This window comes from Triticum urartu, chromosome 5A (genome assembly GCF_056163025.1).
Source record: "Triticum urartu cultivar PI428250 chromosome 5A, HENAU_Tu73, whole genome shotgun sequence".
Lineage (NCBI taxonomy): Eukaryota > Viridiplantae > Streptophyta > Magnoliopsida > Poales > Poaceae > Triticum > Triticum urartu.
Genome location: NC_141877.1, coordinates 553,081,543 through 553,153,631, shown reverse-complemented (window position 1 = coordinate 553,153,631; position 72,089 = coordinate 553,081,543). Strand labels below are relative to the sequence as shown.

Genomic DNA, 72,089 nt, shown 5'->3' with positions numbered 1-72,089 from the left:
GAAATGATGATGCAGCAAAGTAGCGTAAGTATTTCCCTCAGTTTTTGAGAACCAAGGTATCAATCCAGTAGGAGGCTACACGTGAGTCCCTCGTACCTACACAAAACAAATAACTCCTCGCAACCAATGCGATAAGGGGTTGTCAATCCCTTCACGGTCACTTACGAGAGTGAGATATGATATATATGATAGGATAATATTTTTGGTATTTTTGTGATAAAGATGCAAAGTAAAATAAAAGCAAAGTAAAAAAGCAAAGGAAATAATAAAGTGTAGGAAGATTGATATGATGAAGATAGACCCGGGGGCCATAGATTTCACTAGTGGCTTCTCTCAAGAGCATAAGTATTTTACGGTGGGTGAACGAATTACTGTTGAGCAATTGACAGAATTGAGCATAGTTATGATAATATCTAGGTATGATCATGTATATAGGCATCATGTCCGAGACAAGTAGACCGACTCCTGCCTGCATCTACTACTATTACTCCACTCATCGACCGCTATCCAGCATGCATCTAGAGTATTAAGTTCAAGAAAACAGAGTAACGCCTTAAGCAAGATGACATGATGTAGAGGGATAGATTCATGCAGTATGATAAAAAACCCATCTTGTTATCCTCGATGGCAACAATACAATACGTGCCTTGCTGCCCCTACTGTCACCGGGAAAGGACAGCGCAAGATTGAACCCAAAGCTAAGCACTTCTCCCATTGCAAGAAAAACCAATCTAGTAGACCAAACAAAACTGATAATTCGAAGAGACTTGCAAAGATAACCAATCATACATAAAAGAATTCAGAGAAGATTCAAATATTGTTCATAGATAATCTTGATCATAAACCCACAATTCATCGGTCTCAACAAACACACCGCAAAAAGAAGATTACATCGAATAGATCTCCACGAGAGGGGGAGAACTTTGTATTGAGATCCAAAAAGAGAGAAGAAGCCATCTAGCTACTAACTATGGACCCGAAAGTCTGAGGTAAACTACTCACACTTCATCGGAGAGGCTATGGTGATGATGTAGAAGCCCTCCGTGATGGATGCACCCTCCGGCGGAGCTCCAGAACAGGCCCCAAGATGGGATCTCATGGGTACAGAAGGTTGCGGCGGTGGAATTAGGTTTTTGGCTCCGTATCTGATCGTTTGGGGGTACGTAGGTATATATAGGAGGAAAGAGTACGTCGGTGGAGCAACAGGGGGCCCACGAGGGTGGAGGGCGCGCCCCCCTACCTCGTGCCCTCCTCGAAGCTTCCTTGACTTAGGGTCCAAGTCTCCTGGATCACGTTCGGTGAGAAAATCACGTTCCCGAAGGTTTCATTCCGTTTGGACTCCGTTTGATATTCCGTTTCTTCGAAACTCTGAAATAGGCAAAAAACAGCAATTCTGGGCTGGGCCTCCGGTTAATAGGTTAGTCCCAAAAATAATATAAAAGTGGATAATAAAGCCCAATATTGTCCAAAATAGTAGATAATATAGCATGGAGCAATCAAAAATTATAGATACGTTGGAGACGTATCATCCATCCCTAAATAGGTCTGGATCAAGAAGGCAGAGCGTATCCGGTGTCAGTCTCCACTCCCCGAAGACCCAGCCGATCCTCTACTAATGAGGATGCTGGTTTTGGCGCCATACGAGGTGCCAGTGAAGAAGGACAAGAAAAGGAAGAAGAAGAAAGAGGAGGGCACTTCGGACACAGTGTCCGAGGAAGCTGATGCCCAGTCCTCACACGAGGGCGATGATGACGAGGAGGAGGAGGAGGAGGAGGAGGAGAAAGAAGAAGAAGAAGATCCTCCCCGCAAGAGCAAGAAGAGGGCGGCCTTCGAAGACCTGGAGGCCGAAGCGTCCAAGAGGGACAAGATTTCCCTCTCCGATGACTCGGAGTCAGACGCCGAGGCCATCCCGAAGCATCCTCGTCGGACAAAGCCTCAAGCCGACTCATAGGTAGTCTAGGATGTTTCATACGCATCCACTTTCCATGAACTATGATGATAACTCTAAGCTCTATTTTTAGTCCGGCCCGCAATCTCCCCCAGTTATCCTCATCCTCGGGGGATCTGCCGTCGGAGATGATGGAGAGCAAGTCGCCTCCACTAGCTTCCCCGCCGCCTAAGGCGGATGATATCGAGGTGTCGTCCCATAGGCCCTCCCCGGGCCTTGAAGAGACGCGGGGAGGCGATTTAACGGCGCTGGAGGGCAACACCTCGGCTGCCGAAGGACCGGGGGGTACAGCCTCCACGAAGACCGGCGACAGGGGCCCTGGTCAATCCGACCTCCAGCCGCGTACTATTTCGGAGACCCATACAGCTCCAGAGTCTAGTGAGTGACCTCTGGCAGGAGAAGGGGGAGCGGCGACCTCTGTTAATCTGGAGGCGCCGAATACCCCGGCGGACGCACTGCAAAGTGCATCCGTCCTGGATGAGCACCGCATCCTAATGGGTATGGTGGCTAAGAAGATTCCCTCTGCTAAGAGCGGTCTGAACGAAGCCTTCTCCAGCCTGCTAGCGGGCTTCGAGGTACGCAGTTTAATGTTTTGGATCATTTTTATAAGAAATATGCCTATATATAGATAGTAGCCCCTGAGACTCTGTTCGTCTTTTTAAAAGAAAAGCGAGCAGAGGATCAATAATCAGTTGTCAGGTGGTAACATACTATTGTATTTGGATAAAACAGGCTTCTCTATTAGCGGCGACTGCCCAGTCCGCGGAAGTTTCCGAACTCAAACGAAAACTGAAGCAAGCCGATGATGACCTAGTCCTTGTTAACACACGGTATGTTTATGTCCATGTTCTGTGAATTTTCAAGAACTACAATGTGTGTGTTTGTACAGATGGTGCCGCTGCGACTGAGACCCTCAGGGGTGAGCTTGCCCAAGCCAAGGAGCAAGGAAGGGTAAGCAAGGCGGTCGCTAATAAAAGCGATTGTGGACTTATCGGCCGAACAGGCCGCTCGGCGCCATTTTGAGGAACGGGTGACCGAGGTGGAGCAGAAGCTCCGGGACGCCACTCGCAAGTGCGAGTCCCTAGAAGAGGAAAATAAGGCGAAGGGGACCAAACTGGCCAAGGCCCTTCAAGACGCCAAGGAGGCGCGGTCCGAATCCCGCGCGGCGCGCGAGAAAATCCGTCAAGCCAGACAGGTAGCGGCTGGTAAACCCTTTCTTTTACAGGCTAAATTTGGGGATCGGAGGTATGCCTTGCTTAATCGACTGTGGAGTTCTCCAGACGCATATGCGGATCTGCCGAAGAGCGCTGCGGCCGCCGCCCAATTCTTTCAGGCCTAGGAGGGGTACGCAACGGAGAAGCTCTTCTGGTCACAGTTTGGGGGGCAAGAGCGTCCCGCACTGCTAAATGACCAGATGGCCCAATGGGCGGAGCTGCATAAGATGTCCAGCGCGGCCATGGAGGACATTATAATCCAGTTGTGGCTGACCGAAGCTATTCCGGACAACTACTTCGGCCTTGTGCGGCATCTCGTTGATGCACTGCCCCGAATCAACGTCGTCAAGAGGTGGTCCTGCATAGAAGGAGCGTGGATGGCCTTCGCCCGTGTCAAGATGCACTGGGCGAAGATGAAGGCCGAAAAGGTGGCAGTTGAGGGTCCGCCCGAAAGCAAGTACCATCGTACACCGGAGCGCTATTTCGAGGACGTACTAAAATGTGCCCGCCTTGTAGAAGGCCAATGCTCGAAGGATGTAGTGTTCGATTGAACGAGTCCGGACTATTCGGGAATTTGTATTATGAACTAAAGCTTTTGTAATGTATTCATACCTTTATGAAGAGTTTTATCCTCCTGTGTGGCCATTTTTATATCTGAGAGTTCCCAGTCGTCATCTTCAACCCCCATGTAGATACTACTGGGGTGTTCAGAATTGCGCATGACTACACTTAACCCAACGTCTTGGTCCATGAAAGGAGGTGTCAGTGCGGTGAACCGGGCAATCGGACTATGTGGTTTTATTGCTCTCACTTAGCCATAGGAGTTTGACGATGGGGCTACAAAGTAGCCCCGAGTATGCACACGGCTATCCCAATGCGGATGCGTTGCATGTGTAACCGGGAAACAGTCGTTCGTGTAATACAAAAAAAATCGCTAAGGATTGTAATAAGTCGCCGAGTGACTAACCAGCTCTCACCGCATCATGATAGTCAGTTTTTGGCTTTCTCTACTGAGGTGCTTAACCGGACGAACCAGAAACACAATCGCAGTAGTTCTCCCTTTACTACCCTACCCGATCAGACGGAATGTAAGGTAGCAAACACAGGAGTCGGGCAACCCAACTATTGACCAAAGACATGATTCGGAGCCGATGCATATAGTGCCAAGCTCGGGGTGCCGACTTATGCTATAAAGTTGTTCGGACTTTTGTTTGGCAATACACGTGTTACCATATAAAGCCCCTGGAAATTTGTGCCAAGGTGTGCGCGTTAGGCAACTGAAGAGACGGAATAAAGTCTATAAATAAAGACGATACCAAAGAAGAATTAGGTTTGCTAGAATATGATTGATATGTCAAAACGCAATCTTACAGAGGGTACCATAATTACCGAGGCCATTTTACGTGCCTGGGGTCTAAGGCTGAGAGAGAGAAAAATCTCTATACAGGTTCTTGAGTGAAATTGTGGTCTACAAAATCCTTTACACCTTCCTGCCGCACGTCTGTGCCACTTTCACCTAAATAAGAAAGATTCATTGAAAGGAATGGTCTTCGACTTTTCGTATGGAACCGGGCTCGGAGAGAGTCCATGTGAGTTCGTAGGATGAGTAGGTTTTGATTCACCTGTGGTAAAAGAGAAAGAATAATTAAAAAAGGGAAGGATGTATAGGGTCGAACCGTACTATAGGCCTGTCCGTATTGTGCCTCCGCTGATGCCCAAGGTACTTTGAGTGCATAATTGTGCACGCGCGGTATGGATTTTGTGGATATGTATGGCGATCGACGGAGGCGAAAGTGCTAATCCAGCTCTGGGATTGCCGAGCTGTTAGCATGCGAAATTGGTTGGCCTTGTGTAATAGAGTTCGGCGGCTTAATAGCCGACAAGGTGTGCGGCTTGAGAAGGCCGCTTTGTACTTCGGCCGCGATGGCCGCGGTATGCTCCTCAGTACGGAGGGAGCGTTCCATGTTTCCGTTGATTGTAATGACGTCACGTGGACCAGGCATTTTGAGCTTTAAGTAAGCGTAGTGCGGGACCGCGTTGAAGCGAGAAAACGCCTTTCTTCCGAGCAGTGCATGATAGCCACTGCGACAAGGGACGATGTCGAAGATCAAGTCTTCTCTTCGGAAGTTGTCCAGCGAACCGAAGACGACTTCCAATGTGATTGAGCCCGTGTAACGGGCCTCTACACCAGGTATTACTCCTTTGAAGGTAGTTTTGGTGGGCTTGATTCTTGACGAATAAATGCCCATTTTGCGGACAGTGTCTTGATAGAGCAGGTTAAGACTGCTGCCGCCGTCCATGAGGACTCTCTTGAGGTGGAATCCATCGATGATTGGGTCGAGGACCAATGTGGCCGAGCCTCCGTGACGGATACTGGTCGGGTGGTCTCTATGATCGAAATTGATCGGACATGCAGACCATGTGTTAAATTTTTGGGCGACTGGCTCTTTCGCATAGACATCCCTTAACGCGCGCTTGTGCTCCCTCTTGGGGATGTGAGTAATGTATATCATTTTTACCGTTTTGACCTCAGGGGGAAATTTCTTCTGTCCCCCTGTGTTTGACGAGCGAGGTTCTTCGTCGTTGTCCTCACTAGGCGACCCTTTTCCCTTATGTTTGGTGCTTAATTTATCGGCCTGTTTGAAGACCCAACAACTTCTGTTGGTGTGGTTAGTAGGCTTGTCGGGGGTGCCGTGAATTTGGCAAGGTCGATCGAGTATTCGGTCCAAGCTGGATGAACCGTCTCTATTTCTCTTGAATGGCTTCTTCCGCTGACTGGATTTGGAGCCACTGAATCTGGCATTGACCGTCATGTCTTTGGTATTGTCATTGTTGCTTCGACGCTTGTTTTTGTTGCGTCGGGGCCTGCCGTTGCCGTTTCTGGCTTCGGAAGTGCCAGAGTCGCTGGTACTGTTGCTGCTACGGGCTAGCCAGCTATCTTCGCCCACGCAAAAGCGAGTCATGAGTGATGTAAGGGCTGCCATGGACTTCGGCTTCTCTTGGCCGAGGTGTCAGGCGAGCCATTCATTGTGGATGCTGTGTTTAAAGGCCGCTAAGGCTTCCGCGTCCGGACAGTCGACAATTTGGTTCTTTTTAATTAAGAACCTAGTCCAGAATTTCCTGGCTGACTCTCTGGGTTGCTGGACTATATGAATGAGGTCATCGGCGTCCGGAGGCCGGATATAAGTGCCCTGGAAGTTGTCTCTAAAGGCATCTTCCAAGTCTTCCTAGGTTCCAATGGAGTTTTCTGGGAGGCTATTTAGCCAGTGTCGAGCTGGTCCCTTAAGTTTTAGGGGGAGGTATTTGATGGCATGTAGATCATCACCGCGAGCCATGTGAATGTGGAGAAGAAAATCTTCAATCCATACTACGGGATCTGTTGTGCCATCGTATGATTCGATGTTCACGGGTTTAAACCCTTCCGGGAACTGGTGTTCCATTACCTCATCAGTAAAGCATAGGGGTGTGCGGCGCCTCTATATCAGGCGACGTCTCGACGTAGTTCGGATGATGTTCGAATGCGGTTTTCGGCCCTGGTGAGGTTGTGCCTGTCGCGCCAGGCCTGATGGCCGTCTTCTCGCGCTGGGGCACGCCCCCTTGATCCGTAGATTGATCTAGTCTGACCGGCTCTATTTTCCAGGTCCTGTCATAGGTCATAGGTGTATCCTGCTGCCGATGTCTCTCTGCCTCTATGGCGAGGTGGTGTGGGCTGGTGTTCAGCTTGAGTTGCCGCTCTGTCCCGACCTCGTGGTGGTCGGTCAGGTTTGTCAGCGGCGTTATGCGCTAGCGGTATAGGCTCCAGGGCCTCATCATCAAATTGGGGTAGCAGCTTGCGCTTTGGGTAACTCTTAGTTGGGCATACGAGGCCGTACTCCTCTGCTGCCAGGACATTAGTCCATCTGTCATTGAGTAAATCCTGATCAGCTTGAAGCTGTTGTTGCTTCTGTTTCAAGCTTCTTGCAGTGGCTATTAGCCGGCGCTTAAAGCGCTCTTGTTCGAGGGGTTCCTCCGGCACGATGAAATCTTCGTCGCTGAAGCTCACATGCTCTTCAGAGGTCGGTAGGTAGTTACTATCCTCCGAGCCCTCATTCCTGACGGGATCGTCGGGGTTAACTTGCCCATCCTCCCAATCGTCCTGATCAGATGTTGGCTCGATACGGGCTTCTTGGTCTTCGGCGTTCTCTGGAGTACTGTTGTCTTCGGCGCCGGTATTTCTGTCTTTTTCGCGACGCGATTTCGAACGGCATCGCTGACTGCGACGTTTTGGAGGTGCTCAACAGGCTTGTCCTCAATCGGATCCTTCCTGTCGTCTTCGTCATCTTCTTTGGGTGTGTCCACCATATACACTTCATATGTGAAAGTGGTCGTCTAGCGTCCGGTGAACGGCGGGTTTTGGGCCTGTTCCTCTCCGGCATCGTCATCCATACCATCGATGTCTTCGGAGGCGTAATCAAGCATGTCGGTTAGGTCCTCCATAGTGGCTATGAAGTGGGTGGTGGGTGGGAAGTAAATTCCCTATTTTCAGCCCCTAGTCCGGGCTGGGTGTAATCCGGAAGCGGTTCCTCTGTGATGGTGAGGGATCGTATTAAGTCCAAAGCCTCGTTTAAGAGCGAGGTTTGGACGGGGATAGAAGTAACCTGGTCGAGTTCGCATGACGCGGACTTCGAGGGTTCGGAGCTAATGTCCGGAGAAGAGACGGAGACGCTATTCTCTCCGGTTCTCCAGTGTTGAGCTCCAAAGCCGCAGAGAGTCCGGCGGGCTCTAGATTCCCGTCTTCGGACCTGGCGATGTGCTCCGGATCTAAGACCAGAGCGGGGGTTGGGGCCGCGAAATCTTGGAAGATCAAGTCTCCTCGGATATGAGCGACATAGTTCAAATTTCCAAAACTGATCTGATGACCAGGGGCGTAGTTGTCGATCTGCTCCAGGTGGCCAATCGAGTTGGCGCGTAGTGCGAAGCCGCCGAATATGAAAACTTGGCCGGGGAGAAAAGTCTCCCTCATGGCGGAGTTGTTGTAGATGATCGATGGAGCCATCAAACCTTTCGACGACGGCACAGTGGAAGTCTCAATGAAAGCACCAATGTCGGTGTCAAAACTGGCAGATCTCGGGTAGGGGGTCCCAAACTATGCGTCTAAGGATCAGGGGTAACAGGAGGCAGGGGCCACGATGTTTACCCAGGTTCGGGCCCTCTCGATGGAGGTAATACCCTACTTCCCGCTTGATTGACTATGATGAGTATAGGATTACAAGAGTTGATCTACCTCAAGATCGTAATGGCTAAACCCTAGATGTCTAGCCTGTATGATTATGATTGCCTCTATGGACTAAACCCTCCGGTTTATATAGACACCGGAGGGGGCTAGGGTTGTACAGAGTCGGTTTACAGAAAAAGGAATCTTCATATTTGAATGCCAAGCTTGCCTTCCACGCTAAGGAGAGTTCCATCCGGACACGGGGAAAAGCCTTCCATCTTGTTTCTTCACGGCCCATGAGTCCGGCCCATGTCACATAGCCCGGACGCCCGAGGACCCCCTAATCTAGGACTCCCTCAATGATCATGTATATAGGTATCACTTTTGAGACAAGTAGACCGACTCCAGCCTGCATCTACTACTATTACTACACACATCGACCGCTACCCAGCATACATCTAGAGTATAAAGTTCATAAAGAACGGAGTAACGCCTTAAGCAAGATGACATGATGTAGACAAAGTAAACTCAATCAATATAAATAAATCTCATCGTTTTATCCTTTATGGCAACAATACAAATATGTGTTTTGTCCCTTTCTATCACTTGGATATAGAGCACCGCAAGATTGAACCCATTGCGAAGCACCTCTCCCATTGCAAGATAAATCAATCTAGTTGGCCAAACCAATTCAATAGATCAGAGAGAAATACAAAGCTATAATAATCATGCATAAAAGATTTCAGAGAAGACTCAAATAATATTCATAGATAATCTGATCATAAACCCATAATTCATTGGATCCCAACAAACACATCGCAAAAAAGGATTACATCGGATAGTTCTCCAAGAACATCGAGGAGAATATTGTATTGAAGATCAAAGAGAGAGAAGAAGCCATCTAGCTACTAGCTATGGACCCGTAGGTCTGTGGTAAACTACTCAAACATCATCGAAAGGGCTGGAAGGTTGATGTAGAGGCCCTCCGTGATCGATCCCCCCTCCGGCAGAGCACTAAAAAAAGCCTCCAGATGGAATCTCACGAGAACAGAAGTTTGTGGCATCGGAAAAAATGTTTCAGGTGGCTCTGTGTTGGTTTCTCGATTTTAGAGAATTTATACAGCTGGAATTAGGTCAAACAAAGGAACGAGGGGACCACATGGCACATGGCCGCGCCTACCCCGCTGGGTGCGCCCATGTGGCTTGTGGCCTACTCCTTTGCCCTCTGGCCTCCTGCCAAAGCTTCTAGAGTCTCTTATGTCTAGAAAATTTTGTCAAAAAGTTTCGTGGCATTTGGACTTCGTTTGGTACTAATTTCCTGGAAAACCAAAACCAGGCAAAAAACAGCAATTCGCACTTGGCACTAAGTTAATAGGTTAGTCCTAAAAAATGATATAATATTGCATACAAAACATCCAAAATTGATACTATGATAGCATGGAACAGTAAAAAATAATAGATACATTGGAGACGTATCAGCGACCATGGGAGTCAAGTTCTTCTACCGCATCTTCTTCCTCTTCCTCCACCTCTTCCAGATTGCCCTCCTTAGGATAGAAACCTGGAAGTTCAGGATATCGCGAAAAAACTTGGAACCCGCCATTTGATTTGATCCTTGGTCGGCAGTAAACCAGTATTTACCAGGTCATCGAGCATGAGCTCTGGCATGCAAGACTTGGTCCAGTTGGCGGCTTTGCTGACCACCAGCTTGATAACATTCGATCCTTTCTTGGGAGCCATGGTTTTCAAGCGCATACAAAATCAGTCTACAAAATCCCGCAAAAAAAAAATCAGTCTACAAAGTAAAGGGAGGACAATTATAAGTCCGCTAGAAGCATACGCATTATGAATATCAAAGGTGACTAAGGATGTTTAAAGTATAATCCGGCAAAGGGATTATCATGATTCAAGAGCCGAGAAGAGGGCGATTCGAAATATGTTTAGGTTTTCTAAAGTAAGAGCCAGCAGGATTACAGAGCAATTTCCGGGTCAAAATGGTTACAAACAGTTACTATTCGAATGCAACGACAGATATAGATCTGAAAAATAATGAGAAAAAAGGAAAATAAAAGCCCTAACTATGGCGACGGCTACGGGATTGTTACGAAAGGGATCTACTTCAGCAGTAAAAGGAGTTCAATACAAGATCAAATCAACTACGGAGTGGTTTTAACAAGAAATGGTAAATAGATCTATGGACGAACTACGATTATTTTCCTAAAACGAATCACCGATGAACTTGATGAACTACGGAAGAACTATGGCACTGGAAGAATGCTACATATGAGATGCAAGACTTACAGATGTACGAAGACTGGGTTGAAGATTTCAAGCTTCATGGATGCGGCTGCGACGATTCTGTTGAGTCTCGGCGACAGCGTCAATGGGTTTGCTTCCGCTGCGGTTGAAGTCGACGGGCTCGAGGTGTTCGCGAGGGTGACTGAGTCGAGAGGAACAAGAAGAGCATGAAGGGGCGGGGTAAAAAGTGAATCTGAGACCCCGCTGGCCTATCTATAGGCATGGTAGAATCAAGGAGACGGGGTGGAACCCCGGGGCGGCGCGGACGGGGCTTGCCTGCTCCCGTCTGGGTGCTCCCATCCGTGCTCCTTACCATCTAACGGCCTCCTTTATTTCTCTCCCGCATCTCCTTTTCCGTCAAAGATAAACCAGGTAGCCGCCGTATTTCTGTCTCTCACTGGTACGTATAATTTCGTCCTTAATCCTTCTCCTTCACGTGGACAAGAACCAATCCTCGTCTCCGCTCTGATCGGCCAACGCGTGAGACGCACTCTCCTCCAGCTCCATGACGCCGCCAACATACGTCGGTTAGCAGTGGTTTCGGGTCGCATCACTCGACACCATCGTCAGCGCCGCCCGCACTCTAGGCGGCGCCGTCTGCGCCGGGATCCAAGGCAATGTCGCGCGCCGTCGTTCATACGCGTCCACAACCACAACCATTACCGCAGGTCGCTTAGCCTGACCGTACCAAACTTGCTCGAAGAAATTGACTGGACTCGAGGATTCTTGATGGATTTAGTAGCAGGAGCAAGAACTAGCTTGCTCTAGATTGATTCTTTGGCATGCCCTTTAGTCGCTATCATGGTGCACATCGTGCACGCATTGCCGGCGGCGAGGCAAAGGTTATGAGGAAGGCCCTGAACGTGTGGACCTTTGCTCTGACGTTGCACACCCACAGGTTCTTTGTACCCCTGATGCCCGCGCCTGGCGGCGCCCGCAGCAGCCCGAAGGCGATGGTGAGCTTCCCGCTGTGGTACCGTGGCATGGCCGACGTCGTGGAGCATGCACGACGTGGTGGGCGCGTACCCCTCGCTCCGCATCCGCTCCCAGAGTGCGTCCATGTGCGCGTGCAACTCGGCGCTCGACGGGTGGGCCGACTCGCCGACCATGAACCGGTCACTACAACACGACTCAGATTAGAAGGCGTTTTAAAATGCCTCCCAAAGTCTCTAAAATGCCTTCAAATATGTTCTGGGGCGTCTTTGAAAATTGCTAGAAATGGTCGTGAAGGGGAATGTTAATCAAGGCGTTAAACAATAATGCCTCGGAAGACTTAATTCGACGGCGTTTTTGAAAAGTGCCTCGAAAGCTTTTCGGCGATTTGCAGAAGTGCCGCTAAACTCCAGCAAAAGGAAAACGTAAATAGTGGATCGGGCCCAGCTAAGCTAAGCGCTTATCTATTTCCTGTAGGTCTCCTTTTTTTTTATTTGAGGTGTGAAGCGCTTATTAGTCCCTCTTCTCACTACCTTCAGTTGGGCTGTTACATTGTATTACTTGGGCTGAAATGGACAGGCCCGTTAGCGCAGGCTCCTTCTCTCGTAGCTGTTATCCTGAAGCAACCTGATTGCCCTGTCTTTTTAAGGTGGTCAAACTACTGTTCCCTAAGCAGTATGGGACTAAAACTGCTTTGCCTGAGACGCAGCGAACGAACTGATTGGTCAGCACCACCGCCAAAATACATCTACTCCATCATATGAATCTTCAGGAACCATGCATCATTAGCTTCGCCTGTTCAGGTTGAGATGACAAATTCGTTTAATTTTGTTTTCAGCAAGTGACGAGGCAGATTTTTCGTATTTCTCTCCCAACTCCGGCGACACGTGTACCGGCGACCATAACTTCTATATTTCTTCCCTGCTCAGAGACAATGAATCATCGATTTTACACCGCTGGGCCTCGTCGGATTGTTCGAACACAGCACATCTTGTGTGTAACAGCTGATCACCGACCAGTACACCAAGGTAGCTGTCTGTACTTCAATGGGAAGGGACGTCTTTTAACATATATATACACAGGCATGTCTCACGGTCCAAAACAACGTCACCGTCTTCTCCAGCGCCGGCGTTCGGCTGCCTCGACGTTGCGATTAAACGGCGACACCCGCGAGCTGAGAGTCTCATTCATGCACATAGCAGCAGCTCGGCCACCTGCAGTCACCACCTTCATTCCGAGGCAATTTTCTAAAATGCCTTCATAGCTCATCAATCCGAGGCACTTTCCTAAATCGCCTCCATAGCTACATCAATCCGAGGCACTTTCTTAAATCGCCTCCATAGCTACATCAATCAGAGGCAGTTTCCTACAACGCCTCCATAGCTGCATCAATCCGAGGTACTTTCCTAAAACGCCTCCAAAACTGATCAATCCGAGGCGTTTTCAAGGTGCCCTTAAAAAAATGCCTTCAATCAACGACCGTGGTGTAGTGGGTGGATCGCGCCGTCGAGCTCGACCCGGCTGTACCTGGGCTCCTTGGCCACGCCCTGCCGCCGCATCGTCGCCCGCATCGCCACTGACTTCTCCTACATCCCGGCGGCAGAGTAGATGTTGCAGAGGAGCATGTAGTGGCTGGCCTCGCCGGGCTCCAGCTCGAAAAGCCGCTCGGAGGCGAACTCGCCGAGCTCCACATTCTGGTGCAGCCGGCACGCACCCAGCAGGCTGCTCCACGCCGACACCTGGTGCTCACGCGGGACGGCCGTCTGCAGTCATGCTTGCGCAGCGCACGCTGCTGGGACCTGCTCCTCACGATTATGCCTGTGTGTGCGCGCCGCCGCCGCGGTGACCAGGCATGCCGTGACAAGATGGTGAAGAAGGGCTGAAAGCTGACAAGATACTATCACGTGCTACCGGGGTGTGCGGCGGCGCGTGATGCTAACGGCGGCGGGGCTTGTTGACGAATGACCAGCTGCGGAGATGAGCCCGTCGGAAAGACGGCGAGTGTGGAGAGAGGATTTTCTACCATGCACGGGACCTCCCGTGCATGCATCCATCATTTTTTTTATTAATGTTGTATGGAATCTCTGACATCATATGGATAGTGTTTTCTCTCTCCTATAACATGCAATCACATATTATTCCCTACTGATTTAGTTTTCATTCAGGTAAATGGATGTCTAAAATATTTTGAAATAAATGTTTGACTTAAATTATTTCTGTAAAATTGTGTTATTTCTAACAAGATCTTTAAAACAAGAGAATATATTTTTAGAAATTATTATTTTGACAACTGAATCACCATGTTTCAAAATTTGTATTTTAAAACGTATCTAAATATATTCAAAATTGGTCTTGTTTTAAAGTCCACGTCATCATAAACACAAATGTGTAAATAAATTATAACTTAGACTTTTGGGATAGAAGATAGAATAGATTTAAACTTAGGAATAAGATGAAAAAGTATGGGATGGTGGAGCGTAGGCTGCTGAACAGTGTCCTTGCATGTGGTCAAAGAAACAGCTTGCCTATTTTAAGTACCTATGCATGTTTCCGGATCTCAAAGCAAATCAAGAGCTCTCACATGCACGGGACCTCCCGTGCATGGGAGAATTACTTTTCTCGGTGAGTGTGTGTATTTTCGTACGTGAGCGATAGAAAAAATACAGGAATTGTTTGCCTTTTTTATGATAGAAAAAGAGACGGGAAAGCATTGCCGTTGGATGGAAAAGAGAGAGCAGGGAGCACGGATAGGAGTATGGTGCGGGAGCAGGGAAGCCCCGTCCGGGCGGCGCAGTAAATTTTGGCTAAAAAGGCGCCTCCATTTTCGTGTTGACAAGATTTGACATATATCCACTCAAAGATTCGTTACGAGGTCATGGACATGTGTCAAAGTGGCTGAAATCATGTAACATATGGAGCAGTAAAAACACGAAGTGTGGAAGAATTATGAGACCCGAAAACATTTGGATTTTGGGCGGAGAGTCGGAGACCCTGTCCATAAGATTTAAAGGAAGAAGAAACGACAAGATAGGAAAGATGAAGCGGAAGCTGGCTCTGAAGGAATTCGGACCCGGGGTACAACCCTTCACATATTTTCTCTTATCTTATTTTCAGGATGGAGTTTAACATGGATGAATCCAAGCTAAACTCGGAGCTAATGTTGGGGATATTTCCCACGGTTTAGACCCGGCATAAGTATGACCTGGTCTTTGAGCTTGTAAGCTTTAGGATTCACACCATTTCCGGGTCATGGAAGAGCCAAGCTAGAACAGAAACCGAAGGTCTAAAACAAGACTCGGCCTGATGACCGGCTCTCACATGAGCCTTGTGCATGCGGAGGCCTAGGAGAACTTTCCTAAACTTGGAGAGCACGATCAATATGAGATAGAGCAGGATACGGGTTAAGAGTACAACCCAGATTCTTCTGTAAAACTAGGGACTCAACCTGTTATATAAATGGTAGTTCCTAGGACCTAAAGTTAGGTTACAACCTCTCGAAATCTAGGTAGTGAAAGCGAATCCTTGTAATTGAGATCATCATCAATATCAATCATGTAGGAGTAGGATTTTACCTCCACCGTGACGGGCCAAACCTGGAGACTTAATCCTTTCACGAGGACATCTGTCGTGACAAAACCACGATACTTGATGACGAACTTCTTTAGTTCAAACACCCTCCATTGCCACTTCCAAAGCAACGATATACTTTAGCCTATATTGTCAAATATGTCACAGTTTGTGCTCAAAATAATTCCAACTTACTGTGCCACCACTTTGTGTAATTACAAAACCATAATTAAAATCGAAAATCATCTGTATCACTGGTGAAGATAGCATTGATGTAACTTAGAACGAGCTTGCATCGGTGTAATCTTTTACAACTTAGCTCTTCATCATGTCCATTACGAGAAATATGCCCTAAGTACTTCTCAGGTGCATAAGGATATTTCCCACTGCTGTCCACGGATCAATATCTTGATCATTCTGGTATTTTTCTCGTAACACTTAAAACAAGTTTACGATTTCAAACAAAAAAATTATGATTTTGAAAACTTCATGGATTTGAAAAAAATTCACGCGTTTGAAAAAGATCTTCACCAATTTGAAGAAAGTACGCATATTTTAAAAATGTTCACGAATTTAGAAAATTTTCAGGAATTTGAGAAATGTAAGCGGATTTGCAAAAAGTTCACAAATTTGAAACAATTTTGTGGGTTTGAAAAAAATGCATAGATTTAAAAATCTTCATGAAAATTATAAAAAAAATTATCGATTTGAAGAAGTTAAAAAAATTTCAAACAAAATGCAATTTAAAAAAATCATGAAATTTAAAATGGATAAAGAAAAAAGAAAAAGGAAAAAATGAAAATAAAAAAAGAAAAAGAAAGAAAAAGGAAACCAAAAAAACACGGTGAAACCACTGAAAACGAAAACTAGAGAAAAACCTAATAAAAAGGAAAATAAAAAGAAAGGCAAAAAAACATTTGAAAGCTTTCTAAAACGGGTGCAAAAGGGGATCTAACGTGGGTTGGCCCATCAAACAGCGAGGACACCTCTCACGTGGGCGCTCGCTACGGAATACGTTGTAACGGGCTCGTTAAGCGCCGAACAGGAAACGACTTGTTGACTAACATTAGAGACCAAATCACTAATTGAGAAGTACTTCTTGTAAAGATCACTCTCACCTTCTCAAATTGTGACGTGGTGTGCTGCATGTGCGTCATTTGTCGTAACCTATGAGTTTTCTCTTTTTTCGTAGATCCGATTATTCAAAACAATTTATTTCTTAAACCGTGTGTCCAAATTTCGAACCGTTCTCACCGTTGAAATACTCGCGTAGAGATTTTCAAAATTGAATACCATGTTGATAGGTTTTGACGAGCTTTTTTTAGGAAAAAAACAAACGAAAAAATCGTCCCGGGAGCACGGCTTATTTCCCCTTTCCGAAAGAGGCACGGCTGTGTCTCTCGCGAAATCACAACCGTGCCTCGAAAGCAAAACCGTGCCTCTAGCGAAAGAAAAAAAAACAGAAAACACAGTTTTTTCGTTTCTAGAGGCACGGCCGTGCCTCTCGTGAAAGCAAAACCGTGACTCTGGCGGAAGCAAAACGTGCCTCTGGCGGAAGAAAAAAAATACAAAAACCGCGTTTTTTTATTCGTTTCCGAGAGGCATGGCTCGGCCTCTCTAAAAAGCAAAACCATGACTCTCGCGGAAGCAAAACCGTGCCTCTCGCGGAAGGAAAAAAATACGTTTTTTTGCTCAAATATTTTTTTTGAATTTTTTTTTCCAAAAGCTAGGGAAGACCGATGGAAAACCAAAACATCAAAAAAACCCGGAAAACCCATTTTAAAAGCCGAATACGTGTGCGGAAAATTAAAAAAAATCGAAGAGAGCGCCCGGAGTGCGACACATGGCGGCGGCTGAGAGCGTGCCAAGTGGGCTGATCGTTGTGAGGCTCCCGAATGAGCGCTCGTCAACTAGTTGCTCTCCATTAGAGATGCAAACACATGCACTTGTGGCCTCCTGTTAACAAGGCTGGCCCAATGATATGTTGTTCTTTTCAAGGACTAGGCAGAAAAATTGGTTGGGCTCGGTTATAAGTTGTTGGTGGAGTCGCAACCAAGGCAAAAAAGGTTGGGCCCAGATCAAGCTCAGTTGTGGGTCGATGATGGATCTGTACCTGGGACAAAAAATATATTTCAGGACCAGTTGTGAGTCGATGGTGGACTTGCAACCGAGGCAAAAAAAGGAGGAATATCCTATTTGACGCGTTTTGCGTCAAATTGTCGAGGTACCGCACACCCCCTCGACTCGTTTGGGCCGGCCTTTTTATTTCCTGTTCACTGTCCTGGTTCCTCCCTCGACCGCATCGTTCGTTGTCTATAGAGAAGCTTTCCCTTCCTCCCTTGTGCCTGGATCCCCTTTTCCTCCGTCATTCGGCTGCTTCTTCACCTGCTTCTTCCTCCGGGATCCTACTCCGGCAAGAGACCGCCGCCCTCGTAAGGAGCCGCCGGGCCCCTGTGCTTCCTTCTCATCCGAGCCACCGCATCAGATCTGGCTGACTTCGTCGTGTTGGATGTTTATTTGCAGGTCGTCGGTGTCTCTGGCGTCGGCGTCGTCTAGGATTCCGACAAGGTCGGCGTCATCTAGGGTTCCGTCAAGGTCAGCATCGTCTAGGTCCCCGTCAAGCTTCGTCAAGCTCGGCGTCGACAAGGTAAACGCGCCCAAATTCCCCTGTTATGTTACTTGCTCTGTGTGTGGTACCGCGCGATGGAGCCCATGATTTTTCTTCCCGTTTTAGCGCTGGTCTAGTGTTGCTAGGGTTCGTAGGAGGCTTTGGTTGTAGTGGTGGAGCGTTTTTTATTTGATTTGGATGTTTCTAAGATTAGACAAGGGGTTGTGTTCAGAGATTTCGGATTCAGGGGTATGATTCAACATGCTGTTGTTAGGAGGTTGTGTGTTCTGGCACTTGGCCTTGCGATTTTTGTTTTTGTTTGTTGATGATGATAGGGTGGTTTGTGTAGGTTGATGTAGAAGTTTTTCTATGTATTAAAAATGTTATGTTTATTTTATGAATTTTGTAGCATCAACAGGATTAGTTCTGGAGACTTGTTAGCATGTATTAGGTTTTCTTCTATTCAGCTGTTGATAAGCACGCATCTATTAACATTTAGGTCGCTTGTTCCATATTATAGGCTGGAGTAGTTTTGTAAATGCTAGGCCATGAATTTATTCACATGTTTGTATTGATAAACGATGCATATGTTGCATCCTACCCGCTCCACTTCGTTTTTTTAATGTTGAAAAGTTTTCTTTAATTTGCATTTGATGCCCTGAATAGTCCTTTTCTTGCACAGTAGAGTGTTCTGGTGTTTTAGGTAATTTCCTCTGTTGTTCTAGGAGCAGTACTACCAAATATTTTTTTCACACCATATTTGTGAAATTATACAGACAAGAATTTTGTGGTTAATTGCGGCATTTTGCGTGGACATAGTTAGTTAAGAATGATTTTGTCGTATGGTGTCATTCATCTACCATACTTCTGTATCATCTCCTTGCAAGTATTATCATAACATGATAATTCATGGTGTCCTTGTCCTCTGTGTTGCTTAGCTCTTATTCGTTTGGGCACACACACAAAAGCGAAACTTGTCTAGCAATCCCTTTTAAGTACTAACATAGTTTCATAAATAATGTTCCTTCGAAACTGTCCCCTAAATACTGGAATAATGTTCCCTAATAATGTTCATTTTGAAATGTTCCTTTGAATAATGTTTGTTCAATATTTTGGACCCTTTTGTTCAAATAGTGTTCGCTAAATAATGATACTTGAAAAACGTTTCCCTAATTTATGTAATGTTCACTTCAAATTGTTCCTTCTACAATGTTCCCTACAAAATTGTTCCTTTAATATTTGGTCTATAAATAATGTTTCTTCAAAAATGTTCTCTACATAATGTTCCCTAAATACTTGAATAATTGTTTCTCTAATAATGTTAGGGAAACATAATGTTTCTTCAGTATTTGGTCTATAAATAATGTTTCTTCAAAAATGTTCTCTACATAATGTTCCCTAAATACCTGAATAATGTTTCCCTGATAATGTTATCTTGGGAATGTTCCTTTGATAAAGTTTTTCGCTCAAATTTTTTTGTGCCTCCAATAATGTTCCCTACAATTTTGTTCCTTTAATATTTGTTTCCTAAATAATGTTCCTTGGGAATAGTTCCCTAAATAATATTCCGCCAAATAACGTTCCCTACAAAATTGTTCCTTGAATATTTGATCCCTAAATTATGCCCCTTTCAATAATGTTTCCTAAATAATGTTCCTTGGAAATTGTTCACCAAATAATGTTCCCTAAATACTTGAATTATGTTCCTTGAATAACACTTGAATGTTGTTCCTTGGAAAATGTTTCTCTACATACTTGAATTATGTCCCCTAATAATGTTCACTTCGAAATGTTCCTTCAATAAAGTTTTTCACTCATTTTTTTTCATCCCTAACTAATGTTCCGCCAATAATGCTCCCTACAAAATTGTTCCTTTCCGTTCAATAATGTTTCGTAAATAATGTTCCTTGGAAATTGTTCACTGAATAATGTTCCCTCAATACTTGAATAATGTCCCATAATAATGTTCATTTCGAAATGTTCCATGAATATTGTTTGTTCAATATTTTTTGACCCCTAAATAATTTTTTGTAATTATTGTTTGCTGAGTTATTCAAAAACGAAATAATGTTCCGTGATACTTGAAAAATGTTTCTGCCATTAAGTAGCATATGTAGAAATGTCATCTATTCCACATGATTCAAGCACGAACAAATGTATGATTTTATAAACTGTTTTCTGATGGCTTTTTAAATTTTTATTCATGATGCTCTTCTGCCATTAACAGCCAGAGGATATTTGAGATTGAAGGAGTTTGGGTAGACCAGAAAACCATCACTTTATCCTTAGACTGGTGGTTGGATAAATCCTCATGTTGTTGCCTGTTTTTCAAAACTAAAGAATAAAGACCAGCTCAACCGAGGAAGAAAAGGCCTCGTACCATACAGTGAATAACAGATAGTTAGCGCTGATGAAATGCTGAGCCTATATTTTGTCTTCTTTACATCAGTTTTCCTTTTCAATTTCAACCATCTTGTCCTTGTTCTAACTGTCAATCAATTCCTGGGAAACAAACATGTAGGAGAAGTTAATGAACCCTATGCTAAATCATTCAGATCGCAAACAAACTAATCTTACAGGAAAGTACTGTCGGGTTCAGTTTATTGAATGCTTCTTTGGTAAGCAAGGTTTCTTTGTTATAGTTCTAAAAAAAGGTTTCTTTGTTACAAGTGCTTTCATTAGAATTTTATTTTGGTCAGAGATTAGCCTAATATTTTTATCCTATCTACATTTCTGTAGGTAAAAATGCCTGTATTCAAAGAAAAACAATTTATATTAATCGTTGCTAACTTTAGAGCGGAATGTTTTGACATCATGAACCCGTACTACAGTGGCGATGCATTTCTGCCTGCAATTAGTGCTGTGATCTACAACTTCAAGGCTTTGTTTGCTGCTACATACGGAAATACTACTTTTAACATAGGGAATTTTGAGTTGAGATTTGTACCAGCTTCGAAGGTCAATTTCAGGTGCCTTCTCTATCTTTTTTGGAACTCTCCCATGTGCTTTTATATGAGTGGTGAACAACTTATTTGTTCTATACTATCAATAAAAGATAGAAAGTATTTTGAATTGACCGGAATTTCCATGTCTCTCTTTTTTTGTACAGGTATGACTCAGGAATTTTCCTTCTCCAGTATCTTAGCAACTACAAAGGTCTCGGAATAGTACCATGAGGGAACTCTTCTGCTGTTTCTTTATCAGTTGTAAAGAAGGTTCCCCAATGAAACTGTTCTACTGGTTCCCCAGTGATACTTTGTTGCATTCTTTCAGTTGTAAAGAAGGTTTAAGTCTGCAGAAAAAGTTTGTAAAGAAGCTCAAACATGCTTCTATACTCATACTTTCTTGGAAATCTACTTTCTTGGATTTTCAACTGTTTCAGCAAGCAGATGAAACAGCAGAATAGTTGAAATCTACTTTCTTGGATTTTCTACTTTCTTTTGTATGTACCTTGTCTTTGTGTATGGTCTTGTTGGAAATCTTCTTTACAATAGTTTAACAAACAGTTGAAAACACAGAAACAACATGAGGAACAGTAACATGAGGAAACTAATCTGTTGTTTCTTTAACATGGTTCCCCAGTGATACTTTCTTGCATTACGTTCGGTTCTAAAGAAGGTTTAAATCTGCAGGATAAGTTTGTAAAGAAGCTCATACATTTATATGCTTCTTTCCATATAGTTTTTTTTGTATGTTTCTTTTTCTGCTCCTATACTGATACTTTCTTGGACACTTGGATTTTTAAACAAGGTTCACCGTCTTGGTGTCTTGAAACTCTTCTTTTTCTACTGTTTCTCAAGTTTCACAAATAGAAACAAGATTGGCATTGGTTTTCTCTTTTATTGTAACTGTTCTTCTTTTCACAAATAGTAGAAACAGAGAGAAACAGGAGAAGCAATACATATATCCAACAGTAGAAACAGAAGATCACTTTATTGGAACTCGTCTTCTTTCCACAAACAGTAGAAACAGATAGAAACAGCAGAAGCAGTACAGCGCGTGAAACTGCAGAAACAGAACGAGACAAACAACGAAATGCGCACGAAACAAAGAAACAGAGAAACCAGCGCATCGTGGCCCAGTAAGCCCACAAACAAACTCCCCTATGCGAACGCCAGACTACTTGACGCAGAATGCGTCGCATAGGAACTCCCAAAAAAGGATGGGGCTTGGTTGCAAGTTGTCTGTAGACTTGCATTTGATGTGCAAAAAAGGTTGGGCCCAATTACAAGTTGAGCTTGAGTTTGCAACTAAGACAAAAATCAGTCAGGCCAGGATCGAGCGTAGTTAGGAATCAATGGTGGACTTGCAACTGGGACAAAAAAATAATTGGGCCTAGTTGCGAGTCAAGAGTGGATATGCAATTGAGACAAAAAAAATTGGGTCCAGTCGCAAGTCGATGGTGGACTTGCAACTGATGCGGAAAAAGATTGGGCCTAGATCGCGCCCAGTTATGAGTCGATGGTGGACTTGTAACTGGGAAAAAAGAACTTCGGGCCCAATTAGAAGTATAGGGTGGACTTGATATTGAAGCAAAGAAAAAGAGTCGGGCCTAGCTATTTGTGGACTTGCAAATGAAGCAGAAAAAAATATTTGCCCACTTAGAACTTTAGGGTGACTTTGCAACCAAGGCAAAAAGGGGGTCGGGCCCAAAACGAGCCCAGTTGCGAGTTGATGGCGGACTTGCAACTGGAAAAAAAATACTTCAAGCTAGTTGTGGGTCGAGGATGGACTTGCAACTGAAGCAGAAAAAATTGCCAAGCTTTTTGCAAAAAAATCGTAGGACATTGTTCCCATTATATACCAGTTTAAACATACTGGAAAACACGTGCACCCATTGACCCCAGCCTACACTATACATTCGTGAAATCTGCCCAACGGGCATGCATACAAAACACATGACCGACAAGGAACGAACATGCATGCACACACATCGATGCAGCAGAGACACAAGGCGAGTCCTATTTGGCGCTGCAGGCGCCTGTTAATGTGTATTTTGCGAACGGACGCCTGCAGCACTCCCAGCTGGGCCGGCCCATTTCTATATTTTGTTCTTACTGTTTCTAGGAACGTAAAAGAATGTGCAGTAGCCAGGGTTCAAACCTGCGACTCCTTTGTTGAGAAGGCTACGCCATAACCATCAAGACGTCACCCCACATTTGGATAGTTACTCGGCTTTCTTCTTTTATATTCGGTATTCCAGTTCGGTTCTTTTTTCTTATCCTTTTCTGCTTTTTTAGTGCGTGGTTTTTTAAAAAATTCGGGAACCTTTTTCCTAAATTGATGAATTTTTTTAGACTTAGATGATTTCTTTTAAAATTTGATGAACTTTTTTTCATAACTGACTTTTTTTTCAAATTTGATGAACATTTTTCAAATTTGATGAACTTATTTTTAAATTCGTGAAAAAAAATTCATAATCGATGAACTTTTTTTCAAATTCGTGAACTTCTTTTTCATAATCAATGAACTTTTTTCATGCTTTCAAATTCGAACCAAATTCGATGAACTTTTTTCAAAATCGATAGTTTTTTCAAATTTGATGAACTTTTCCTTAATTTGGATGAACTTTTTGTTAAATTTGATGAAAGTTTTCAACTTTGTGAACTTATTTCGAAATTTCATGATTTTTTTTAATTTGTACGAATCTTTTAATTTTTTTAAAATTCATGGTTTCAATAAGTGTCTTAATTTATTTTCAAATTTCATGTTTCTTTTCATATAATTTATATAAGGTATATAATAGTACTCTTAATGCTGTACTAGAAGGTCAAATAGTGCACTTTCCTAATATTGGTCGTCAGGGGGAGCTCGGTCTAGTGGTTATTGCGGCTTCCTGCTGTTGCTGGCGAGAGGAGTTTGAGTCCGGCTACTCCCAATTAACGAAATAAGCTTTTTTTTATAGCGTCGAATGAACGAGTATGTGCCTCTTGCAGATACAGCCCACCTACGAGCGCCAGTTATCGTAACCGGCGCAGAAAGCGCGGATTAGGAGCACCCGAGACACACGGGACATAGAGGCCCTAGAGCGCGACCAGAAAAATGGGCCGATGTGGAACACAACCACACAGGACACATCGATCAAATAGTTTGGACAAAATATTTTAGCAACCGTCACATGGCAACAGATGATACTTGCTTGGCAACAGAGGATACCTACTTGATATGTGGGGGTGTTGACACATGGAAACATGATCTTCTTTCATGTCCGATGACGGTGAGTGTATGGGCGTTGGCCCCGGAGGAGTTGGTGCAGCATATGGTGGATCGCCAGGAAGAGGGCCCGAAGGAGTGGCTGTTTTCAATGCATGAAATATTGACGAAAGAGCTCTATGATCGACTAGTGTTGACGCTTTGAGCACTATGGGCTGCCAGGAGGAAGGCAATTCACGAGAACATATTTCAGCCACCTTATTCTTTCAATAGCATTATAACTAAATATTTGGGCGAGCTACAAGTGATCAGTGCCAGGCAACAATCGACGGCCACTCCAACCAGTGCTAGACCGAGGAGATGGCTAGCCCCGCCCTCAGGTGATGCGAAGTTTAACGTCGACGCGGCGGTAACCAGTTATGGTGGAGCAGTCGTGGTCATTTGCAGAGATGACAGAGGTATGTTCATGGGAGCGTCGACTCTTTCTTTCAAATATATTGTGGATCCCCCAACTCTGGAAGCTCTCGCCATCAGAGAAGCACTCGCCTTGACGGATGACCTCTATTTGAGACGCATTCAAGTCGCATCGGACTGCAAAACAGTGGTGCAAGACATACATAAGGAGAATCTGGCGAGCTATGGAGCAATTATTCATGAAATAGTAGAACAGTCTTTAGCTTTTGATTTTTGCAATTTCAGTCATGAGTTTAGGAGCTCAAACTTTGAAGCTCACAACTTAGCGAAGCATACTTTATCTCTCAGTGGTGGCCGCCATGTTTGGTTAGGACATCCCGAGAACTTACCATTCGTCCCTGTAAACATTGTGACGAATCAATAAAAGCTTCGCAATGTTGCCTAAAAAAAGCAATTGATTGTGTAGTGGAAAATTTAGATGTGGCAAAGCATCATCTAGATGAGAATTAGCAAATCCGTTTAAAAATCATTTAACATTATTTGAGAAATATACTTCATGTATTTTAAAATAGTTTACTTGTCTTTTATAAAATTTTGTTGTGTATTTAAATTATATATATCATTCATTTAAAAATATGTTCAATTCTATTCCCATTAACTATTGAAAAAGACAAGAAAAGGAAAGGAATTTTGGAAAAGTAGAAAAATAAAATAAATAATAAAGAGAGGAAAAAATCATGGCTCGGCCTCTCTAACAAGCAAAATCGTGACTCTCGCGGAAGGAAAAAACACGTTTTTTCGCTCAAAACAAATTTTGATTTTTTTGTCCAAAAGCTAAGGAAGACCAATGGAAAACCAAAACGCCGAAAAAACCCGAGAAAACCGTTTTAAAAGCCGAAAACGCGTGCGGAAAAAAATCAGAAAGAGCACCCAGAGCGCGACACGTGGCGGCGGCTGAGAGCGCAAGTGGGCTGATCGTTGTGAGGCTCTCGAATGAGCGCTCGTCAACTAGTTGCTCTTTATTAGAGATGCAAACACCTGCACTTGTGGCCTCCTATTAACAAGGCCGGCCAATGATATGTCGTTCTTTTCAAGGACTAGGCAGAAAAAAGGGTTGGCCTCGGTTATAAGTTGTTGGTGGAGTCGCAACCAATGCAAAAAAGGTTGGGTTCAGATCAAGCTCAGTTGTGGGTCGATGATGGATCTGTAACTAGAACAAAAAATACTTCAGGACCAGTTGTGAGTCGATAGTGGACTTACAACCGATGCAAAAAAAAGATGGGGCTTGGTTGCAAGTTGTCTATAGACTTGCATTTGATGTGCAAAAAAGGTTGGGCCCAGTTATAAGTTGAGCTTGAGTTTGCAACTAAGACAAAAATCAGTCAGGCCAGGATCGAGCGTAGTTACGAATCAATGGTGGACTTGCAACTGGGACAAAAAAATCAGGCCTAGTTGCGAGTCAAGAGTGGATATGCAATTGAGACAAAAAAAACTTTGGGTCATCGCGAGTCGATGGTGGACTTGCAACTGATGTGGAAAAAGGTTGGGCCTGATCGCGCCCAGTTACGAGTCGATGGTGGACTTGCAACTAGGAAAAAAGAACTTTGGGCCCAATTAGAAGTAGAGGGTGGACTTGATATTGAAGCAAAGAAAAAGGATCGGGCCTAGCTATTGGTGGACTTGCAAATGAGGCAGAAAAAATATTTTCCCACTTAGAACTTTAGGGTGACTTTGCAACCAAGGCAAAAAAGGGTGGGGCCAAATCGAGCCCAGTCGCGAGTTGATGGCGGACTTGCAACTGAAAAAAAAAATTCAAGCCTATTTGTGAGTCGAGGATGGACTTGCAACTGAGGCAGAAAAAATTGTTAGGCTTGGTTGCAAATTGTTGCTATACTTGCAACTGAGAGTGGGGGAGATCAGACCAGCTGAAAGTTAAGGGTGACTTGCAATGTGTAATTGCGCATTAGAGGCAGACATGCAAACTTATCGCGTTATTTTTCTTAAAAGATTTTTCGGGAAAAAATCATAGGACACTGTTCCCATTATATACCAGTTTAAACATACTGGAAAACACGTGCACCCATTGGCCCCAGCCTACACTACACATGCGTGAAACCTCAAAGCCCAACGGGCATGCCAACAAACGTCAAAAAAAAACTGGCATGCAAACAAAACACATGGCCGACAAGGGACGGACATGCACACATATCGATGCAGCAGAGACACACAGGACACATCGATCAAATAGTTTGGACAAAATATTTTAGCAATTGATCGTGTAGTGAAAAATTTAGATGTGGCAAAGCTTCATCTAGATGAGAATTAGCAAATCCGTTTAAAAATTTAACATTATTTGAGAAATATAGTTCGCATATTTAAAAATATTTTACTTGTCTTTTATAAATGTTTGTTGTGTATTTAAAATTATATACATCATTCATTTAAAAATATTTCAATTCTATTCCCATTAATTATTGAAAAAAGACAAGAAAAGGAAAGGAATTTTGGAAAAGTAGAAAAATAAAATAAATAATAAAGAGAGGAAAAAATCATGGTCTTGCCACCTCCAGTTGCATGTCGATGGTGTACTTGTAACTAGGACAAAAGAAGGTCATACCTAGTTACGAGTCAAGAGTGGACTTGCAACTGGGGCAAAAAAATGGGCCCCAGTTGCAAGTTGAGGGTGGACTTGCAACTAGGGGGGATGCCAGGGTCTGGTTGCGTGTCGGGTGTGGACTTGCAACTAGGGAAAAACATAGCTCGGGTCTAGTTGCGAATCGAGAGTGAAGTTGCGGGTCAAAGGACGGACCGCAACTGAGGCATAAAAAGGGGTCGAGGGCCAGTTTCATATCAAGGATGGAATTGCAACTAGGAAAAAAAATGCTAGGGTCCGGTTGCATGTCGAGTGTGGACTTGCAACTAGGACAAAAAAGGTAGCTCTTGCCTTGATGCGAGTCGAAGATGGACGTGAAACTGGTACAAAAAAATGTCGGGCCCAGTTACGGGTCAAAGAGTGGGCTTCCAGTTGGGACAAGAAAAAGGGTCGACGATCAGTTGCAGGTCGAGGATGGACTTACAACTGAGAAGAAGAAAAAACTCAGATCCAATTTGTGAGTTGAGGGTGGGCTAGCAAATGAGACAAAAAAAGTCAGCCCAGTTGCGAGTCTGGGGTGAACTTGGAACTTGGGCAAAAAAGGTTGAGGGGTTATTTTGCATGTTGAGTGTGTACTTGCAACTGGGACGGAAAAGGATCAGGCCTAATTATGAGTGGAGGATGAACTTGCAACTGAAGCAAAAGGTCGAAACAAGGAAAAAGGATCAGTTGCGAGTCGAGGTTGGACTTGTAACTATGACAAAAAAAAGTCACAACTAGTTTGCTAGTGGAGTGTGAACTTACAACTTTGACAATAAAAAAGGTCGAGGCCCCGATTGCGAGCCAATGATGGACTTGCAAATGGGGCAAATAAAAAGCCTAGTTGGGCATAGTTGGTAGAGTTGCAACTGGGGCAGGCAAGTTGCCTGTCGAGGGCGGACATGCAACTTGATCAGGTGAGTTGTTTGTCAAAGAAGGACATGGAACTGGCCAACTAGGGCCAAGTTACGTATCAAGAATGGGCATGCAGTTGGTAGATGTCGGACAAGTTGTGTGTCAAGGGTGAACAAGCAACTGAGTCGGGCGAGTACCCCTGAAGAACCCAGAGGCAAAGGAGCTGCGGCTGGAGGCGGAGTCCGCACTGGAGTTTGTTCACCCTTAATGCCCTTGAGCCAAGTTGTGTACAAGCATATGATAGTGCATATTTCATAAAAAGAAATTTCATAACAAGGAAAGAAAGAAAATAAAATAATAACAAAAACAACATCAATATTAAAATAATGAAGTTTTATAAGATAATGCCATTGGTATTACCCTTTAAAAAGTAAGAAAATGAAACAAAATTCAAACAAAATCAAAATAGCCCAAACCAGCTCACAAGAAATCGACTAACACAATTTCAAAATTTCAAGCTGCTACCTAAAGTGAATTAGCAAATCCGCTAAAATAAGTGCAAAAACCACTACACATACAACATATGATTTTGTTGTATCAGTGGTTTATTTTGCATCGGCATGGAATTAAGCAGCTGCATCGCCAGCTCTAGGTTCGACAACACGCCCCCCATGGTAGGCCGCTCCATGCCTTGGTCAGCGAGGCACCTCACGGCCGTCTAGGCGAATTTCTCGAGGCATTCTGGCGTGATCTCGTCCTTGATCACCGGGTCGACGGCGTCCGGCAGGGTGCCGTTCCGCTGGCAGGCAAGCGCGTATTTGGCAGGGCCGGCCCATAGGCCGGGCAAAAGGGGCGACCGCCCCGGGCCCCAAGAGGGGAGGGGCCCAACTAAAACTTACACTAGTAAGATTTTTGGTAAGCACAAAACTGCAGCGAGAGGAGTGGCTAGAGGGCAGATCGGGATCATCTGCAGGCCAGGAAGAAGGAAAAGCCTGGTCGGCACTTTGGAATATACCTATACTCTCGAAGATCAAACTATTCATCTGGCGTTTGGCACGGCATTCGCTGCATACCACGGATGTGTTACACCACAGGAATATGGCAACCCAGGGCACATGTCCTTTGTGTGGATGCCAAGACTCGTGGCGGCACACTTTGATCTCCTGTACTATGTCGAGCTGTGTGTGGGCACTATTGGATGCAGATGTGCTGCTAGCGATGGCAGAACTAGAAGAACCAAGTGCAAAGAGATGGTTGTTTGAATTATGCAGCAGGATGGATCACTCCAAGTTTACAACAATGGTTGTCACACTTTGAGCGATTTGGTATGCTCGGCGAAAAGCTGTGTACGAGGCAATCTTTCAAGCGCCGCACCAAACTATTTCTTTTGTGAACAACTTCCTTGCGGACTTGCAACATATCCCTAAGGTGAACATGACGGTGAGCATGTCAGCACGGGCGGCCAGGACTCAACGCTTGCTTGCTTCGGGAACCGACACTGTCAAAGTGAACGGTGATGGAGCAGTAGCTCGGAGCAGAAGGGCGAAGCTGTGGCTGCACTATGTCGAGATGAGAATGGCAACTACCTGGGGTCTTCGACAGTGTTCTACGAAGGTGTCATTGATCCAACAGTCTTAGAAACCTTTTCTTGCTGAGAGGGACTAGCTTTGGCAGAAGATCTGGATGTTCATGATGTGGTTCTGGCTTCCGATTGCGAAGGAGTAGTTAATGACATCAACTGGGGAACAAGTGGACCGAACGCAGCAATCACACATGAAATAATAGCTCGTAGTTCTGGTTTTTCTTCTTGCAAGTTTATTTTTGAGCGTAGAAACTTCAATTTGGAGGCTCACAATCTCGCAAAGTATGCATATAATCTAGGCATAGGTAGAGATGTGTGGTTGGACAATCCTCATAACCCAACTATTGTACCTATGAACATGTCTCTGAATCAATAAAGCTTGCGAGATCTCTCCAAAAAAAGAGTATACATTACATCTGGAATATTATTCAATGGATAAAATAGAGCCTCAATTAGCATAAGCATAAGTTCACACCACATACTGATAAGTTATACCACGCTTAGGCAAACCAATCCGACTGGGAGTTGAGTTCAAATACATTAGTCTCTCTTTTACAATGCATGTCTTAGTATCATAATGAAAATTATGATATATCGATTTCAATGTTTAAACCAATGCACAATTTTTAATTTGATAAACGTCTAGGCATCTGATTTGCACCAAAGTAAACCAAGTGAATCTGGACGAGCACATTAGGTAATCGAATCATGCGTAAAAGTATAATCAACAACATTTTTGGTTCTTCGAATTACTGAACCTATCATGCAGGCCACATTTTCTATGCCCTAGAAGTTTCCATGAATATGACCACCTAATATACACTAGAAATTGCTATAAAAATATTTGTTGGTATGTCTATAATTTATAAATCTCTATCATAATATTCAATATAACATGAAAAGATATATGAACACACGCATGTATATGCAAATGTGTATACACTACACCGTTTATGCAATATAAGAAAAATAAATATGAAAGATTGTCTTAACAGTAAAGAAAAGTTTTGGTACATCATAAATTTTTCATTTTGTAAAATTAAAATATTCAATTATATACATTACAGATGCATACCAAATAATAATATAAATGTTATTTGAAAACATTTTATGTGGCTAAGTAATAAAAAATATTAATTACAATTGTAATATGATACACTTAGTTTAAAATAAGTATAAAAGTTTAATATGAAAAACAATTATTTTACATCGCCCCGGGCCCAAAAATATATTGGACCAGCCCTGTCTCCTCGAATGTGAACGACTTACCAACCGCGTATTGCGGCAACCACCTTGCAGACGTGCGTGACCCGGCGTCGCTGAGCTCCCTCTTCTTCTTCCTCTTGTTCCTTTTGTGGTACAACACTACAACCACACTGATGGCCACGATGATCGCGGTAGCGGCCACAATGGCAAGCAAGATCAGCAATGGGTGACGAGCTGTGTCAGCCATGTTCTGCCGTGCACGCACTGACACACAGGTGGAGTGAGGCGGCCGGGCCAATGCAGAAGGAAGGAGATCTAAAGATTGGTGATTAGGATATGCATGGTTCGGTTGGATCGGTCAGAGAGAACAGGGGAAGAGCTAGTCACGGAAAGGAGGGATGGAGTGGGAGCGTTTGTCGGGAGCCAAGTCTTCAAGAGGGCTTCTGCCTTGGATGAGAGCCACAACTCAAAAAAGAAGGAGACGAGAGGCAGGTGTGGGAGGAGGGTCTACTAACAACTTACGAAGCCTCACCTAACTTTCCTTCACCACATTCTCCTCCCCGCCTGATTTCCAGGGGGTGGGCCCCTCCTCCCCTCTAATCCCAATCACAGTTTTCTGGTTATTTACGTAAAACTTAACCTAGTAAATTTTATTAGATGTAGCATTGCTCGTGGAGCCAGCTGGGGGATTAGTATTGGAGGATTGGCTAGGAAGGGGCCCACCCACTTGAAAACGGGGAGGAGGGGAGGGGTGAGGAGAGTTAGTTAGGTAGTTTTTTTAAGTAGGCTTACGTAGATGTAGCATTATCGGTATGGGAGAAACAGTGAAAATATATTCCCACCACGCCTAGTTGGATGTTCCGAACTATCCGCGGCATCCATCTTGAAGTGCGATTCATGCGGCAGAGCACTGACTGAAGTTTATACTTACAATATTCTTGCGGAAGAGCATTGACTGACGTTTATAGTTTTTTTTCAATGGAACTGAAGTTTACAGTTGTTCGGAAAATCTGGGCCCTTGGGCCTTGGGTCATGGACCCACCACAGCAATCACCTTTTTATTTTTTTATGAGACAATCAGGCGAAGCTATATTAACCCGCCATGATGTTTACAGAGATGAAAGAAAGATCATCGGGTGTCCTAACCAAATATGATGGTCAACTCCTAACTGTAAAGCTCGCTTTGCTAGATGTTTACAGGGATGAAAGAAAGATCATCGGGATGGCCTAACCAAACATGATGGCCAGCCCCTTACTATGAAGCTCGCTTTGCTAGGCTGTGAGCCTCAAAATTTGAGCTCCTAAACGCATGAACGAAATCATATAAGATGAAACTACTAGAGTAATCTATGAATTCGTGTATAATGGCACCGTAGACTGCCCCACTTTTCTGCTTGACGTCCCCGATCACCACCTTGCAATCTGATGCTACATGTATGGATTGCAAATTCAAATCTCCAGCTAAAGCCATGGCCTACGAATTGCCAATGCTTCCAGTGTAGTGGACTCAGTGATGCCCCTGCAGACATTGGCTGATAAACCCTCTATGTCTCTGCAAATATATGCAACTGATCCAACACCCGCACCTCCGGCGACAGCAGCGTCCACGTTCACCTTGACGATGTGTTTCTAGAGGTTGTAGCCAATGTGTTGGCCTAGCTTTTCTACTCTGTCCGGTCGGCGTCCTCGACTTCTTCGGAACTTGTTGATCATTAGTGGATGACTGGATAAATAAGTGAGTTGATAAAAGGCTTTGGTAGATATCCTCTCATACACCGCCTTCTTAGCTCCCCAAATCACCCATAGGGCTAATCGTCCTATGGGTGATACACCGCCTTCTGAAAAGCCAGTCCCTCAGACTCTGATTGGCATGTTGGCACATTTGTTCAACAAGACCCTCATCCAATAACGCTCAAACGCATCTTGCCATTGAGCAATTGATCAAAGTATGTCACCACGAGTCCATTGCACCACATAACATGCATGCCGCTGATGTATTCATTTCCTATGTTCAAGCACATCCGCCATAGGTATAGAGCTCCTTGCTAACCTCCACAGGAATAACTTTAGGGCCTTGCTTCGGTAGACCCCCCCCCCCCCCCCCCCCCAACAAAACGTAGAAGGGCAGAATAGGCATACGGAAGAAACGTATACCCACCTCGTATTGTACAGCTCTGCCGGGCATACGTATACCGCGCGGATGAAAAAAAAACTAGCCACGATCTAGGCCCGCCCCCATCTTCTCGCCCACCCATCTGGTCGCCCGCCCGCCGATCACGGTAGTTCCAAAGTGGCCGATCGCCGTCGCCGCGGATCGCCGCCATCCGAACCCCGTCCGAGGCCACCCTCGCCATCCTAACGTCGCCCGTCGCCGCCCTCGCCGTCCCAACGTCGCCCGTCGCCGCCCTCGCCGTCCCAACATCGCCCTTCGCCGCATCTCACCGTCCCAACGTCGCCCGTCGCCGCATCTCACCGTCGTCCGACGACGCGGACGTGAAGGGCCCGACGTCTGACGCCGCCCTTGCCGCCCGAACCCCGTCCGACACCGCCCTCGCCGTCGCAACGTCGTCCGTCGCTGCATCTCACCGTCGTCGTCCTACGCCGGGGACGTGAAGGGCCCGACGTCTGACGCCGCCTCTGCAGCACTGTCATCGAACGCCGGCGACGTCTACACCGCGGGCCAAGGTTTGTCATCTAAACCTAGCGGGCATGGGACGGGCCTGATGGATAGAAGTGAGGGCTAGTTCATGCATGTACTGATTTAGGGTTTAGGGTTCATCAAAACCTCCCGCCGCAGCGCCTCCTCTACGGACTAGGGCATGATTTACAGAACTAGCATTGCTTTGGGCATGATGCATTGTATTAAACCTAACACACGATGTTTTGCAGTTCTGTGAGTTAGGCGTGTTGACATGGACGAAGAATCCGCATTCGGGAGGGACGAGAATGGTACTGATAAGGTGACTAAGACCGATAACGATAATTTGAACGAAGATGATGACAGCAGCGACAACGATTCCGTCTCGTCATATGATATCTTACCTCCAGAGGATTTTGATAATAATGAACATGGCGCAAATAGCGACAACGTAAGTGGCGTATATTTTGTTTTTATTTTTGAATTTGCAAAGTATGGCATGGCTAACTATATATCTTTGTGTATAAATTTACAGGAAGATGTGGATGTTGACAATGTGCAACATAGTTGGCAGGAATCATTTGCAGATAACTTGAGCCAGGTTAGTTGTTAGATGTTGTACATCGATCAATAGTATGATTTAAATGATAGTAATTGACATATATATTTTCAAATGAATGTTGTAGGAGGAGTCAGATGGTCCTGTACTTGATCACGATGAGGGAGAGATTGATATTGAGGAGGCTCAAAGGGAGCAGAAGATGCTTGAGACACATTGGAAGGTCATGGCTATGACCTTTCGGTCGCAAGGGGATGCATACATATTCTACAACAATCACGCCAGAGAGCACGGGTTTAGTATCAGGAAACAGAAGGTGAAACGAGGTGCTTCGGGAATGATACGGTACCGGCGGTTTCTTTGCTCCAGGGCAGGGAGAAGGCAGAGCAAGTTCATAACCATGGAGGGCCGCAAGCGCAGGCTTAGACCGGAGACTCGTTGCGACTGCGGTGCACATATGGTGGTGAAGCTGGACAGAGAACGTGGTGTTTGGTTCGTCGCATCATTCGTGGATGATCACAACCACGCGATGGCTCGGCCCGATGAGGTTTGTTTTTTGTGGTCACACAGACGGATTGGAGATGGCCAGAGGGCTGAGATATTGGCGATGGAAGCGGCCGTGATAAGAAAGCATATTATAATGGACAACTTCATCAGCAGATACGGTTCGTACGATAAGTGCGGGCTTATCAGGAGGGACATTTACAATCTTTGTTGCAGAGAAAAAATGAAGCTCATTGCAAAGGGTGATGCAGAGACGGCAGTTGGCATTATGAGGAGCAGGAAGGAGAAGGACCCTGAGTTTTTTTGAGTATGTGCGTGACAAGGAAGGGCGACTGAAGAGTATGTTCTGGTGCGATGCACAGTCGCGGAGGGACTATCAGGACTACGGAGATGTGGTCGTGTTTGATAGCAGGTATAAGATGAACATATACGGTATGCCGTTCGTCCCCTTTGTCGGAGTTAACAACCACCGTTGCACCACAGTGTTTGGTTGTGCCATCATTGCTGACGAGACGGAAGGGACATACGTGTGGCTGCTGCAGACATTTATGAAGGCAAACTGTCAGGTGAAGCCAAAGTCAATAATCACAGACGGTGACGCTGCAATGATCCGGGCTATTCGAACTGTCCTTTCAGATGTTTTCCATCGTCTTTGCTCCTGGCATATCGAGAAAAATATGCAAAGGCACCTGCATTACAAGTCACTGGATGAGTTCAGATCGCTCCTGTACTATGCCACCTCTCAAGCGAACTTTGAGCAGAGATGGAAAGCTTTCTATGATAAGTGGAAGACGGATAGAACCGAAGAGTGGCTTGACAGGATGTACAGGAAGAGGAGACTTTGGGCAGCTTCATATCTTTCCGATGGTTTTTTCCTTGGTATGCAAAGTAACCAGAGGAGTGAAAGCCTCAACTCCTGCCTTCACCTTCACCTGAACTACGGTATGACAATTATTGATTTGGTCGTGCATTATGAGAATTGTATAGTTCGCCTGCGTGAGAACGAGGCGTACGATGACTGCGAGGCATTCCAGAAGGAACCGCCGTCGGTTACTGAATATAAGGCCCTTGAGGAGCATGCCGCCAAAGTATTCACACCTGCTAATTTCTACATCCTGCAAGATGATTTGCATAAGATGGGTCAGCTGGAGATATTTGAGACGCTCGTGGGAATTGGGCGTCAAACATTCATGGTGACATGGAAGGATAACCACAAGTTCAGGTACAATGTTGTTTATGAACCAGGTAACTCAGAACAAACTATTACATGCAGTTGTCTTAGGATGGTTCGGAAAGGGCTGCCATGCAAACACATTCTGTTTGTTCTCCATCATCTGAACTTAACTAAAATACCAAAGTGTTGTGTCATGCATCGGTTGTCCAAACATGCGAGAGATGGGTTGCCTGTGCAGCGGAAGAGTGATATGTTTGGATGGGGTTGGTCAGGGCCATTGGAGAGAGAACGGTATAGTGCAATAACCATTAAAACCGCAGAAGCTGCTCATGTTGCAGCAAATGATCCCTTCTTGTACGACGAGTTGATGAAGTGTCTGGACAACATAATAGCGCAGAAAAAGATTTCAGAGGAGGAACTTATAGGAAGTAGAAGGTATGCTATGCTTAAGAAGGAGGCAAGTCAAGCGCAACAAGTTGAGCCTGGTATTGGTGATCCTCAGAAAGTTTTGACGAAGGGTGCACCTAAGAAGGGGCGGTCGAAGGGTGGCCCCGACGTTACAAAGAATGGTAGGCCAAAAGATTTTTCAGAGAAGAAAACTGGTCCTTTGTGCAGTCTGTGTAGTCTCCCAGGTCATAACAAGGCTTCATGTAGTCTGAACGAGAAGTGAGTTGCTACCTTTTTGTTTTGTTATATGTTGCCAATTTGATTTCACCGACTATATTTTCTCACCCAATTTTTTTTATATTTTGCATGCATGTGATCACGTACCCCCAGTGCAACGAGCTTCTTTTCTGTCTACCGGAGGGGGGTTCCCGACTACTTTTTTATTTGACTCCGCCAAATGGCACGAAACTTTTTCCGCACGTTGGCATCACCCTCGACAGCACCCACGCCGGTTTGCATATTTTTCCGACGCTCGATGCATTTCCTAGGATTTTCCCTGTGTTAATGCCGTAAAACACTGGCCGGACGTGACGCAACGTTCGTTTTGTGTCCGTTTGCGTTCCAACCTTGCGTGGGGCCCTACGTAGGCCGTGCCCGCATGTCCGCCCACTTTGGTGCAATTGCATGCATGCGATCACATAGACATAGTGCAACCAGCTCCGGTTCGTTCTGCCGGAGGGGGGGGGGGTTCCCAACTACGTTTCTTTTTCACTCCGCCGAATGGCACGAAACTTTTTCCACACGTTTCCATCACCCTCGACAGCACCCACGCCAATTTTCGTATTTTTCCGGCGCTCGATGCATTTCCTAGGATTTTCCCGGTGAAAATGGCCAGAAACACTCGCCGAACATGACATAACGTTCGTTTTGTGTCAGTTTTCGTTCCAACCTTGCGTGGGGCCCTACGTCGGTGGTTGGGCTTTTTTTAAGTAACTTAAATTTTTTGCCGGTATTTCATGTGTTGGTTGCGTGCAGTGCAGTGTTCGTGTTAGGTGCACCCTGTGGCGTACCCTCGTGTTTGCGTGCATGGCGCATGCACGTGCGCTTGGTGCTGTTAGGTGCACCCCATGGTGTATGCGTGCGTTTGCGTGCATGGCACATGCATATGTGTGCGCTGTCGTCGGTGGTGCGTGCTTTCGATACATGTCAGTGGTGTGGGGCTTTTTATTGATTCCGTGAGGGCTCAACTTATCACCGGGCGTCTACTATTCGAAGACCTGTTTATTATACAACCATTCCATTACTCATTGAAGCAACATAATTTCGTTCATATTTAGGATATTTTACATTTGAACGAAATTTTACATGAAAAAAGATTAACACTAAAACAAATCTAACTACTCCTCCAAGCTACTCAGAAGATCAACCACTACGGTCTGGCCGCCGTCTTCACCGCCGTCTTCGCCGCCGTCTGAGTCATCGGAACTGCCCAAGTATCCGAAAAATTCCTCCGCGGTAGCCGACTCCTGCGCTAGTGTATCGGTCGAGTCCCTAATCGCCTGCCAGTATCCCGGCTCGTCTGCCGGGTCCCTCGGGTCAACAATATCCGCCGACGGCATCCAACCGGTCTCCGACGTGGAGTTCCGGATCACGCGGATCGAACCCGGCGACTCCAACGGGTCGCCCTCCTCTTGCATCGCCGCCAGTTCCAGCGGGATCTGAAACTCAGGGGCGCCTGATGGAGCAGCGGGCGCGGCGGCGGGATTAGCCGGGGCGCCTGCGCGAGCGCGCCGACCGGCACGGGCCTGCACGACCGGGACGGCGGGGGGCGCGAGGGGCGCGTTTGGAGCGTCCGCGCGGATGCCCCGAGACTTGTAGAAGCTGACCACGGTGTCGAAGTCGCGGCCTTGCCAAAAGTTCAGGCGACCTTCGGGGTTCCATGGACCGGGTTGTGCCGGCCCAGGCGTGGCATAGCCGGTGCTCGTCACGTGCCAGCCGTGTGCTAGGCGACACGACGGCGGCACGGGGATGCCGTGCCGATAGATATCCACGGTCTGCGGCCCGGTGAGGCTAGAGGGCCACAGACCGCCGGGCGCGGCGCCGCGTCCACCACCGCTGCCGACGCGTCCACCGCCGCTGCCGCCGCCTCCACCGCCGCCTCCCGCCCGACGACTGCTCCCTGCGCCTCCACTGCCGCCTCCCAACCGAACCAACGCCGGCCGAAACATCCACGCCCACGAGGCATCACGCCGGAGAGAGTTGCGCCGCCGGAGATCGATCGGACATCGCGGGGTGGGGGCGGTTTCTAAGAGGAGAGGCGGGGTCGGGGCAGTTTCTAAGAGGAGAGGCGGGGTCGGGGTGGTTTCTGTGAGGCGAGCGCAGGTCAGGAGCGAGGCACTTTATGGGGAGGGAGAGACGCGTCGGGGGCGTTGGACGGGCGCAGCGAACGAGAGACGTCGGTGCACGCGGCAGCTGGGCAGGCGATGCGTGGAGTCCGACGTGAGGCGAGGCGAGGCGGTAGGCGGACAGCGGGGCAGACGATGCGTGGAGTCCGAAGCGAGGCGAGGCGAGGCGGCAGCCGGCAGGCGGGCAGCAGGCAAGGGTTGCGTGGAGTCCAACGCGAGGCGAGGCGGCAGCCGGCAGCGCGGCAGCGGGGCAGGCGGGCAGCGCGGCAGCCGGCAGCGCCTCAGCGGGGGAAGCGGCACGATAACAGCGCCGTGCATGCATGCACGCCCGCAGCGCAATGGAAGCGGCACGATAACAGCGCCATGCATGCTCGCCCGCGGCGTAATTGACGCTATGTCAATCCCGAAAAAAATAACCCGCTGTATTTGTATACGTATACGCCGCGGCCGGGCAGGCGGGCGGGTGGGCACTTCTAAAAAATATGCCCATCATGCCCCTTGTTACGAAGGGGTATCGAGCAATCTCGGCCCTCTTTGTGTTAGAGGGGGTCTACCGAAGCGGAAGTGATAACTTTATCTTAGAAGGTAAACTCGCTTTCCAAAGCGCTGGCCATGCGTTGCTTTCCTGTTCCAATCCATATGATCCTTCATTCTCACGAATCTATTTTTCCCTACTGATTCTGGTGTTCAAGATTATCCATTACGCAGACTTAACAGAAAACCCTCCCTTCTTCTCACCATCCCAAGCCCAAAAGTCACTAATGTTTCTATTGCAAACAGGGATTCCCAATATTCCTTCGGCATCAATCAGAAAGAACATCGTACACACTAGTGCCTCATCCCATGTCACCGTAGTTGTATTAATAAACTCTGACACATGTTGCGATGGGTTAGGAATCAGAGAGGTAATAGGTCGCATCATGCCTGGTCTCGCAAGCCAGTTGTGTCTCCATTGTTGAGAAACGTAGTAGAAAACAAAAAAAAAGCGTCCTACGATCATCCAGGAACAATATGAAGATGCATTAACGGTTTGGATTTGATCGTTACCAACTCCGACTTGCAGCAGAAGAAGACGAGGTAGTGTAGATCGTACTTGGAGTCACTCGAAACGTAGATCGTACTTGGAGTCACTCGAAACGTAGATGAACGATCCTGCAAACGACCCACGAACAATCCCTCGAACGGAAAATTGAAAGCACAGCCTCTCCACGAGTTGCAAGCATACAATCTTCACGATCAGGCAGCGCTTCGCCGTCCAAAGCTAATCGTCGCCGGAGAATTAGAGGGAGAAGATTAGAACCACACTGGAATTCCAATTATGTGGATTAAAAGATCTAGTTCTGAGCCTCCTGCTCTTCCGCAGGCGCATCGGGGTCGGGAGAATCTGGTTCACCGAGCTCGGCGCGGCGAAACCGCTTCGCCAGATTGGTGGCTATTGCGACGAATTCGCTTGCGTCCCCGGCTTCCGTATAATCCGAGAAGATTTGTTGAAGAGTATCTCCTCCCTCACTATTCCACAATATATGATTTTCAGTGAACGATCGCGCAGATGTACTCTCAAAGTATCACTACTAGGAAAAGGGCTACTAATGGCGCACCAGTTTTGCCTACTAATGACGCATCACTGGTGCGCCATTAGTATCACGCCACTAGTATTTTTTACTAATGGCGCACCACTGGTGCGCCATTAGTATTTGGTATACTAATGGCGCACCACTGGTGTGCCATTAGTATAGGCCACTGGTGCGCCATTAGTATAGGCCACTGGTGCGCCATTAGTATTTTTGAATTTTGAAGGCGGGAAAATAGTAGTGGCGCACCGTCTAACCCCCACCATGCGCCATTGCTATTTTTGAATTTTGAATTTGGATCTGGATCGTGATTTTTTTGCCCATTTTTTGCTTGTTTTTTTGCTCGTTTTTTGGCACGATATTATTTTAAATTTTGCTCCTGTTTTTGGATCTTATACGTTCTTTTGCCGTGTTCTTTGCCGGAGAGGAGTTCGCCGGAGAGGAGTTCGCTGGAGAGGAGGAGGAGGAGGTCACCGGAGAGGCGCTCGCCTACATCGCCGGAGAGGAGGAGGAGGAGGAGTTCGCCGGAGAGGAGGAGGAGGTCGCCGGAGAGGAGTTCACCGGAGCATCGAAGAGGAGGAAGGAGAAACCATGAGGGGATGGGAGGAGAGGAGGGAGGAGGAGCTCACCGGAGAGGAGGGAGGAGGAGCTCACCGGAGAGGAGGGAGGAGGAGCTCATCGGAGAGGAGGGAGGAGGAGCTCACCAGAGAGGAGGAAGGAGGAGCTCACCGGAGAGGAGGGAGGAGAAACCATGAGGGGAGGGAAGGGGAGGAGAGGAGGGAGGAGGAGGTCGCCGGAGAGGAGGAGGAGGTCGCCGGAGAGGAGGAGGAGGAGGTCGCCGGAGAGGGGAGGAGGAGGAGGTCGCCGGAGAGGAGGAAGGTAGTATGGTGGAGGAGAGAAGGGAAGATGGAGTGGAGGAGAGGAGGAGATGGAGTGGAGGAGAGGTGGAGTGGAGGAGAAGAATGAAGAGGTAAGGAGGAGAGGACCACTCCCAGCCATATATACGGCATAGTAATGGCGCACCGCGGCAGGTGCGCCATTACTAACATTTTTTTATTTTTTTGATTTATTTTGAATTTTGAAGGCGGGAAGATACTAATGGCGCATCATGGGCAGGTGCGCCATTAGTAACTTTTTTTTTATTTTTTGACTTATTTTGAATTTTGAAGGCGGGAAGATAGTAATGGCGCACCATGGGTAGGTGTGCCATTAGTAAGTTTGATTTTTTTTGAATTTTTTTGCCTCTCCAGATCTTAAAATCCCCGTATCTTTTTTTCTGTTAGGTTTTTGAGGATTTTGAAAATGTTTCCTGTTAAATTTGGATGTAACTTTTCGAGTAAATGATTTTTCATATAAAAAACTTTTTCATCCGAGTTCGTATGCAAAAGTTATGCCTATTTTACAAATTCTCGAGAGATTTTGCAAATAAAGTCGAAATTCATATTTGTAAATTTTCACAACAACTAGACCACATATCACATGGGAAACTTATTTTCTTTTATTTTTTTGACATTTTCATCATTTTTTTATTTTTTTTAAACTGAAAAGGCGGTCCAGGGGGTGCATTCGGTGGAGGTGGTGGCCAAGTTACTAATGGCGCACCGTGGCATGGTGCGCCATTACTAGTTCAAAATAATGGCGCACCACTCCCACGGTGCGCCATTAGTAGTTTTGAAAAAAAATTTAAATTTTTTTTACTAATGGCGCACCGTGGATACCACTCCCACGGTGCGCCATTAGTAGTTTTGAAAAAAAATTTAATTTTTTTTACTAATGGCGCATCGTGGATGTGGTGCGCCATTAGTATTTGGACACTAATGGCGTACCAACACATGATGCGTCATTAGTATATAGTAATGGCGCACCACATGTCTGGTGCGTCATTAGTGTCAATTCCATCTATGATTTTTTTTCAAAAGTAGCACGTTTTTTATAGCAATTTCGGAAACTAGCAGTGTCTATACGTTATTTGCAAAACTAGCAGCCCGTCGGTCAACGGTTGGCTGAAGTGGACCTTTTCGGCCTGCGGAAGCCCGAAGTGACGTCTTCAGTTAAGCCAGGCCGAAGTGTGCGTGAACTGGGCCGAAGACGGGCCACTTCGGCTAGCCAGCGACCGAAGATGGGCCTCTTCGGCCAGCCAGCGACCGAAGAGGTCTTCGGCCAGCCAGCGACCGAAGAGTAGCGGATAAGGCCCGAGCGGCGTCTTCTTTCTCCTCTCGCTGTTCTTGCTCTGTCTCTCTCGTTCCTCTCTGTACATCGCCCCCCTCGCTGATCTCTTTGTTTCTCCACCTATTTTCGAATCCAAAGCACAGAAACGGTAGATCGTAGCCATCTCCACCGGCCTATGGTCATTTTTTCCCAATGGGATAGCTATTTGTGCGTACAAGTGAGGTGGAGTCATGATGGGGTGAGGAGGAGGAGAGGCCATGGTGGGCTGAGGGACCTCTTCCTGGTCTCATCAAATGGAAATAGGTAACACTACTTTGTACATTCTTTTCAACAATGTAGGTTCGCAAATTAATTTTACCCGTTTTACTATATTGCGGTAGGCAACCAGTCGCAACCGTTCATGCATTCAGTGCAATCACCGATACTTAGTGGTGCTGGATGTGGATTAGAGGGCTATGGCGATGACGATGACCAAGCTGAAAACACTTATGACTTCTCGCACACGGTGTTTCACACTCCACCACCACCACCGTCGCAGGAGACACAGATAGTGACAAACGAGGTTATCTATGGTCATGGTTATCGTGAGCATCGTCCACCGCCTCAGCGCTTATCGCCTTCCGGTCCTCGCCCGAGGAAGACCCAGATTCGTCGTCGACCCCCGCAGTGATATGATTATCTATGTATGAGTCATTATCTATGTTAGTTTCAGACTATTCGCATATGTGAGTCAGTATTTATGTATGAGACATGCTTGATGTATGTGTTACTATTGCACTTGCTTCTATCTGATCAGGAGACATATATCGTTTTATGTATGCGAGAGACATATTACTATTAATTCGCATTGTTATTCCAGTTACATTTCCAAAGAGACTACAACCGATAATTAAGATACAAGCACATCTGAATTAAACGGTGCGGTTGAACTTAATAAATACAGCTTACATACTACAAAATGAAATTAAGGTACAACATAATGCCCTACTTGTTGAGGTACAACTGGAATACAGCTTACATACTACATGAAGTCATCATCGTCATCCTCCGTTGATGCAGAACTCTTGCCCTTTGACGATGAAGAGCTTTTGCCCTTCGACGATGCAGAAACCTTGCCCTTCGACGATGAAGAACTCTTGCCCTTCGATGATGAAGAACCCGGAAGCGGCGGCATGAAGATATCATCTTCGTCCTCGCTCTCCTCAGTCCATAAACATGGATTATTTGCTGCAGTCCTTCTGAAAGTTTCACTCTTCGGCACCACTACCTTCTTCCACCTTTCATCCAACCTAAGAAGTTCTTTACGTACCTCCTCATAGGTCCTTTCAGGCCACACAGACCTACGTAATTGGTGAGCCAACTCATTCATTATGGTGTCACTACCGGTGAGTTCTTCCCATGAAACTATCCTATTGTCCATCCTGAAATCGGTAGCTAGCCTCAGAAGAGTGCTGCTCCAGGGTGAAAACTACGATCGAAAGGATAATGGGACATCTCGACTACACTGGACTGCTTATTCACCTCTGGGTCAAGGGGGTTTTATAGGTAGAGAGGAGAGAAAATGGCGGGAAAGAACGACTGGGGTATGGAGGGAAAGAGTTGGCGGGAACATATGGCGGGAAAGGGTTGGCGGGAAACGGGTGGCGGGAACATATGGCGGGAAAGGGTTGGCGGGAAACGGGTGGCGTGAACATATGGCGGGAACATATGGAGGGGAAAGAATTGGCGGGAAAATATTTACGGAAAGGGCTGTGCAATTTTTTTTCATTGCAAAATGGTTACACAACATTCGTAAGTCATAATAAAAAAACCCTTTTCGGCCTACAGTAAGCAGAAGAGCGCGGCCATGCAACTTCGGTCAACCGTTCACGCCAAAAGGTGGGACCCGGGGACTCTTCGGCCTACGGTTGACCAAAGAGTGCTCTTCGGCCTATGGGAGGCTGAAGAGTCCTTTTTGGCCTAGTTGGGGCACACTTCGGCCAACGGGAGGCAGAAGTGCCCTCTTCGGTCAACTGCTGGCCGAAGAGCCACTCTTCGGCCAATGGGAGGCCGCCGGGGTGCTAGTTTTGCAAATAACTTGTTAGCACTGCTAATTTCCGAAATTGCTGTAAAAAACATGCTAGTTTTGAAAAAAAATCTCCATCTATAGCCCTTTTCCTAGTAGTGTATTTGGGTCAATTCAATATAATTATTCTTCTAATGTCATACTGAAAGTACAACTAATCTCCGGGTGATTTTGGTAATTCATAACAACATATATCTCGTTGAACTAATGTATATTCAAGTTAAAGATTTCGGGATGTTCAATGATTGGCATGGCATGTCTAATGCCATAAGTGAGTTTGAGCTTCTCCATAAAAATAAGAGCGTGTCTGCCTTAAGGGTCCGCGTTGGAGATGCCCTTATGAAAGTGCCATGTTGTTCATCTACTAGAGCTTCGATCCAGTTGATGATAGTATCACGTAAGTCTATGAGAAGCTTGATAAGACATACTCCCTCTGTCCCGAATTACTTGTCATAGAAATGGATAAAAATGGATGTATATAGAACTAAAATACATTTAGATACATCCATTTTTTCGATAAGTAATTCCGGACGGAAGGAATACATCCAAAACTACCACCAATCAGTACAACTGTGAAGCTGGATGCTCGGGGACACAGATGTAGCCCGTCAACTTCAACGGCTGTACATTGCACGGCTGTTGGCGCACAGAAAAATGGTTGGAACGTCAATGAACACACTGTACTACTACTCCTGAAGATAATAATACAGGTGACCCAAAAGGCAAAGCGTGAACGACTGAGCGACAGTGGCGGAGCCAGGGGGAACGAGCAGGGGCCTGGCCCCCCAAGGATCGAGCAAACATGTAACAGGTATGAGTAACTAGCGATATAATCGCACGCGCATACGTACTTGACCCCCTCTATCTCAACGTGTATTTTGGAAAAAGGAAAAGGAGCCCATGTAAAAAGCCCACTACCGTCCAGATTGTTGGCCAGTTAGCCTCCGCTTCTGCTGAAAGCCACGTTCTCCTGTGATTAGCGTGGACCTGGGGTTAGCCCCTTGCCGTCCGTCTGCCTCTACTCTCCCTGCTCTACTGCTCATCATCTGATTCATACGCGCAGTCGGCGATGCAGCCTACTTGACTGCTCCAGCCTCGAATTAGCCAAGGTTAACACATCACAATATACACTAATCTCTCCCAGTTCTCATCTAGATATCATATCAGATTTTAGTTGTTTCTTTGTGTGATTTGAGACGCTATCAAGCTTCAGATCTTGTGTGTGTCTTAAAAATTATGGTTATGCAAATTATTTTGTTCGAGTATCTATTTGTGAGGCAAAAAAATTCCTATGTTGAACATATACAATATACCGAAATTCTAAGATCAAAATTTAGCTACTATGATTAGAAAAAACGCCACCGAACAGTTTTAAGATTATGTTGTTTTCTAAGCTGGCTGCTTCGAGTTTTCAACGTATTGAAATTTTCAATGAAGCCAATGTGAACCTTGTTCTTGATGATTATCTTTGCATTAGATTTTTTTTTATCTACTTGGCTTGGCCCCCCTATACTCAAATCCTGGCTCCGTCCCTGCTGAGCGAGTGCCTGTGCTGAGGCACTAATTTGTGCATTCTGCCCTGATGGTTGACATAAGTGTGAAGAGTACCCAAAAAAACACAAAGTTCAAAGAGTGCCAATCCCTGAACAAACATCAACGTGTTGGACCTGCATCTCTACATGACGTTTAGGCAAACGAGTTTGTTCTGAGGGGAAAATCAGCTGTAATCGTGGAGTATCTTGAACGGGCGTCAAGAGAACGTCTTGAATTACCCTGGCGAGTTTGCAACAAAAGTGAAGTCTGCAATTAAAAAATATTTTTTCAAAAGAGATTTTACTACCTTGCCCAATTTACTATATAGTCCAACCGAATAATCAAAAGACCCGACAATAAGATGAAGAGGTAAATGCATCCAAGCACAGAAAGTAGTCTAACTGGTATGTACTATGCTAGAAGTACAAGTACACAACCGACATACACGCTGTCTCTGCAAAGCTAGCCGACCAAAGCAACAGGTTCAATCAACAAGGGTTCCTAAAATCGACAAAGCTAGCTAGGTATTATCTTATCTCCTTCTGAGTGTTCTACCATCAAGGGTTTCACGAAGCCTTTGCCGGCTCATCGCTGGGAAGATCATCCTCATCATGGTAGATGTTCTCCGCCATCTGCCATATCTGAAGGATGTTGTCTTCAGCGACGCTTGCAAGCACCCAGTCCTCACACGGGTTCCAGGAGAAGTCAGAGATTTTGCTTGTGTGGCCTCCATGAATGAACAAGAGCTCAGGAGGGCCGTCCTCCGCGTCCTCTGGTGTTTGCTCCTGATCAATTCTGTCAACACAAACATCATTCGCATCAAGAGGGAAGTGAGCAAACAGAAAGGAATGCTGAAAAAACTTTGAAAGCTGGACGGCTGTTTACCTGCTTAGATCCCAAACCATCAGCCTCCTTCCCAAACAACAAGATGCAAGTATAGTTTCATTCTTTGGGCTCCATCCAACTTGAAATACTTCCTCTCTGATTACACAATCAAATTCAGATTCAAGATTGATAAAAACAAACATACGACGAATAACACAAACATGCTCATTTTCTTCTAAGCTAAAAAATAGGATGGAACTTCGAACAGATAAGTCATGGTGAAACTGAAGCATACTTGTGACAGTCAAAAGTGTGCAGCGAAGTATCAATCTTCCGAAGATCAAATAATTTCACAGTCTTGTCCGCTGAACCAGTTGCAACAACCCATTCATTGAAAGGATTGAAAGCCAGGCAATTCACCTATAAATGTGACATAAGGAAACAAAGTGGAAAGTGTAAGAACATATTTCTTTATACAAACAACAGAAACAAAGGCAATTGGCTCTTCCAGAAGAATAATATAGGGAAAGCAAGGTGTGCCCATTGATAACAGCCTCTGAATAGAAATCATGCATGAGTAGAAACTACTAGAGTGATATGATAAATTGCTACCAGATGCCATCTTCCGCGTCCTCTGAATAGAAGATGATGATCATCCCCGACTGAGCCGAATAAGTATTCATGCCTCAAATGCCAAGCAACATCTTCAACGACGCCATCATGAAACTAAACAGACAGAACCAAAAAAATATCGTGTTAAGCCACTAACAGATGTGCTGGTCACATGAAAAATATCAGTTGAATAATCATACAAGTGGAACTTCCATGTTTTTGCTATAGTATAACTAGGGAAATTGTTGGTCTAATGTACTGGGGACCATGTCAATGACTGAAAATACACATGGTGCTAAAAGAGTTCTTTTTTTCCGTTGGCAGCTTGGTGGAGAAGAAAAACAGACCCCCTTATTATTTTCCTAAAAGGTGAAGTTATCCATGCACTACCAATATGTTTCCAATTGAGTATTGCAACTGTGAAGCACTGATTTTTTTTATGGCCCTGCATTCTGGAAAGCAGAAGTTCAAGCAAGAGTTGACCTCAGCTTCTTACAAAGAACAACTTCAAAACAAAATCAGCACAAATACCAGATCAGTAATCTCACTTGTTCACATACTCAACACATTGAGCACTAAACAGTATTTTTGTTATGACTTATTATGCTTAACTGACCATGCGGCACTAACAGCTAGAGAACCAAAATGATGGAATTGACGGTCTTAGGTTAATAACACTAGCAGAGCTACCATGTCTGAGTGGGAAATACAGACTATCATTCTATTCTTCAGGACTGTTGATGTGGGCAGTGCATCACCCAAAATTACCCATGAAAGCTGCTTTTGGACCAAATGTGAATGGTTTCAGCTAGGAGGGTGTAAATTAAAAAGTATTGTAATTAGGCTGCAGATAGACTGTTTCCTCATGTACACCATAACCTTCACAAAAACCATCAGGAATATATTATGTATATTATTTCTCCAAGTATGCATACCAGATATGACTAGCACACAAATATATTCAAAGAAACATGCTATCAGAATGCTACCAGAGGCATGTCATGAGGAAAGCTTTAACCAATGGTACAAACTAAGCTCTATGCATTCAGGGGCTCAAATGGAAAGAGGATCATGAGCCATACCTTAAAAATCTGGTATGCGTCAAGAGTTTTATTTTTACCATTTTCTGTGATGTCCCATAAGCAAATTTGAGCATCATCCGATCCACTCAGCAAATGGCCCTCTTTAAAGATACTCCAAGACAGGCCATATCCTTCAGAGTTGTGTCCCTTCAGCCGTAAATCAGGATTGCACGCGCCATCTAGTGGTGCTTGCTATAATCAAATACACACACATCTGCACTGACTGTCTTGGTAGCAGTAATAAATGAATTTTGGGGCATATATCAAGCTCGATTGACTTCTCCATCATGATTTATCTGTTGTTTGAAGTCAAACTACACAAAGTTTGACCTAATTTATCTAAAAAATAGCAGCATTTACAGTATAAAAATTATAAGTATGAACATCTCAATCACAAAAACATGCCTCTAGCCAATATTGAGCTCCGTGACCGAGCTAAGGTACATAATATAATTACAGGCATGTCATTAAACTACTAGGCTATTCAATGAGAAGAAGTTCATATTTTTTTTGCGGGAAGAGAACAAGTTAAAATTGACAGTATAACACAACAGATCAAAGCAATACCAAATCCTATATATATTCAACAAAGGTATAAAAAATAAACAGAGAGTAGGCCAACTGTTATCCAGGTATGCCAACAGAAATGAGAGATTCATTGAAAACAAGAGAAAAAACGTCCCAAGTTTTCTCAATGCCATACAATCAATGAAAGAAAATCATAATTAATTCTCTTTTTGTGCAGGGGAATCATAAATGATTCAACTCAACGTGAAGAACAGAGATTTCTCGGATATGACATCCAAGATCATAAAGAGCCAAGGTTCATCATCCTGCAGTAGCCGGTTACAATCACTGTAACAGTGGAGCTGCAGCAAGAGGTTTTCGCCAATGATAGACAACACTTGATACTCTTAAAAGATTCGATACAAACTCAAACATACGTTACAAGTTTGCGCTTACTGATCTGGTCCATGACTTAATAGTCTCAAAAGACTTGATACAAACCTAAAAATAGCATTGCACTGACACACGAAAGAGATACCGACAAAATATTAAGACTCAGACTCAAACAAACAAGTGAAATGATTGAACACAGACAGACTAGATTTATTTGCTCAGTTCCCTAGATCCTGTAGACTTCCACAGCAGTGATGTGATCATAGCAGTGCTTTGAACTTGGAGAATCGATCTCTAGGCATGAACGTTCGGGTATCGCAGTGCCGTCTCCGCTGAATTCAAGATGACAATATGGAATGCACATGAGATTCAGACAATGAGAGAAGAAAGTAGAAAGAAGAAAAAAGGAGTGAACTTTCATGATCCCGCTCTCACCTGGTGAGCCGTGAGTGAGAAGAACGATGTGCAGTGGGTAGTTGTTCCTAGGAAGATCGACCACCAAGGGGACTAAGCGCCCGTAGCGGCCCGAGCGGATACACAGCATGAGTGTGAAGTACACGTCAAGACCCAGCCTGTTTCGTAGCTCCAGCGTCAGATTGCCCAAGGAATGGGACATGGCTACCTCGAACATTTCCCACGCATCCTCATCGACAGACCCATCAGCAGCGGCCCGCACGTAGAAGACTTGGCGCAAGGGGCCGACCTGGGAAATCGGGTGGAGCGGATGCGGCGCCTGAATTTGTGACATGACATGCGTCTCAGTGTTCTGAATCAGATAAGAAAGGTTCGGGAACTCTACGAACTGTACTCGCCTCAACTGGAAGAGGGATGTCCATTCGGGCCGGCAGAGGAGGGATGGTCTCCGCCACCCAGAACGACATATTGCTCAATTCACCAGGAGCAGGGGCGTCGCTGACGCTGACGGCGGTGTTCCAGCGGCGGATCCTGCCGTTGGCACGAAGGTAGCCGCCGGTAATGTTGCGGAGGATGACGGCATCATCAGTGGACCTCTCGTCGGCGGCGATGGACTCCCAGGCGATGGACTCGAGACCCCGGACCACGAAGTCCAGCTGCGTCGCGGCACGGCCAAGATGGCCGCGCGGCGCCTGTCCGGACACGCCCAGGCAGGGCCGGCCCATAGGCCGGGCAAAAGGGGCGATCGCCCCGGGCCCCAAGAGGGGAGGGGCCCAACTAAAACTTACACTAGTAAGATTTTTGGTAAGCACAAAACTGCAGCGAGAGGAGTGGCTAGAGGGCAGATCGGGATCATCTGCAGGCCAGGAGGAAGGAAAAGCCTGGTCGGCACTTTGGAATATACCTATACTCTCGAAGATCAAACTATTCATCTGGCGTTTGGCACGGCATTCGCTGCATACCACAGATGTGTTACACCACAGGAATATGGCAACCCAGGGCACATGTCCTTTGTGTGGATGCCAAGACTCGTGGCGGCACACTTTGATCTCCTGTACGATGTCGAGGTGTGTGTGGGCACTATTGGATGCAGATGTGCTACTAGCGATGGCAGAACTAAAAGAACCAAGTGCAAAGAGATGGCTGTTTGAATTACTCCAAGTTTACAACAATGGTTGTCACACTTTGAGCGATTTGGTATGCTCGGCGAAAAGCTGTGTACGAGGCAATCTTTCAAGCGCCGCACCAAACTATTTCTTTTGTGAACAACTTCCTTGCGGACTTGCAACATATCCCTAAGGTGAACATGACGGTGAGCATGTCAGCACGGGCGGCCAGGACTCAACGCTTGCTCGCTTCGGGAACCGACACTGTCAAAGTGAACGGTGATGGAGCAGTAGCTCGGAGCAGAAGGGTGAAGCTGTGGCTGCACTATGTCGAGATGAGAATGGCAACTACCTAGGGTCTTCGACAGTGTTCTACGAAGGTGTCATTGATCCAACAGTCTTAGAAACCTTTTCTTGCTGAGAGGGACTAGCTTTGGCAGAAGATCTGGATGTTCATGATGTGGTTCTGGCTTCCGATTGCGAAGGAGTAGTTAATGACATCAACTGGGGAACAAGTGGACCGAACGCAGCAATCACACATGAAATAATAGCTCGTAGTTCTGGTTTTTCTTCTTGCAAGTTTATTTTTGAGCGTAGAAACTTCAATTTGGAGGCTCACAATCTTGCAAAGTATGCATATAATCTAGGCATAGGTAGAGATGTGTGGTTGGACAATCCTCATAACTCAACTATTGTACCTATGAACATGTCTCTGAATCAATAAAGCTTGCGAGATCTCTCCAAAAAAAGAGTATACATTACATCTGGAATATTATTCAATGGATAAAATAGAGCCTCAATTAGCATAAGCATAAGTTCACACCACATACTGATAAGTTATACCACGCTTAGGCAAACCAATCCGACTGCGGAGTTGAGTTCAAATACATTAGTCTCTCTTTTACAATGCATGTCTTAGTATCATAATGAAAATTATGATATATCGATTTTAATGTTTAAACCAATGCACAATTTTTAATTTGATAAACGTCTAGGCATCTGATTTGCACCAAAGTAAACCAAGTGAATCTGGACGAGCACATTAGGTAATCGAATCATGCGTAAAAGTATAATCAACAACATTTTTGGTTCTTCGAATTACTGAACCTATCATGCAGGCCACATTTTCTATGCCCTAGAAGTTTCCATGAATATGACCACCTAATATACACTAGAAATTGCTATAAAAATATTTGTTGGTATGTCTATAATTTATAAATCTCTATCATAATATTCAATATAACATGAAAAGATATATGAACACACGCATGTATATGCAAATGTGTATACACTACACCGTTTATGCAATATAAGAAAAATAAATATGAAAGATTGTCTTAACAGTAAAGAAAAGTTTTGGTACATCATAAATTTTTCATTTTGTAAAATTAAAATATTCAATTATATACATTACAGATGCATACCAAATAATAATATAAATGTTATTTGAAAACATTTTATGTGGCTAAGTAATAAAAAATATTAATTACAATTGTAATATGATACACTTAGTTTAAAATAAGTATAAAAGTTTAATATGAAAAACAATTATTTTACATCGCCCCGGGCCCAAAAATATATTGGACCAGCCCTGCGCCCAGGTAGCGGCCGTAGGCGGCGGAGTGGAGGAGGACGTGATCCCCGGAGAGATGCACGGTCCATGCGGCTTGGAGCACCGCGCGGCGCGAGTGGACGGACACTCCCAGCCCGTCGGCGTCGGCGTGGAGGTACAGATCACGGCCGACGTTGCGCAGCCAGACGTGGTTACCATCGACGAAGGCCTCCATCGCAAAGGAACCGGCTTCGGAAGTGGTGAAAGGGTGGGTTTTTTTGGAGAGCAGAACAGAGAATCCGCCTGATCTGTGCGGGCTGGCGGCTGATGTATTTCTAGTCGAGACGGGTCTCTGGTGGTCTTGGTCTCCCCGGTTTGGTTTGCTTTAACGTACGTACACAGGCTATCCACTGTCAAAGTTTCCAGTCTTTTCAGAAAAAGAACTGGGAATACGAATTTGGCCTGGTACCATTTTCCCGCAACAGAAACATTCAAAATTGACACACCGAGATAGTGGCGCTACTAGACACCAATCTTTGAAATTTTGAAATACTACTAGACAACTCTCTGCAAAATCGTGTGTTCCAATTGATGTGTGACAATTGGATTATGTCCACAAAATAGCTGATGTTGTTTAGTGAAAAATTGACGCTAACCATTGAAACATCAAACATCTATGTCCATAAGTTAGAGCATGTAATTTCTTCTTTAAAACCTAAACTTATACTTTTTTCTTCTAGAATACGCAAAAGCATGCATATCATATTCACCACCCCTTCCATAATACTTGTAACCATGACAAGTATTATGAAACGAAGGAAGTATTAAAGAAGAGAGGGTTAAAAACTCATCCATATTGTAGTGTTAGGGCATCTTCAACGCCGTCCCCTAAAACGGACACACTATTTGTTCATGGACGGGTCCGGACCACATCCCTATATGTTTTCCCAGTTTCGACACCAATTTTCATTTCAAATGCATAACAATATGGATCACATTAAAGTGCGGCGTTCATAGTGGCCTATCACAACCGGAAAAGAGGCGGATGTCCATAGTTTTTACATGCGTTTGATCACAAAAGATCCAGTCCGGCAGTCCCGCGGCCAGCACGGTGTGTACACGAACGGCTACTACAGCGGTGGCACCCCGCATCCCTGGCCCCACCTGGCCCATGTACCCCGTTCCCCGCCACGCTCGCCCTTTTTGCTAGCACCTTCCTTTGCCTTCTTTTTGAGGCGGTTGGTTTGTCGTGTCGCTGAGTTGATCCTCCAAGCCCCCGCCTTCAGTGGATCCTACACTTCCAGCGGCTCCGGCTGCTCGTGGATCGGGTCCATGCGGAGGCCGATACAAAAAGGGTGGGATTTGGGGTGGAGAGCGGCGACGACCAAAGCTGGGAGGATGGAAAATGTGGGGGTTTTGGCACGGAAACATTGCGGATTGCTCCAAATGCACGGGCTCCGCCTCGGTTTTGGAGGGCCTGCGGTGTCGGAGTCCTATATGGAGGAGGATTGGACAACCGCAAAGCCCCTTGTTTGCTTCTGGTTTGCAAGGAAACAGACGTCCAAACCGGTCCACAGACCGATGAGCTACCGCGTTGGATGGCAAAGTGTGTCCGGAACGCTTGGTCCGGACGGTTGTGGGTAGTTGAGGGTCCACGATGGAGATGCCCTTACATCCAAACATCTTAACCACCACTTCCACCACTACCCTTTCTTTAAAAAAACACAGTAACAAATGCAAACCCTCACATGCATGCATTCACACTCACCCCTATTAACACAGACACACACAATCCCTAACCCTATGAGCACCTTCGAGAGACTGAACCGATAGATCATGAGATTGACAAAGTCGTCACGAATGCCTCGTAGTTGATGGGCACTGAAGGAAATATGCCCTAGAGGCAATAATAAAGTTGTTATTTATATTTCCTTATATCATGATAAATGTTTATTATTCATGCTAGAATTGTATTAACCGGAAACTTAGTACATGTGTGAATACATAGACAAATAGAGTGTCCCTAGTATGCCTCTACTTGATTAGCTCGTTAATCAAAGATGGTTAAGTTTCCTAGCCATAGACATGTGTTGTCATTTGATGAACGGGATCACATCATTAGAGAATGATGTGATGGACAAGACCCATCCGTTAGCTTAGCACCATGATCGTTTAGTTTATTGCTATTGCTTTCTTCATGACTTATACATGTTCCTATGACTATGAGATTATGCAACTCCCGGATACCGGAGGAACACTTAGTGTGCTATCAAATGTCACAACGTAACTGGGTGACTATAAAGATGCTCTACAGGTGTTTCCGATGGTGTTTGTTGAGTTGGCATAGATCGAGATTAGGATTTGTCACTCTGTGTATCAGAGAGGTATCTCTGGGCCCTCTCGGTAATGCTCATCACTATAAGCCTTGCAAGCAATGTGACTAATGAGTTAGTTGCGGGATGATGCAATACGGAACGAGTAAAGAGACTTGCCGGTAACGAGATTGAACTAGGTATGATGATACCGACGATCGAATCTCGGGTAAGTAACATACCGATGACAAAGGGAACAACGTATGTTGTTATGCGATTTGACCGATAAAGATCTTCGTAGAATATGTAGGAGCCAATATGAGCATCCAAGTTCCGCTATTGGTTATTGACCGGAGATGTGTCTCGGTCATGTCTACATAGTTCTCAAACCCGTAGGGTCCGCACGCTTAACGTTCGATGACGATTTGTATTATGAGTTATGTGATTTGATGACCGAATGTTGTTCGGAGTCCCGGATGAGATCACGGACATGATGAGGAGTCTCGAAATGGTCGAGACATAAAGATTGATATATTGGACCATGTTATTCAGACACCGGAAGTGTTCCGGATAAAACCGGAGTGCCGGAGGGGTTACCGGAACCCCCCGAGGGAACTAATGGGCCACCATGGGCCCTATTGGAGACAGAGGAGGGCAGCCAGGGTAGGCCGCGTGCCCCCCTTGGAGTCCGAATTGGACAAGGGAAGGGGGGGCGGCGCCCCCCTTTCCTACTCCCTCTCCCTCTCCTTCCTTCCCACTCTCTCCCTCTTGGTGGAATTCCTTGGGCGTGCCCCCTAGGGCCGCCCGGCCTCCCCCTCCCTCCTTTATATACGTGGGGAGGGGGCACCCTAGAACACACAAGTTGATATTTTAGCCGTGTGCGGTGCCCCCCCTCCACAGAAACACACCTCGGTCATATCGTCGTAGTGCTTAGGCGAAGCCCTGCGCCGATAACTTCATCATCACCGTCGCCACGCCGTCGTGCTGACGAAACTCTCCCTCGGCCTCAACTGGATCAAGAGTATGAGGGACGTCATCAAGCTGAACGTGTGCTGAACATGGAGGTGCCATACGTTCGGTGCTAGGATCGGTCGGATCGTGAAGACGTACGACTACATCAACCGCGTTGATAAAATGCTTCCGCTTTCGGTCTACGAGGGTACGTGGACACACTCTCTCCGCTCGTTTCTATGCTTCTCCTGGATAGATGTTGTGTGATCGTAGGAATTTTTTGAAATTACTGAAGGAAATATGCCCCAGAGGCAATAATAAAGTTATTATTTATTTCCTTATATCATGATAAATGTTTATTATTCATGCTAGAATTGTATTAACTGGAAACATAATACATGTGTGAATACATAGACAAACAGAGTGTCACTAGTATGCCTCTACTTGACTAGCTCGTTGATCAAAGATGGTTAAGTTTCCTAGCAATAGACATGAGTTGTCATTTGATTAACGGGATCACATCATTAGGAGAATGATGTGATTGACATGACCCATTCCGTTAGCTTAGCACCCGATCGTTTAGTATGTTGCTATTGCTTTCTTCATGACTTATACATGTTCCTATGACTATGAGATTATGCAACTCCCGTTTACCGGAGGAACACTTTGTGTGCTAACAAACGTCACAATGTAACTGGGTGATTATAAAGGTGCTCTACAGGTGTCTCCGAAGGTACTTGTTGGGTTGGCGTATTTCGAGATTAGGATTTGTCACTCCGAATGTCGGAGAGGTATCTCTGGGCCCTCTCGGTAATGCACATCACCTAAGCCTTGCAAGCATTGCAACTAATGAGTTAGTTGCAGGATGATGTATTACGGAACAAGTAAAGAGACTTGCCGGTAACGAGATTGAACTAGGTATTGAGATACCAACGATCGAATCTCGGGCAAGTAACATACCGATGACAAAGGGAACAACGTATGTTGTTATGCGGTCTGACCAATAAAGATCTTCGTAGAATATGTAGGAGCCAATATGAGCATCCAGGTTCCGCTATTGGTTATTGACTAGAGATGTGTCTTGGTCATGTCTACATTGTTCTCTAACCCGTAGGGTCCGCACGCTTAAGGTTTCGATGACATTTATATTATGAGTTTATAAGTTTTGATGTACCGAAGGTTGTTCAGAGTCCCGGATGTGATCACGGCCATGACGAGGAGTCTCGAAATGGTCGAGACATAAAGATCGATATATTGGACGGCTATATTCGGACACCGGAAGTGTTCCGGGTGATTTCGGAGAAAACCAGAGTGCCGGAGGGTTACCGGAACCCCCCGGGGAAGTATTGGGCCTTAGTGGGCCTGAGGGGAGAGAGAGGGCAGCAGCCCAGGAGGTGGCGCGCCCCCTCCCATGGGGAGTCCGAATTGGACTAGGGGAGGGGGGCGCGGCCCCTCTTTCCCTCTCCCTCTCCCTCTCTTTCCTTCCCCCTTCTCTCTTCCTAGTTGGACTAGGAAAGGGGAGTCCTACTCCTACTAGGAGGAGGACTCCTCCCTCCTTGGCGCGCCCCAAGGGCCGGCCGGCCTCCCCCCTTGCTCCTTTATATACGGGGGCAGGGGGCACCTCTAGACACACAAGTTGATCTTCGTGATCGTTCTCTTAGCCGTGTGCGGTGCCCCCCTCCACAATAATCCTCGATAATATTGTAGCGGTGCTTAGGCGAAGCCCTGCGATGGTAGAACATCAAGATCGTCACCACGCCGTCGTGCTGACGGAACTCATCCCCGACACTTTGCTGGATCATAGTCCGGGGATCGTCATCGAGCTGAACGTGTGCTAAAACTCGGAGGTGCCGTAGTTTCGGTGCTTGATCGGTCGGGCCGTGAAGACGTACGACTACATCAACCGCGTTGTCATAACGCTTCCGCTGTCGGTCTACGAGGGCACGTAGACAACACTCCCCCCTCTCGTTGCTATGCATCACCATGATCTTGTGTGCGTAGGATTTTTTTGAAATTACTACGTTCCCCAACAGTGGCATCCGAGCCTAGGTTTTATGTGTTGATGTTATATGCACGAGTAGAACACAAGTGAGTTGTGGGCGATATAAGTCATACTGCTTACCAGCATGTCATACTTTGGTTCGGCGGTATTGTTGGATGAAGCGGCCCGGACCGACATTACGCGTACGCTTGCGCGAGACTGGTTCTACCGACGTGCTTTGCACACAGGTGGCTGGCGGGTGTCAGTTTCTCCAACTTTAGTTGAACCAAGTGTGGCTACGCCCGATCCTTGCGAAGGTTAAAACAGCACCAACTTGACAAACTATCATTGTGGTTTTGATGCGTACGTAAGATTGGTTCTTACTAAGCCCGTAGTAGCCACGTAAAACTTGCAACAAACAAAGTAGAGGACGTCTAACTTGTTTTTGCAGGGCATGTTGTGATGTGATATGGTCAAGGCATGATGCTAAATTTTATTGCATGAGATGATCATGTTTTGTAACCGAGTTATCGAGAACTGGCAGGAGCCAGATGGTTGTCGCTTTATTATATGCAATGCAATCGCCCTGTAATGCTTTACTTTATCACTAAGCGGTAGCGATAGTCGTAGAAGCATAAGATTGGCGAGACGACAACGATGCTATGATGGAGATCAAGGTGTCGCGCCGGTGACGATGGCAATCATGAAGGTTCTTCGGAGATGGAGATCACAAGCACAAGATGATGATGGCCATATCATATCACTTATATTGATTGCATGTGATGTTTATCTTTTATGCATCTTATCTTGCTTTGATTGACGGTAGCATTATAAGATGATCTCTCACTAAATTTCAAGATAAAAGTGTTCTCCCTGAGTATGCACCGTTGCCAAAGTTCGTCGTGCCCAGACACCACGTGATGATCGGGTGTGATAAGCTCTACGTCCATCTACAACGGGTGCAAGCCAGTTTTGCACACGCAGAATACTCAGGTTAAACTTGATGAGCCTAGCATATGCAGATATGGCCTCGGAACACTGAGACCGAAAGGTCGAGCGTGAATCATATAGTAGATATGATCAACATAAAGATGTTCACCATTGAAAGCTACTCCATTTCACGTGATGATCGGTTATGGTTTAGTTGATTTGGGTCACGTGATCACTTAGAGGATTAGAGGGATGTCTATCTAAGTGGGAGTTCTTAAGTAATATGATTAATTGAACTTAAATTTATCATGAACTTAGTACCTGATAGTATCTTGCTTGTCTATGTTGATTGTAGATAGATGGCCCGTGCTGTTGTTCCGTTGAATTTTAATGCGTTCCTTGAGAAAGCAAAGTTGAAAGATGATGGTAGCAATTACACGGACTGGGTCCGTAACTTGAGGATTATCCTCATTGCTGCACAGAAGAGTTACGTCCTGGAAGCACTGCTGGGTGCCAGGCCTGCTGCTAATGCAACTGACGACGTTAAGAACGTCTGGCAGAGCAAAGCTGATGACTACTCGATAGTTCAATGTGCCATGCTTTACGGCTTAGAACCGGGACTTCAACAACGTTTTGAACGTCATGGGGCATATGAGATGTTCCAGGAGTTGAAGTTAATATTCCAGAAGAATGCCCGGATTGAGAGATATGAAGTCTCCAATAAGTTCTATAGCTACAAGATGGAGGAGAATAGTTTTGTCAGTGAGCATATACTCAAGATGTCTGGGTATTGTAATCACTTGATTCAACTGGGAGTTAATCTTCCGGATGATAGCGTCATTGACAGAATTCTCCAATCACTTCCACCTAGCTACAAGAGCTTCGTGATGAACTATAATATGCAAGGGATGGATAAGACAATTCCCGAGCTCTTCGCAATGCTAAAGGCTGCGGAGGTAGAAATCAAGAAGGAGCATCAAGTGTTGATGGTCAACAAGACCACTAGTTTCAAGAAAAAGGGCAAAGGGAAGAAGAAGGGGAACTTCAAGAAGAACAGCAAGCAAGTTGCTGCTCAGGAGAAGAAACCCAAGTCTGGACCTAAGCCTGAAACTGAGTGCTTCTACTGCAAGCAGACTGGTCACTGGAAGCGGAACTGCCCCAAGTATTTGGCGGATAAGAAGGATGGCAAGGTGAACAAAGGTATATGTGATATACATGTTATTGATGTGTACCTTACTAGAGCTCGCAGTAGCACCTGGGTATTTGATACTGATTCGGTTGCTAATATTTGCAACTCGAAACAGGGACTACGGATTAAGAGAACACTGGCAAAGGACGAGGTGACGATGCGTGTGGGAAATGGTTCCAAAGTCGATGTGATCGCAGTCGGCACGCTACCTCTACATCTACCTTTGGGATTAGTATTAGACCTAAATAATTGTTATTTGGTGCTAGCATTGAGCATGCACATTATATCTGGATCTTGTTTGATGCGAGATGGTTATTCATTTAAATCAGAGAATAATGGTTGTTCTATTTATATGAGTAATATCTTTTATGGTTATGCACCCTTGAAGAGTGGTCTATTTTTGATGAATCTCGATAGTAGTGATACACATATTCATAATGTTGAAACCAAAAGATGCAGAGTTGATAATGATAGTGCAACTTATTTGTGGCACTGCCGTTTAGGTCATATCGGTGTAAAGCGCATGAAGAAACTCTATACTGATGGACTTTTGGAACCACTTGATTATGAATCACTTGGTACTTGCGAACCGTGCCTCATGGGCAAGATGACTAAAACGCCGTTCTCCGGTACTATGGAGAGAGCAACAGATTTGTTGGAAATCATACATACAGATGTATGTGGTCCGATGAATGTTGAGGCTCGTGGCGGATATCATTATTTTCTCACCTTCACAGATGATTTAAGAAGATATGGGTATATCTACTTAATGAAGCATAAGTCTGAAACATTTGAAAAGTTCAAAGAATTTCAGAGTGAAGTTGAAAATCATCGTAACAAGAAAATAAAGTTTCTACGATCTGATCGTGGAGGAGAATATTTGATTTATGAGTTTGGTCTACATTTGAAACAATGCGGAATAGTTTCGCAACTCACGCCACCCGAACACCACAGCGTAATGGTGTGTCCGAACGTCGTAATCGTACTTTACTTGATATGGTGCGATCTATGATGTCTCTTACAGATTTACCGCTATCGTTTTGGGGTTATGCTTTAGAGACGGCCGCATTCACGTTAAATAGGGCACCATCAAAATCCGTTGAGACGACACCTTACGAACTGTGGTTTGGTAAGAAACCGAAGTTGTCGTTTCTTAAAGTTTGGGGCTGTGATGCTTATGTGAAAAAGCTTCAACCTGATAAGCTCGAACCCAAATCGGAGAAATGTGTATTCGTAGGATACCCAAAGGAGACTGTTGGGTACACCTTCTATCACAGATCCGAAGGCAAGACATTCGTTGCTAAGAATGGATCCTTTCTAGAGAAGGAGTTTCTCTCTTAAGAAGTGAGTGGGAGGAAAGTAGAACTTTATGAGGTAACTGTACCTACTCCCTTATTGGAAAGTAGTACATCACAGAAACCGGTTTCTGTGACACCTAAACCAATTAGTGAGGAAGTTAATGATGATGATCATAGAACTTCAGATCAAGTTGCTACTGAACCTCGTAGATCAAACAGAGTAAGATCCGCACCAGAGTGGTACGGTAATCCTATTCTGGAAGTCATGCTACTAGATCATGATGAACCTACGAATTATGAAGAAGCGATGGTGAGCCCAGATTCCGCAAAATGGCTTGAAGCCATGAAATCTGAGATGGGATCCATGTATGAGAACAAAGTGTGGACTTTGGTTGACTTGCCCGATGATCGGCAAGCAATTGAGAATTAATGGATCTTCAAGAAGAAGACTGACGCTGACGGTAATGTTACTGTCTACAAAGCTCGACTTGTTGCAAAAGGTTTTCGACAAGTTCAAGGGATTGACTACGATGAGAACTTCTCACCCGTAGCGATGCTTAAGTCTGTCCGAATCATGTTAGCAATTGCCGCATTTTATGATTATGAAATTTCGCAAATGGATGACAAAACTGCATTCCTGAATGGATTTCTGGAAGAAGAGTTGTATATGATGCAACCATAAGGTTTTGTCGATCCAAAGGGAGCTAACAAAGTGTGCAAGCTCCAGCGATCCATTTATGGACTGGTGCAAGCCTCTCGGAGTTGGAATAAACGCTTTGATAGTGTGATCAAAGCATTTGGTTTTATATAGACTTTTGGAGAAGCCTGTATTTACAAGAAAGTGAGTGGGAGCTCTGTAGCATTTCTGATATTATATGTGGATGACATATTACTGATTGGAAATGATATAGAATTTCTGGATAGCATAAAGGGATACTTGAATAAGAGTTTTTCGATGAAAGACCTCGGTGAAGCTGCTTACATATTGGGCATTAAGATCTATAGAGATAGATCAAGACGCTTAATTGGACTTTCACAAAGCACATACCTTGACAAAGTTTTGAAGAAGTTCAAAATGGATCAAGCAAAGAAAGGGTTCTTGCCTGTGTTATAAGGTGTGAAGTTGAGTAAGACTCAATGCCCGACCACTGCAGAAGATAGAGAGAAAATGAAAGATGTTCCCTATGCTTTAGCCATAGGCTGTATCATGTATGCAATGCTGTGTACGAGACCTAATGTGTGCCTTGCTATAAGTCTAGCAGGGAGGTACCAAAGTAATCCAGGAGTGGATCACTGGACAGCGGTCAAGAACATCCTGAAGTACCTAAAAAGGACTAAGGATATGTTTCTCGTTTATGGAGCTGACAAAGAGCTCATCGTAAATGGTTACGTTGATGCAAGCTTTAACACTGATCCGGACGATTCTAAATCGCAAACCGGATACGTGTTTACATTAAACGGTGGAGCTATCAATTGGTGCAGTTCTAAACAAAGCGTCATGGCGGGATCTATGTGTGAAGCGGAGTACGTAGCTGCTTCGGAAGCAGCAAATGAAGGAGTCTGGATGAAGGAGTTCATATTCGATCTAGGTGTCATACCTAGTGCATCGGGTCCAATGAAAATCTTTTGTGACAATACTGGAGCTATTGCCTTAGCGAAGGAATCCAGATTTCACAAGAGAACCAAGCACATCAAGAGACGCTTCAATTCCATCCGGGATCTAGTCCAGGTGGGAGACATAGAAATTTGCAAGATACATACGGATCTGAATGTTGCAGACCCGTTGACTAAGCCTCTTCCACGAGCAAAACATGATCAGCACCAAGGCTCCATGGGTGTTAGAATCATTACTGTGTAATCTAGATTATTGACTCTAGTGCAAGTGGGAGACTGAAGGAAATATGCCCTAGAGGCAATAATAAAGTTATTATTTATTTCCTTATATCATGATAAATGTTTATTATTCATGCTAGAATTGTATTAACCGGAAACATAATACATGTGTGAATACATAGACAAACAGAGTGTCACTAGTATGCCTCTACTTGACTAGCTCGTTGATCAAAGATGGTTAAGTTTCCTAGCAATAGACATGAGTTGTCATTTGATTAACAGGATCACATCATTAGGAGAATGATGTGATTGACATGACCCATTCCGTTAGCTTAGCACCCGATCGTTTAGTATGTTGCTATTGCTTTCTTCATGACTTATACATGTTCCTATGACTATGAGATTATGCAACTCCCGTTTATCGGAGGAACACTTTGTGTGCTACCAAACATCACAATGTAACTGGGTGATTATAAAGGTGCTCTACAGGTGTCTCCGAAGGTACTTGTTGGGTTGGCGTATTTCGAGATTAGGATTTGTCACTCCGAATGTCGGAGAGGTATCTCTGGGCCCTCTCGGTAATGCACATCACCTAAGCCTTGCAAGCATTGCAACTAATGAGTTAGTTGCGGGATGATGTATTACGGAACGAGTAAAGAGACTTGCTGGTAACGAGATTGAACTAGGTATTGAGATATCGACGATCGAATCTCGGGCAAGTAACATACCGATGACAAAGGGAACAACGTAAGTTGTTATGCGGTCTGACCGATAAAGATCTTCGTAGAATATGTAGGAGCCAATATGAGCATCCAGGTTCCGCTATTGGTTATTGACTGGAGACGTGTCTCGGTCATGTCTACATTGTTCTCGAACCCGTAGGGTCCGCACGCTTAAGGTTTCGATGACATTTATATTATGAGTTTATAAGTTTTGATGTACCGAAGGTTGTTCGGAGTCCCGGATGTGATCACGGACATGACGAGGAGTCTCGAAATGGTCGAGACATAAAGATCGATATATTGGACGGCTATATTCGGACACCGGAAGTGTTCTGGGTGATTTCGGAGAAAACCGGAGTGCCGGAGGGTTACCGGAACCCCCCGGGGAAGTATTGGGCCTTAGTGGGCCTGAGGGGAGAGAGAGGGCAGCAGCCCAGGAGGTGGCGCGCCCCCTCCCATGGGGAGTCCGAATTGGACTAGGGGAGGGGGGCGCGGCCCCTCTTTCCCTCTCCCTCTCCCTCTCTTTCCTTCCCCCTTCTCTCTTCCTAGTTGGACTAGGAAAGGGGAGTCCTACTCCTACTAGGAGGAGGACTCCCCCCTCCTTGGCGCGCCCCAAGGACCGGCCGACCTCCCCCCTTGCTCCTTTATATACGGGGGCAGGAGGGCACCTCTAGACACACAAGTTGATCTTCGTGATCGTTCTCTTAGCCGTGTGCGGTGCCCCCCTCCATGATAATCCTCGATAATATTGTAGTGGTGCTTGCACTACTAGGGAAAAGGCTAGCAGCAGCACGGGTTTTAGGTCTATCAGCAGCACGGGTGCCCGCGCTACCAATAAGGCGCTACAGCTAACTCTTAGTAGTAGCGCTGCCTGCACCCGCGCTACCACTATTGACTATAGCAGCAGCGCTTTTCAGGAACACGCTGCTATTACTTAGCTGTAGCGATTTCCTGGTCCCGTGCTACTGTTATATATTCCACCATTTCCCCATTCCAGCTTCGATAAACTGCAATTTCCAGATACTAGGTACTACTAGATATCAATTTCATAAAGCATTATAGGTACTAGGTAGTACTCCCTCGGTTCGAAATTACTCGTCGTGGTTTTAGTTCAAATTTGAACTCAAACCACGACAAGTAATGTGGAACCGAGGGAGTACTAGATAACAATTTCATATATACTCAACATGCATCCTCAAGCAGTACAAGGTGACATCAACGACAATCATCATATTTAGTTCTAGATGATATCGACGACGATCATCATATGTAGTTCTATATGATATCGACGACGATCATCATATGTAGTTCTAGATGATATAGCCACACACACATATGTAGTTCTAGATGATATCGACGACGATCATCATCCTCAAGCCTGGGCGGTGGGTGGTCCTGATAGTAATTAGGATGGCCTGTCCAGCACGAAGATTCTTGCCAACGAGGAATCTCTTCCACCCAACCGAGTTCAACTGTGTGCGACCATCTGTGCCCATGCGGTAAGTACATGTGGTGACGGAGCCCCTTGCGGTAAGGCATAGTCCAACTGAGCCTTCTTCATCAGGCTCGATACCACAACTCACAGATAGGTTCTTTGGCAATCTCTGAATAAGAAAAACATATCAATTAATAAATAGCCTCACACATACTCTTGCAAATATATTTCTATTAAGTCTAGATTTCTACACTATCAAAAGACACGGTACTACGCATTTGTACTAATTAATCATGAATTCTACTAATAAGTATATATATGGATTATCTACACTATTAATAGTTCCTTCGATTCTACACTAATAAGCATGTGATCAGACTCTACACTAAAGTATATCATCGACTAGATTCCACAAAGCATATCATTGGGCTCTACACTAAGCATATCATCGGATTCACTAAGCATATACGTATAACATACCATTTCATGCCGATTGACCATGGTACTTGTCAGGCGGGTCACGAATGGCACCCCGACAAAGTCATCACGTGGCGGAATTATGTCCCATAGGTTCCACACCTCCTCCTCGCTCAGCCTCATTCTTTGAGCTATGATGGCTTCATGAAGTGGGTTCTCATCATCTTCATTGTGTGAGTCCTCATTATCTTCATCATCTTCCACCAGGTTGATATAAATGGCAACCATCTTGGGTCTTTCTGCTCTGAAGGAGAATCTGATCAACTCACTACCAGTAAGACGAATGCGAGCGAGGAAACGGGCCCATCCATCTCCTCCAATCTGCGACATATTGCGTCCTTTCTCGACCTCCATAGTGTACGCCCCCAGGAGCCTCAAATGTCACAGTGTCTCCTGTCAGCTTATTGAATTTCAACCTCACATTGCATGGGACGATCTGTGTAAGAAAAGCAAAATGACACAATGCAGTAATGCCAACACTAAAAATAAAATAGTTGTTACATTTCATCTAATTTCTTACCGCCGCATGACGAAAACTCGGATGGAAGTAGATGCCGAACAGCTTGCCAGTTGCAAGGCTGCTGGCGCACCTTGACTTGCACAGTCGACATAGTGATGCTAGTGGTGGCGCCATTTTCCTAAAGCAATATGAGCAAAGGATTAACGATTCACTTCACAGGAAACAAGTGGCAAATTTAACTACATTGGCACCTACATTTTGCCAAAAAATAACTTATTACAAAAAAACTAAATCGAGCATACTCAATCAACTAAATCAACTAGCATACTAAATCCACTAGCATACTAAATCAACTACATCAAAATGTTCTAAATCAACTAGCCTACTAAATCAACTAAATCAACTAGCCTACTAAATAAACTAAATCAAAATGTTCTAAATCAACTAGCCTACTAAATCAACTAGCCTACTAAATCAACTAAATCATATCAACTAAATCAAAATGTTACATATGAAAGCCTACTAAATCAAAATGTATCAGGGAGGAGGGACAAGGAGGGGCGACTCGAGGAGGGAGAAGATAGTAGGACGGAGGAGGAAGGCGGAGCGAGGAGGGGCTGGCCGACAGCGAGTGGAGGGATGACGGATCGAGGAGGAAGGCGGACCAAGGAGGGGGCGGCCAGCGGCGAGTGGAGGGAGGACGGAGGAGGAGGCCGGTACCGAGTCCAGCCAGGAGGATGAGGCGGCAGCGCGCGGCGCAGATCGGGGGAGGGGCGACGGGGGAGGACCGGCGGCACGGGGGGTGAGGAGGAGACCGTGATCGATCGAGTGTGTGTGAGTGTGATCTGTGGATGAGGCTAGCTAGGGGGGAAGATGCAACGGCATAGCAGTAGCGCGCTATAGGTAAACGCGCTACTGCTAAGCAACCTATCAGAAACGCCTTTCACCTTGAACGCGCTACTGCTATGTGTCAGTATGTAAAAATGGACATAGACATAAAAAATACATTGATCATCAATGGTATTTTTATGTACAATCTGATTTGTCAATAGGAATCCTCGTCGTTTCATTTAAGAACTGGCGAAGACTCCTATTGCGGCCACAGATCCTACACATAGAGTTCAATGAAGACTAAGTGCTTGTCAAAGTTGTAGAAGAAACATATTTAAGGTGGGTAAAACTCTCTTCACGGAGCGAGGTGGGACTAAATTTTTGTAGTTAATTTAGCAGTAGTGATTATTGCCTGAATGCGCTGCTGCTACGTTACGTAGCAGTAGCGCTGCTTATTTCAAAGCGCTGCTCCTATAACTGGCCCCGCGGCGGCGTCGTGGGAATTTTAGCAGTAGCGCTTCTTGCAGTGCACGCGCTGCTGATGAACTTGTTTCAGCAGCGAGTTTCTACGGCACGCGCTGCTGCTAGTTAGCAACAGCGCCTGATTTTAAAGCGCGCTGCTGGTAAGATTCTGTGTATAGGCTTTTCCCTAGTAGTGTTAGGCGAAGCCCTCCGATGGTAGAACATCAAGATCGTCACCACGCCATCGTGCTGACGGAACTCATCCCCGACACTTTGCTGGATCGAAGTCCGGGGATCGTCATCGAGCTGAATGTGTGCTAAAACTCGGAGGTGCCGTAGTTTCGGTGCTTGATCGGTCGGGCCGTGAAGACGTACGACTACATCAACCGCGTTGTCATAACGCTTCCGCTGTCGGTCTACGAGGGTACGTAGACAACACTCTCCCCTCTCGTTGCTATGCATCACCATGATCTTGTGTGTGCGTAGGAAATTTTTTGAAATTACTATGTTCCCCAACAGTGGCATCCGAGCCTAGGTTTTATGTGTTGATGTTATATGCACGAGTAGAACACAAGTGAGTTGTGGGCGATATAAGTCATACTGCTTACCAGCATGTCATACTTTGGTTCGGCGGTATTGTTGGATGAAGCGGCCCGGACCGACATTACGCGTACGCTTGGGCGAGACTGGTTCTACCGACGTGCTTAGCACACAGGTGGCTGGCGGGTGTCAGTTTCTCCAACTTTAGTTGAACCGAGTGTGGCTACGCCCGGTCCTTGCGAAGGTTAAAACAGCACCAACTTGACAAACTATCATTGTGGTTTTGATGCGTAGGTAAGATTGGTTCTTACTAAGCCCGTAGCAGCCACGTAAAACTTGCAACAAACAAAGTAGAGGACGTCTAACTTGTTTTTGCAGGGCATGTTGTGATGTGATATGGTCAAGGCATGATGCTAAATTTTATTGTATGAGATGATCATGTTTTGTAACCGAGTTATCGGCAACTGGCAGGAGCCATATGGTTGTTGCTTTATTGTATGCAATGCAATCGCCCTGTAATGCTTTACTTTATCACTAAGCGGTAGCGATAGTCGTAGAAGCATAAGATTGGCGAGACGACAACGATGCTATGATGGAGATCAAGGTGTCGCGCCGGTGATGATGGCAATCATGAAGGAGCTTCGAAGATGGAGATCACAAGCACAAGATGATGATGGCCATATCATATCACTTATATTGATTGCATGTGATGTTTTTCTTTTATGCATCTTATCTTGCTTTGATTGACGGTAGCATTATAAGATGATCTCTCACTAAATTTCAAGATAAAAGTGTTCTCCCTGAGTATGCACCGTTGCCAAAGTTTGTCGTGCCCAGACACCACGTGATGATCGGGTGTGATAAGCTCTACGTCCATCTACAACGGGTGCAAGCCAGTTTTGCACACGCAGAATACTCAGGTTAAACTTGACGAGCCTAGCATATGCAGATAAGGCCTCGGAACACTGAGACCGAAAGGTCGAGCGTGAATCATATAGTAGATATGATCAACATAAAGATGTTCACCATTGAAAGCTACTCCATTTCACGTGATGATCGGTTATGGTTTAGGTGATTTGGATCACGTGATCACTTAGAGGATTAGAGGGATGTCTATCTAAGTGGGAGTTCTTAAGTAATATGATTAATTGAACTTAAATTTATCATGAACTTAGTACCTGATAGTATCTTGCTTGTCTATGTTGATTGTAGATAGATGGCCCGTGCTGTTGTTCCGTTGAATTTTAATGCGTTCCTTGAGAAATCAAAGTTGAAAGATGGTGGTAGCAATTACACGGACTGGGTCCGTAACTTGAGGATTATCCTCATTGCTGCACAGAAGAGTTACGTCCTGGAAGCACCGCTGGGTGCCAGGCCCAGTGCTAATGCAACTGACGATGTTAAGAACGTCTGGCAGAGCAAAGCTGATGACTACTCGATAGTTCAATGTGCCATGCTTTACGGCTTAGAACCGGGACTTCAACGACGTTTTGAACGTCATGGGGCATATGAGATGTTCCAGGAGTTGAAGTTAATATTCCAGAAGAATGCCCGGATTGAGAGATATGAAGTCTCCAATAAGTTCTATAGCTGCAAGATGGAGGAGAATAGTTCTGTCAGTGAGCATATACTCAAGATGTCTGGGTATTGTAATCACTTGATTCAACTGGGAGTTAATCTTCCGGATGATAGCGTCATTGACAGAATTCTCCAATCACTTCCACCTAGCTACAAGAGCTTCGTGATGAACTATAATATGCAAGGGATGGATAAGACAATTCCCGAGCTCTTCGCAATGCTAAAGGCTGCGGAGGTAGAAATCAAGAAGGAGCATCAAGTGTTGATGGTCAACAAGACCACTAGTTTCAAGAAAAAGGGCAAAGGGAAGAAGAAGGGGAACTTCAAGAAGAACAGCAAGCAAGTTGCTGCTCAGGAGAAGAAACCCAAGTCTGGACCTAAGCCTGAAACTGAGTGCTTCTACTGCAAGCAGACTGGTCACTGGAAGCGGAACTGCCCCAAGTATTTGGCGGATAAGAAGGATGGCAAGGTGAACAAAGGTATATGTGATATACATGTTATTGATGTGTACCTTACTAGAGCTCGCAGTAGCACCTGGGTATTTGATACTGATTCGGTTGCTAATATTTGCAACTCGAAACAGGGACTACGGATTAAGAGAACACTGGCAAAGGACGAGGTGACGATGCGTGTGGGAAATGGTTCCAAAGTCGATGTGATCGCAGTCGGCACGCTACCTCTACATCTACCTTCGGGATTAGTATTAGACCTAAATAATTGTTATTTGGTGCTAGCATTGAGCATGCACATTATATCTGGATCTTGTTTGATGCGAGATGGTTATTCATTTAAATCAGAGAATAATGGTTGTTCTATTTATATGAGTAATATCTTTTATGGTTATGCACCCTTGAAGAGTGGTCTATTTTTGATGAATCTCGATAGTAGTGATACACATATTCATAATGTTGAAACCAAAAGATGCAGAGTTGATAATGATAGTGCAACTTATTTGTGGCACTGCCGTTTAGGTCATATCGGTGTAAAGCGCATGAAGAAACTCTATACTGATGGACTTTTGGAACCACTTGATTATGAATCACTTGGTACTTGCGAACCGTGCCTCATGGGCAAGATGACTAAAACGCCGTTCTCCGATACTATGGAGAGAGCAACAGATTTGTTGGAAATCATACATACAGATGTATGTGGTCTGATGAATGTTGAGGCTCGTGGTGGATATCGTTATTTTCTCACCTTCACAGATGATTTAAGAAGATATGGGTATATCTACTTAATGAAGCATAAGTCTGAAACGTTTGAAAAGTTCAAAGAATTTTAGAGTGAAGTTGAAAATCATCGTAACAAGAAAATAAAGTTTCTACGATCTGATCGTGGAGGAGAATATTTGAGTTACGAGTTTGGTCTACATTTGAAACAATGCAGAATAGTTTCGCAACTCACGCCACCCGGAACACCACAGCATAATGGTGTGTCCGAACGTCGTAATCGTACTTTACTTGATATGGTGCGATCTATGATGTCTCTTACAGATTTACCGCTATCGTTTTGGGGTTATGCTTTAGAGACGGCCGCATTCACGTTAAATAGGGCACCATCAAAATCCGTTGAGACGACACCTTATGAACTGTGGTTTGGTAAGAAACCGAAGTTGTCGTTTCTTAAAGTTTGGGGCTGTGATGCTTATGTGAAAAAGCTTCAACCTGATAAGCTCGAACCCAAATCGGAGAAATGTGTATTCGTAGGATACCCAAAGGAGACTGTTGGGTACACCTTCTATCATAGATCCGAAGGCAAGACATTCGTTGCTAAGAATGGATCCTTTCTAGAGAAGGAGTTTCTCTCTTAAGAAGTGTGTGGGAGGAAAGTAGAACTTTATGAGGTAACTGTACCTGGTCCCTTATTGGAAAGTAGTACATCACAGAAACCGGTTTCTGTGACACCTAAACCAATTAGTGAGGAAGTTAATGATGATGATCATAGAACTTCAGATCAAGTTGCTACTGAACCTCGTAGATCAAACAGAGTAAGATCCGCACCAGAGTGGTACGGTAATCCTATTCTGGAAGTCATGCTACTAGATCATGATGAACCTACGAATTATGAAGAAGCGATGGTGAGCCCAGATTCCGCAAAATGGCTTGAAGCCATGAAATCTGAGATGGGATCCATGTATGAGAACAAAGTGTGGACTTTGGTTGACTTGCCCGATGATCGGCAAGCAATTGAGAATAAATGGATCTTCATGAAGAAGACTGACGCTGACGGTAATGTTACTGTCTACAAAGCTCGACTTGTTGCAAAAGGTTTTTGACAAGTTCAAGGGATTGACTACGATGAGACCTTCTCACCCGTAGCGATGCTTAAGTCTGTCCGAATCATGTTAGCAATTACCGCATTTTATGATTATGAAATTTGGCAAATGGATGTCAAAACTGCATTCCTGAATGGATTTCTGGAAGAAGAGTTGTATATGATGCAACCAGAAGGTTTTGTCGATCCAAAGGGAGCTAACAAAGTGTGCAAGCTCCAGCGATCCATTTATGGACTGGTGCAAGCCTCTCGGAGTTGGAATAAACGCTTTGATAGTGTGATCAAAGCATTTGGTTTTATATAGACTTTTGGAGAAGCCTGTATTTACAAGAAAGTGAGTGGGAGCTCTGTAGCATTTCTGATATTATATGTGGATGACATATTACTGATTGGAAATGATATAGAATTTCTGGATAGCATAAAGGGATACTTGAATAAGAGTTTTTCAATGAAAGACCTCGGTGAAGCTGCTTACATATTGGGCATTAAGATCTATAGAGATAGATCAAGATGCTTAATTGGACTTGCACAAAGCACATACCTTGACAAAGTTTTGAAGAAGTTCAAAATGGATCAAGCAAAGAAAGGGTTCTTGCCTGTGTTACAAGGTGTGAAGTTGAGTAAGACTCAATGCCCGACCACTGCAGAAGATATAGAGAAAATGAAAGATGTTCCCTATGCTTCAGCCATAGGCTCTATCATGTATGCAATGCTGT

At 45.2% G+C, this 72,089-nt stretch overlaps 3 protein-coding genes and 1 pseudogene across 4 annotated transcripts; 2 read left to right on the top strand and 2 right to left on the bottom strand.

Annotated features, from left to right (window-relative positions):
• Positions 1–33,516: 33,516 nt before the first annotated feature.
• On the top strand, positions 33,517–34,612 carry LOC147972803 (protein FAR1-RELATED SEQUENCE 11-like). The gene is made up of 3 exons (XM_087524456.1): positions 33,517–33,693; positions 33,778–33,843; positions 33,929–34,612. Exons 1-3 carry the CDS (start codon positions 33,517–33,519, stop codon positions 34,610–34,612), a joined length of 927 nt encoding a protein of 308 aa, XP_087380582.1.
• Positions 34,613–34,646: 34 nt separating this feature from the next.
• On the top strand, positions 34,647–36,149 carry LOC147972802 (protein FAR1-RELATED SEQUENCE 5-like). The gene has a single exon (XM_087523684.1). It carries the CDS (start codon positions 34,647–34,649, stop codon positions 36,147–36,149), a length of 1,503 nt encoding a protein of 500 aa, XP_087379810.1.
• A 10,026-nt stretch (positions 36,150–46,175) lies between these two features.
• Positions 46,176–48,591, bottom strand: LOC125507335 (histone-binding protein MSI1-like; annotated as a pseudogene). The gene is made up of 6 exons (XR_015603566.1): positions 48,586–48,591; positions 48,129–48,442; positions 47,023–47,160; positions 46,730–46,854; positions 46,495–46,590; positions 46,176–46,404 (listed from the first exon to the last, which is right to left on the bottom strand). The product of XR_015603566.1 is annotated as a histone-binding protein MSI1-like (transcript).
• Positions 48,592–49,196: 605 nt separating this feature from the next.
• LOC147972801 (uncharacterized) lies at positions 49,197–52,465 on the bottom strand. The gene is made up of 4 exons (XM_087523683.1): positions 52,151–52,465; positions 49,841–50,153; positions 49,464–49,761; positions 49,197–49,360 (listed from the first exon to the last, which is right to left on the bottom strand). Exons 1-4 carry the CDS (start codon positions 52,333–52,335, stop codon positions 49,323–49,325), a joined length of 834 nt encoding a protein of 277 aa, XP_087379809.1. The 5' UTR covers positions 52,336–52,465; the 3' UTR covers positions 49,197–49,322.
• Positions 52,466–72,089: the final 19,624 nt, after the last annotated feature.

Excerpts from the sequence above, each read along its gene's own strand:
- LOC147972803 (XM_087524456.1), top strand. The coding sequence starts at position 33,517 with ATGGACGAAGAATCCGCATTCGGGAGGGACGAGAATGGTACTGATAAG. Across the intron at positions 33,694-33,777 it reads ATGGCGCAAATAGCGACAAC|GAAGATGTGGATGTTGACAA; the intron begins GTAAGTGGCGTA and ends ATAAATTTACAG. Across the intron at positions 33,844-33,928 it reads TTGCAGATAACTTGAGCCAG|GAGGAGTCAGATGGTCCTGT; the intron begins GTTAGTTGTTAG and ends TGAATGTTGTAG.
- LOC147972802 (XM_087523684.1), top strand. The coding sequence starts at position 34,647 with ATGTTCTGGTGCGATGCACAGTCGCGGAGGGACTATCAGGACTACGGA.
- LOC147972801 (XM_087523683.1), bottom strand. The coding sequence starts at position 52,335 with ATGGAGGCCTTCGTCGATGGTAACCACGTCTGGCTGCGCAACGTCGGC. Across the intron at positions 49,762-49,840 it reads ACATCCCTCTTCCAGTTGAG|GCGCCGCATCCGCTCCACCC; the intron begins GCGAGTACAGTT and ends TCACAAATTCAG. Across the intron at positions 49,361-49,463 it reads TCTCACTCACGGCTCACCAG|CGGAGACGGCACTGCGATAC; the intron begins GTGAGAGCGGGA and ends TCTTGAATTCAG.